Source organism: Hippocampus guttulatus, chromosome 2, assembly GCF_054856545.1.
Source record: "Hippocampus guttulatus isolate MCC_2025c chromosome 2, RoL_Hgut_1.0, whole genome shotgun sequence".
NCBI lineage: Eukaryota > Metazoa > Chordata > Actinopteri > Syngnathiformes > Syngnathidae > Hippocampus > Hippocampus guttulatus.
In genome coordinates, this window is record NC_141262.1 from 35073102 (window position 1) to 35145190 (window position 72089).

Consider the following 72089-nt stretch of genomic DNA (forward strand, 5'->3'; position numbering starts at 1 on the left):
TGTCTTGCCGACAAGGGACTTTTAATATCAACAATATTATGCTCGATAAGGCAGTCATTTTCTTCGCCAATCCACTCCCTTACTCATGCCTGCTGGTTGTGTATGAGTGTGTGTGTGTGTGTGTGTGCGCGCGTCATGGTTGAGCCTGACAGGCAGAGTTGATTATATCAGCTTTTTATCTCAAGAGACCACCACTCTCGACTGTGTGCTTTCATTCACTTGTGTGTCGAATGCTGGCTGGTGTCCATGTTTGCAGCGAGGGCGGGCGGGGAGTGTAATATTATTATGGGATGGCAGCCATCGTTTTGGTCAGGCTCTGACTTGCGGAGTTGAGTTAATTGTGAAGTTTGTGCTTTATGGGTGAGTCATCAACTTTTTGCCGTCATGTCCTGGCCACACTCAAAAATGAAAAATATTCCACAATTTTGTGTTGCTCATCTGTCTTGTATGTGTGGTTCAAGTTTGGTAGCATTCGGGCAAAATCTACTGATCAGGTTGTCTTTGAAGGAAACCAACAAGCCCCTAAAATGAACTTAAAACAGTCACTTCAAACATAAACGCCAGACTGACCCTGTCTTTTCAGGAATAGCTTCTTCAGAGGTTTCAACAGATCTAACAGACAGAAATGCCCACCAAATTTCAAGTTGCTAAGTGAACCTGATTTGGGAGCTACATTTTCTTGAAGGGAACCCTGGAAACAACCAAAATGACTTAAATTGGTCATTTTGGACCAAAGTGGCAGACTTTCTGTGTTTTTTCAGAGATGACTGACTTAATTTCATTTTTCTGGGTGAAACTGGTTTTAGTCAAGTCAAGTCAAGTCAACTGTATTTTTAGAGCACTTTCAAACAGCCATCGCTGCATACAAAGTGCTGTACATGGAGCAATTTAACATATACAATAAATAGTAAAACAAATCGGTAATAAAGACCAAGAACAAATCTAAGTCATGCTGAGTCGAATGCCAAAGAATACAAGTGAGTTTTGAGGAGGGTTTTGAAGATGGGTCGCGAGGAGGCTTGCCGAATGTTCAGTGGGAGGTCATTCCAGAGAGAGGGACCAGCAACGGAAAAGGCTCCATCCCCTCTGAGCCTCAGTTTAGTTCTTGGTACTTCTAATAAAGTTTGGTCCGCAGACCTGAGGCAGGTGTGTAGGGGCGGATGAGCTCAGAGAGGTAAGGTGGCGCGAGATTATTTAGAGATTTGAAAACAAATAAGAGGATCTTGAAAATAACTCTAAAATGTATGGGGAGCCAGTGAAGGGATGCCAGAGTAGGAGTTATATGCTCCCTCTTAAGAGTACCAGTCAAGAGGCGAGCAGCGGCATTCTGGACCAGCTGGAGGCGCTTAATGGAGAACTGGCTGACTCCCAAGTAAAGGGCATTGCAGTAATCGAGCCGCGATGTGTCAAAGGCATGACTTACTGTCTCAAAGTGTTCATGAGAGAGGAGAGGTTTTATTTTGGCCAGTTTTAGGACTGAACTGTTTTAAAGACCAATGTAAACAACCAACTTCTTGACACAGTTAATCGCCTTTTCAAACAAAAATGCCAGACTCTCTGTGTGTAATCATGCATGGCCTCTTGAGACATTTTTATGGGTCTATTCCTTTTTCCAGATTTACTATTGCAAAATCAAACTGGCTTTAAGGGCTACACTTTTTTGAAGAGCCACTGGAAATACTGCAAATACTCAAAATAACCTTAACAAATGTCACTTTGAACCAAAGGCAGACATCCCGTGTCTCTCTGGAATGGCCTCCCACTGAACATTCGGCAAGCCTCCTCGCTGCCCATCTTCAAAACCCTCCTCAAAACTCACTTGTATTGTTTGGCATTCGACTCAGCATGACTTAGATTTGTTCTTGGTTTTGCTGTTCGGTGTTTTTTACCGTATTTATTACCGATTTGTTTTACTGTTTGTTGTATATGTTAAGGGCGGCCCGGGAGTCCAGTCGTTAGCACGTCGACTTCACAGTGCAGAGGAACCTTTTGTTCAATTCCAGCTCCGGCCTCCCTGTGTGGAGTTTGCATGTTCTCCCCGGGCCTGCGTGGGTTTTATCCGGGTACTCCGGTTTCCTCCCATGTTCCAAAAACATGCATGGCAGGCTGATTGAACACGCTAAATTGTCCCTAGGTGTGAGTGTGAGTGCGCATGGTTGTTCGTCTATGTGTGCCCTGCGATTGACTGGCAACCGGTTCAGGGTGTCCCCCGCCTACTGCCCGAAGACGGCTGGGATAGGCTCCAGCACACCCCGCGACCCTAGTGAGGATTAAGCGGTTCGGAAAATGAATGAATGAATGAATGAATGTATATGTTAAATTGCTCCATGTACAGCACTTTGTATGCAGCGATGGCTGTTTGAAAGTGCTCTATAAATACAGTTGAGTTGAGTTGAGCTTCTTGTGATTTTTTTTTATGGGTCTTCTCATGATAGACATGTGTACCAAATTTCATGTTGCTAAATGAAACCTGTTTCGGAGCTCAATTTCCTTCAAAGAACCTGTGGAAATGACCGAAGTTAACTAAACAAAAGCCACTTTGAAGCAAACTGGCAGACTTCCTGTGCCTTTTCACGCACGACTCCTTGTGACTTTTTTGTGGGTTTACTTATGATTGACACACCTACCATATTTCATGTTACTGAGCGACTCTTTATGGCTTTTTTGTAGGTTTACTTATGATTGACACGCCTAGCATATTTCATGTTGCTGAGTGAAACGGGCTTTGAGGGATGAATTTTCCCAAAAATTCGAGACGGCGCCTAAGAGCACATTTAAGCAGAAGTACATTTTCACCAGCTTGAAACAGCTACTGTATTGCTTCTATTTAGGTGGCAAAGATACAGTATGTCGCATTGTTTGACACATATTGATTTCCTGCATCTGCCACAATGCCGCACTGTGTAAGACCCATTAAATGTGTGTGCGTATGGTGTGTGTGTGTGTGTATGTGTGTGTATGCGTGTGTGTGTGTGTGTGTGTGTGTGTGTGTGTGTGTACGCGCGCGCGTGCGCAGCCTTGCTGACCATTTAGAATCTGACTGATGCTGGAAATTTTTGTTTTTAACTTTTACATGAGGATGCAAGTGACTCACATCCATCTGCATTAAAGCGTCAGGAAAGTAAAAAAAGAAAACCCGCATGAAAAAAAGAAAATCCGGCGTGGCCTCCAGTTTTATTGATTGACTTGAAATTGGGTGGGCATGTTAATCATAAAATGTCTAAATGAAGTCCAAAGTGGGTGGCCCGGTGGTTCAGTGGTTAGCGCGTCGACCTCACGGTGCAGGGTTCAATTCCAGCTCCGACTACCCTGTGTGGAGTTTGCATGTTCTCCACGGGCCTGCGTGGGTTTTCTCCAGGTACTCTGATTTCCTCCCACATTCCAAAAACATGCATGGAAGGCTGATTGAACACTCCAAATTGTCCCTACGTGTGAGTGTGAGCATGGATAGTTGTTCGTCTCTGTATGCCCTGCGATTGGCTGGCAACCGTTTCAGGGTGTCCCCCGCCTACTGGCCGAAGACAGCTGGGATAGGCTCCAGTACACCCCGTGACCCTTGTGAGGATAAGCGAATCGGAAAATGGATGGATGGATGGAAGTCTAAAGGACCCATGCCAGAAATTAAAGAGGAACCTGGCCATTTTGGTTTGAAGCAGCCATTTTGGGTCAATTACAGGGACTTTGTGCACTAATGAACTCCTACTAGGAAATTTGCCTGTGTCCAACTGTCTTAAGGTCTGAATTGTTGTAAGGGAGTGTATCATGGTGAAAATGTATGGATTAAGATGTATGTATTCTCAAACATGGCCACCCCCAAAACTCACTCACTAAGCAGGGCCAAGAAAGTTCAAATGAAATCAGCTCCTGACACCAGTTTCATTTAGCAACATGACATTTATTAGGGTATGCCTATCATGGCGGGGAACCCAAAAGAAAGTCTCAAGAACCAATTCCCAAACAAAGACACAGGAAGTCTGCCATTTTGGTTCAAAGTGGCCTTTATTTACCGGTATGTCCTTTTGATCATTTCCGGTGGCTCTTTCAAGAAAGTGTATTCCCAGAAGCCAGTTTCAATTATAATGAAATTTGGCAAGAATAGAACATCAAAAAAGTCTTGGAAAAACAAAACCCCAAAAGACACAGGAAGCCTCCCGCTTTGGTTTAAAGTGACCACTTAAAGTTTTTTTTTGTTGTTGTTTTGGTTTTGTTTTTGTTTTTTACCAGCGGTCCTTTAAGGGAAATTCTGCTCCAAAATCGGCTTGATTTAGTAAAATAAAATTTGGCAGCCATTTCTATAAAAATTAGACATACTAAAAAAAATTATCTATCCATGTCCAAAGAGACACAAGAAAACTCTTATCTAGGTTGGAAGCAACCTTTTTATTTTTTTAAATTTTTTATTATTTTTTTTTAGCAGTCCTTTGAAGAAAATTCAGCAGTTTTATCGATGGACACAAAATGGGTTGGGCAAATGAAAGGGTGCTTACTAGTCTCCCGGATGTTCCAACATTTTCCTTGTGCCAAAGTTTGACCAGTTTGAAGATTCATCATTGCTGTTTTAAATCTTATTCTTTGATATCACAGATTATCTTTCACCCATTGACCACTGATATCTATATATGTGGATTGCCAGATTTTCAGTACAGATCATCAAAAAATGCCGAATCACTCTTCCGCATGTAAACAACGAATCGTATAACATGTACGCGCACGTACAACATGCTTGCATCATGTCATTTTCCTCGTGCAGCCAAACCTTTGTGAGCCCTCCCCTCTTGCACATCCTCATCAATGAATTCCCCCCTTTTTTCACAGAATGAAATGCAACAGCGCATTCTAGCGGCTTTCTTTGGCGCAATGTTTAGATGCTCATTACAGCTCTCTACTGTCTGTCCACGGTTAAAAAAAAAAAGTTATAAAGAGTAATCTATTTCACAGGCCTCATTTCACCTCGTTGTTGTTTCCGTTAATTCCTATGTTTTTTTTTCCAGTCGTTTAACTAGTTCAGTCTTGTTCCAGTGTGGTTGATGTCTGTATAAATCATAATTAAGAGCCGTTGTCATTTTTGACACAGCACATACTGTTCCTCCCAACCAATGACTCATTTTATCAGGATTATATTCCTTTTTTTGTTCGCAATTTCTCTAACAACGAGCTAAAAAATGAGATGCTGTGTGGTGACGGCTCAGTGTTAGAAATGCAAACTGCAATCACATTCATTAAAGCTGCAAGTGGCGATCAAACGGCCTGTAAACTAACATTTTACTATGATGCCTCATTGAAATTGGCACAAATGAGATGCTTTGAATCACACTAGACTTCCTCTTCCGTTTGGGATAACGGATTTTAGGACTTTATTATTCTTCCTGCCATAATAAGTTAAGTTCAGATATCCTTTATTTGTCCCACACTGGGGAAATTCACAGCCTACAGCAGCAAGAATGTGGGTAGAAAGAAGAAAGAAGAAAAAAACAAACAAACACCGTTCAATTAAGTGCAATATAAATACAAAATGGATAAATCGCAGTGCTATTTACAATTGTTTTTCACATCATTTAATTATTATTATTATTATTTTTATTCAGCAGCCTGACAGCAGTCGGTAGGAACGAGCGTCGGTATCTCTCCTTCTTGCAGCGCGGGTGTAACAGTCTCTGGCTGAAGGAGCTACCGAGTGCTGTCAGGGCGGGCTGGAGAGGGTGGGAGGGACTGTCCATCATAGCTTTTAGCTTAGTTAGCATCCTTCTGTTGCCCACCTCCTCCAGAGTGTCAAGGGAGCAGCCCAGGACAGAACTGGCCTTCCTGACCAGTCGCTCCAGTCTCTTTCTGTCCCGGGCTGTGATACTGCCTGACCAGCAGACAATGCCATAATGGATGGCTGAGGCCACCACCGAGTTATAGAAAGTCTTAAGGAGCAACCCCTGAACCCCAAAAGACCTCAGTTTCCTGAGTAGGAAGAGTCGGTTCTGTCCTTTCCGAATCAGGGTGTCCGTGTTTGTAGACCAGTCCAGTTTGTTGTTCAGAAGAACACCTAGGTACTTGTAGGAGGTCACCCTCTCTATGTCCATACCCTGGATGTTCATCGGTGCTGGTGAGGACTGTTTCCTGCAGAAATCCACAACCAACTCCTTAGTTTTCCTAGGGTTGATCTGGAGGAGATTCTGTTGGCACCAGTCCACAAAGTCCTTCGTCAGTCCCTTGTACTCCCGATCGTCCCCCTCTGTAATGAGGCCAACAATCGCAGAGTCATCGGAGAACTTCTGAAGGTGGCAGTTTGGAGTAGCGTGCCTGAAGTCCGAGGTGTAGAGGATGAACAGGAATGGAGCCAGAACAGTCCCCTGCGGCGCTCCAGTGCTGCAGAGAAGCCTGTCCGACTCACAGCTCTGCAACCTCACGTACTGCGGCCGATTTGTGAGGTAGTCTATGATCCATGCTGTGAGATGGTGGTCCACTCCGGCGTTCTGCAGTTTGCCTCCCAGTAAGTTGGGCTGGATGGTGTTGAAGGCACTGGAGAAATCAAAGAACATGATTCTCACAGTGCTCCCAGCCTTCTCCAAGTGTGACAGCACTGAGTGGAGGAGGTAGATAATGGCGTCTTCCACGCCGATGCCAGGCTGATAGGCAAACTGCAGCGGGTCCAGTGCCGGGCTCACCAGCGGTCGAAGGTGGGTGAGGACGAGTCTCTCCAGCGTCTTCATCAGGTGAGACGTCAGCGCCACCGGTCTGTAGCTGTTCAGCTCCTTAGGGTGGGGGGTCTTGGGCACTGGGACCAGGCACGAAGTTTTCCACAGCTGTGGAGCTCTGCCCAGCTTCAGGCTCAGGTTGAACATGTGCTGGACAATGTCACACAGCTGGTCAGACCAGGTCCTGAGGAGCCGGGAACTGATCTTGTCTGGACCTGCTGCCTTCCTCACATTCATCTTCCTCAGTTGGTTCCTCACCTGCTCTGTTGTGACGGACAGGCAGGAACCAGGTGACAGACTGGGTTGTTGAGAGCTGGTCGAAAGAGTAGGGGGAGGAGAAGAAGTCCTCAGTGAGAGTGGTTGCAGTTGGTGGTTGGGGGAAGGGACAGACGACTGGTCGAAACGGTTGAAAAAACGGTTCAGTCCATCTGCCCAGTCCTTGTCCTTCTCAGTCAATGTCTTTGGGCTGTCATGGCCTGAGATGGTTTTCAGGCCCCTCCAGACACCAGTGACATTGCTGGCCTGTAACTGGTCCTCCAATTTCATCCTGTATGTCTTCTTCCCCTCTCTGATCTTTCTTCTCAGCCGAATCTGCACAGCCTTCAGCTCCTCTCTGTTTCTCGACATAAAATCTCTCTTCTCCTCCTTCAGGAGGGCCTTTATGTCGGGATTAATCCATGGTTTGTTGTTGGAAAAACACCGCACAGTTCTGGTGGGTACGGTGTTCTCCTCACAGAAGTTTATGTAGTCCTTGATGGTGTCAGTGAGTGCACCAATATGCTAATATTGCTAATATGCAAACTATGCTAATAGACAGAATCATTCACTTTCATTTCGATTGGAGAAACGAGTGTCAGGGGCTTTTTTTTCTTTGCAAGAATCCTCGACATGAACATCAAACTGAAGCCAATATGGGTCCACATTAGATGGCACATGCAAAACAAGCTTCACAATTTAACACCGTGGCTCTGTCTATCATATAGCTGATTTCAATCGGAGCTCATTTCAGTTCAGTCCTTAGTAGGAGTTTGTTCAAGTACATGACCTGGAATTTCACCTAAAGTGAATGCTTCAAACCAAAATGGACAATTTGTTAATTTTACACCTGGGACTTGGAGACAATTCTATCCATCCTATTCTGATGGTCAAATCCAACTGATGCTTGACTGACTGACTTCCTGGTCAGTTTCAAGGGCACACATAGGCGAACAACAATCCACGCTCACACTCACACCTAGGGATAATTTAGAGTGTTCCATTAACCTGCCACGCATGTTTTTGGAATGTGGGGGGAAACCGGAGTACCCGGAGAAAACCCATGCACACAGGCGCAACAGGCAAACCCAACACAGGAAGGCTGGAGCAGGAATCAAACCCTGCACCTCTGCACTGTGAGGCTGACACACAAACCAGTCGACCAGCAGGCCGCCCCACGATTGACTTGTCCGCGCATTTATTTTTTTTCAGGGCACTTGTGAATGAGTCTTGTTGGTCACCCAAAAAAGGTGATCAATTTGTAAAAAGAACAATGTACACATTGAGGGCTTTCACACAGCCTTGTACTCCAATATCTTTGTATATAGGAGTACATTTTCTCGTCATTTCAACTATAGATTCTCCAGAAATGCGCAGTCATTTTGTCAGAGGCAAGACAGAGAGAGAGGGGCGCAACTCGACACAAGGAGGTCAAGATATTTCAGATGTCTCGACTCCCCCGAGCAGGAGGAGGCTTCATGTCGGGAGGACGTCAACGGAGAGCAAGGGGGGACGCCACCAGGGGGTGTCGACCATGCATTTTTCATCATGCGTCACTTTCGATGGGACTACAGTGGACAAGCTTCAAGAATTTTGAGTGACTTGGTTTACTTACAGTGTTTGAAGGTGATCCGTGTTCACAGAGTTTTTTATTTTATTTGTTTGTTGCTATGCGCCGCCCACACGCAATGACGAAAATGAAAATCCTCACTGTTGGTCACTGTTGCAATGAGGAAAAATTGCAAGGACCACTGAATGATCAAAATTGGCTGCTTTGAACCAAAATGGCAGAGTCACAGTGTCTTTTCAGGCATGGCTTCTTAAGACATTTTTGTTTGTTGATTCATGAAAGACATCCTTCCCAAATGTCAGTGAAACTGGTGTTGGGGGCTGAATTTTCAAATTTTAGTTACACATTAAAGGTTCAAAGTAACTCAAAATTATCCAGAGCAGACTTTGTGTATTTTTGAGCATGGGTTCCAGAGACTATCTTGTGGTTCTACTCATAATAGACAGCCCGAGCACATCTCGTCTTGCTGAGTGAAACTGGCCTTGGGGGCCAAATTTACAAAATTTGGGTTTTAAAATTAATCCCAAAAGGATTTCTTTCAACCAAAACTGCTGACTTCCTGCTTCCTTTTGTGCTTTTTAGGCATGGGTTTTTGAGACTTTTTGTGGGTCTACTCGTGAATGCTAAGCTTACCAAATTCTATGTTTCTAAGTAGCACTGGCTTGAGGGGCAGAAATTGTGGCATTGCTGTATAAAACTTTATAGATTAGCCTAACAGGGCCACCACGACAAAATGTCAGGCTTGTTTTTTTGGGGTATGGGATTTTGAAACTTTTTTGTTGGTCAAAGCATGACAGACAGCCAATTTTCATGTTGCTCAGTGAAACTGAATCTGACACTGTGACATTTGGTAAATCACAAGAAAGATGGATTGGGATAATTTCATTGGTTGCTTTTTGCAAACTGATAGCATATGAAAGCAGTACCATCCATCCATCCATCCATCCATTTTCTGATCTGCTTTATCCTCACAAGGGTCGAGGAGATGCTGGGGCCTTTCCCACCTGTCTTCGAGCAGTAGGTGGGGAACACTCTGAACTGGTTGCCAGCCAATCGCAAGGCACACATCGACGAACAACAATCCATGCTCACACTCACACCTAGGACAATTTAGAGCAGACATGTCCAGCTCCGGGCCTGGAGGGCCACTGTCCTACCTGTTTTCCAGCTCTCCCGCCTGCAACACACCTGATTCAGATGATCAGCTCATCAGCCAGCTCTGAAGGAGCATTAGAACGATCCTGATGATTTGAATCAGGTGTGTTGCTCCTGGGAGCGCTGGAAAACAGGCAGGACAGCGGCCCTTGAGGACCGACTTTGGACACCCCTGATTTAGAGCAAGGGGAGGGAACTCCGGTTCCTCAAGAGCCATATCCTGCCTGTTTTAGATCTCTCTCTCTCTACTTCAGCACGCCTGATTCAAACGATCAGCTCATCAGCAAGCTCTGTCGAAGGCTGAAACGATCAGAATCAGGTGTGTTGGAGTAGGGAGAGATCTAAAACAGACAGGATATAGCTTTTGAGGAAGTGGAGTTCCCTACCCCTGATTTAGAGTGTTCCATTAACCTGCCACACATGTTTTTGGAATGTGTGAGGTAGTGATGGGTCCATGAGGCCTCATGAGGCGTGTCGACGCAATGACACACTGTGTTGATACTGTACTGATACTGTGTCGCTGACCACTGCCACCTGCTGGACCTACAAAATCCCTGCAGCCAACCCACTTGACAGACTGAACAAACTGATTTGATGATGACGTGTATACAATGCACTACCTCACTCTACCCACAATAGCCACAAGCGCCATTGTTTATGTTGTTGTTTATGCTGTTTATATTGTCTATACTGTTCAGATTACATGTCTTTTTTATACAGTGTAGCTGCTATCCTTTCTTAGCTGTGTGTGTTTATTAATGCACAGCATGTTTGCATGCATGTATGCACTGAGGATTGAGAGGAAGAAATTTCATCTATGCTGCATGTCATACATAAAGCATATTTGACAATAAAGATGACATTGACCCTTGACAATATCATTCACATCCATGCATTCATATTGTATCATTCAATGTGTTTCAATAATGTGAAAATCATGTGAATGAGGATGCTTGTGGGCTTTGTCTTCACAAATTTTGATTTAGAAAAATAAGATGCTCCAGTGTTTTAAATTTCAGTCTGTTGCGTTTAATGCATGCTATTTCCCCTGTTGTGGAGAACACACACACACAATGGAATAAGACATGTCAAAAATCCGAGAGGCACTTGGTGAGACAAGGAGATTTTAATAAATACCTTATTCTCCAAAAGGAGATCAAAATGGCTCTACACGGCGGACAATTTGTATTTGTCCGGAAGCTGCTCCATAATATGCACGTACTGTAGCAACGTCACTCGAGTGAAGCGCGTCTCAGCAGTCGATAGTCTGCTGCTCTCTGCTGTGAGCGCGTGAGCGCGAGCACGTACTCGCGGCGCCGACCCAACCCACGCCACATATTAAGCTTTGAACTACGACAACAGCTAAACTAGCCTAGCCGATGTAATGATGGTCAGCAGACAAGCTTTACGTTTTATGTGACTTTTAATAGCAACGTGGCAGAGTCATCAAACATGCGGTGTGCTCACTCGCAGTCACTTTCTGGAACTCCCCCTTATAGGCGGGACCTCTCAATCAACTGGAGTATGACGTAGAGTACAAACGTTCATAAAGCACTTCTCATATAATAATAGCCTATTATATGACAGCCGACATGACGCTCGAAGTCAGACGGACACATTTTTTCTGATAATCAGTGTGTTTTCCGTATTGCCCAAACATATATTTTTATTCGAGCGAAGGTGAGGTCTTGCTTGTTTCGGCAATCGGCATCGTGTCGCCAGACGCACTTCCTTAGGATACACTGTGCGGGCTTTTGCTGCGTCAACGCCCCCTGCACTGAGTCGACGCCCCCTGGACTAAGTGGCGCAGCTTGGACTGTGCCAAGCAGCCGATGCAGTCTAAACTGCACCGGTGCAGTTCACGTGTCAATTAGCAGCCTGGACTGTGTCAACGCAGCCGATGTGTCAATTAGCAGCCTGGACTGTGTCAACGCAGCCGATGTGTCAATTAGCAGCCTGGACTGTGTCAACGCAGCCGATGCAGTCTAAACTGCGCCGGTGCGGTTCACGTGTCAATCACGTGACGTAATGAAGCAGCACATGCACCGACACGTGGTTTGCTCTGTGAGCCCGGCGCATGCGTCAACGCATCGGTGTCGCTGGACCCATCACTAGTGTGAGGAAACCAGAGTAGAAAAGGCACGCAGTCACGAGGAGAAAATTACAAACTCCACACAGGAAGGTCAGAGCCAGAATCGAACCCTGCGCCTCTGCACTGTGAGGCCGACGTGCTAACCAGCCGACCACCATGCTGCCCAAAGCAGTCCTCAGATATGAAAATATGACATCGGAGTATCTCTGGATTTAAAAAAAAAGCACCTGTATCGCATGATATTACAGCAGTCCCCAGTGGCGAGTGAAAAATCATATCGTGCTGTGTCCAGGTCAACATGTGCTACTTCATTTCACCAGTCGAGGGCAGCAGAGTAGCTCTTTCAAAATGGCTCCACAGAGCGTGGATTTAGTTCTCATACTGTGACGTCAAGGCTAGATGGCGGTGTTTCTATCTTTATGAACTGCACTGGGTCACAGCAATACAGAAAAAATGGGTTTTATTGGCCAATTATTCAATAAAATAAAACAACACATCGGTTTAATATATTTTACCTCATGAGGTAAAATATACGAGGTTAACAGAAAAGTTGTAATGCGTCTGTTATTTACTGTATAGTTCGTTTTAAGAGTAAAAGATCATTCTCATGATAATATGAATTCATTTCATGAATATGTCATCATAATTAAATAACCGATCGTGTAATACAATAAAAATTTGACAGGTATATCTACCAACCAATTATTAACTTAGATAAATGATATTTAAACAATTCAAAATTGTTTTATACATGGGAAAAAATATTTTTTTTCCATATTCATGAAGGAGTTGATTTTTAAAATACATAATTGCAATTTTTAAATGATGTATACAGTTAAGCAAATAAAAATCCATTAATTATGAAATTAAAAAGTCCAAAAAAATGACAGCATTACATTTGGATGTAAAATTGTTTATTTACCAAGTATATTTTATTTTTACAATCTGGAGTTAGCCAATTATTTCATGATGAACAACCTCCATATGATGCAATGCAGCTCCACAGCTCACAACTGTAAGCAGTCAGTCGACTCGGAAGCGAGCCCCACCCCGAGGCCTTCCGGGAATCCCTCATTTCCTGTTTTTGGATTCCGGTTCACATTCACCAGAATAGTCCTCCCGTCATGTTCCCCTCTCCATACATGAGCCACCATTTTCCGACATGTTTAGGGAGTGGAAGGAGAACATCTTGTAGCCATGCTTCTCAAATATTCCATCACGATTCAAAAGACTTGAGGGGAAAATTGGTTCTGGAGCCTACCCCAGCTGTCTTCCGACAGTAGGCGGCGTACACCCTGAACTGGTTGCCAGCCAATCGCAGAGCACACAATGATGAACAGTCATTCACACTCACAATCACACTTGGGACAATTTAGAGCTTTCAATCAAACTACCTTGCATGTTTTTGGAATGCAGGTGGAAACCGGTAGAACCACCTTCTGTCACTAAATGAATTTTTATTGGACTGTGACCTATTGCGTTAATATCACACCTCTTTGGAAGCAATATGTACCGTAGATGAAAGAAATACGTAATATATTTTAAAGGTACATTATGTGGATGATGGCTTGTCAACTATTCTTAATTTCGACTACTCTTAAAATCACTATGAATGTATTCTAACACTTGCAAAACTTTTTCCCGAAAAAAAAAAAAAAAAGACATAAGTAACATTGTTAAACTTAGTTTTTGAGAGGCAGAGGGAGGATTCTTGGACATTTTGAAAAAGAAAAAGACTTTTTTTTTCTTATTAGATGACCAGTTTCTTCCCAATAAATTACATTCTTGAAAAAAAAAACAACAACAATAACCTGAGGGTGAAAATACAACTATAACTACGCTTTAATTGAATGATGTGTTGATGGTTTACTACCCCATTATATATAATAAATGAATATGAAATAAATAAATATTGTTCTCGAAAGAGTCACATTTTTAAATAAATATTTTTCTCTTGTAACTAAACATTTTATTGGACAATGATATTTTATATCTAATACGATTATGCCAGCAGCTCCCTGCAGGACTATATGATTAATTGTTTCCATTAATCTTCAAACAGACATAATCAAATTTGTGTGTGTTTTTTTTTGTTCCACTAAGATGCATCATATAAATAGAATGGAAGGTCTGCGAGTCAACCATTAAAATGACTCACCAGGCAGGAATTACTCAAGTCAACTATCCCCTGACATGTAATGAATTAAAGCGACTCAAAAATAGGCCGCCGACCGGACCCAGCACGACTCCGATCGCCCTTGAGTAACTTGCAGAATTTCAATCATAACTCGCGGCCATGTACATGCCAACAATACATTCACTTCCTTTCTTTATGTGACCACAGGGGTATTTTTCATCAGACAGTCATTGTTTTTCCTGACACATACAGACTGAAGAACCAAGGCTTGTTAAGACGTCACCATGCTCAGCCACAGCCATCATGCCATTCTGCTCCCTTGAGCTATAATTATTAATCTCCCAGGTGACATTTACTGAAAAAATAAATTCTGTGACCCAAAAACATACAGGTCGCCCCAGGGGTGTAGGGGTATGGGATCACACATTTTTCCAGCAAATCAAACAAGTCAACCTTGTAAGGCAGGGGTGTCAAACTCATTTCATATTGTGGGCCGCATACGGCCTCGGTCGATGTCAAGTGGGCCAGACCATTAAAATTATACCATACTCTGCTATAAATAACCAAAATATGTCTTTCCTTTGTTTTGATATAGCGACGCACAAGTACATGAGGAAAATGTTGAAATGTACCTACATTTCATTTACCTAACATTTCATAAAACACCTTAGATGTCCTTCGACAAATGTGCAATTTAATTTTATCATTCACATATATGCAGTGCAACTGATCCCACTGATTGTACAAAGGCACAAAACTTGAACAATTAGTATTTAAAAATATAGTCATGCATTTTAAGATTAAACAAGATTTATAAAGAAAGGATTTTTTTAAACCATTTACACATGTGCATATGAAATCTAAATGTAACCCCCACCTACACTTTACAAACGAAAGAGAAAACGATGACTAGCGGTTAATACATGAATTGCATCTTAATAAAAATATTCATTTTGTGTCTTTTATGCTTTTTTTTTTCATTTTTAAATTATCCCGCGGGCCTGATCGAACCCCTCGGGGGCCGGTTCCGGCCCGCAGGCCGTATGTTTGACACCCTGTTGTAAGGCCTAGTGTACACTGTTTATTGATGAAAGTAACCTACAAGACACCTGCACAATGTGTTCACTAGCCCATCCAATAAAAAACATGAGCCATGAGGCTTTACAGGATTGCAATGAAGACGGCGTCATTCAGTAAAATCCGTAGAGGAAAAAGCCTTGAGCATACATGGTGTGTCAAGTAAAAAAAAAGAGCAAAGAGACCCAATTTATTTGGGGTTTTTTTCTTTACGGGGGAGTCATTGTATTATACATGAATGTGTCGCGAGTGGCCACCGAAGTGCTGTGAGGTGACTGCAATTGCGTGATCCTCTCATTCATCAAGGCTGAGGCTGCACAGAATGCACTTTGAAGATAAAGTAAAGCTGCAGAAAAGAGAGAGAAAGAGAGAGAGAGAGAGAGATTGCAATTTCACAGCAAAAGGATAGACTTTAGGTTAAATTCTTTCCTGTATCCCCACAAATTCTGCCAAACAAAAAAGAGACTGGAAGAAGAAGAAAACAAATTATGGTGGCCCACAAATTTTGTCTGGCAACATTCAGCGTTGCAAATTATATTTTAAACAGACACGAGGGGACAAATTATGTTGCCCCACAAATTCTGCAGAGCAACAAACAAGAGGCTGGTAAACACTTTGATGAAGAATATAACGTACTGAGTGTGACTGCTCTTTGGCATTGTTTTGGGACATAGATAATGTTGCCCCGCAGATTCTGCCAGGCAACAAGAGAAAAAACAAGTGGACTTTGGGGTCAAAAATGTTGGTGCCCCGCAAATTGTGCCTAACAACAAGTGAGAAAATAAAGAAGTTACATGACCAGAAAAACAGCGTGACTACCTTGTGACAATTTATTTTTGGAATTGACCTGCAGTCTGAACATAGCATTGTGCAGATTCTGCCTGGACTGAATAAACAATCGGGCTTGGTGGCACAACTGACATTGCCCCACAAATTTGGCCCAGCAACAAGAAGGTAATCAAAGAAGTTACACAACCAGGAAAAACTGTTGGAGACAACTTAAGTGGCGTGACTGCATTGTGACAATTTATTTTTAATAGACCTGGGGGCACAAATGATATTGCCCTACAAATTTTACCAAGCAACAAAAGAGGCTGAGCAAGCCAGTATGAAGACCAGGAAAAAGAATCAGAATCTCAAACCACTTTGTCCGAAAGACTACCCATCTACGTTGATAATAGATCAGTTCCATGTGACGTATGCATACATTAAGTCTGGCTGCGCGCGCATCTTGGAGGCAGAAAAGACATGCTTGTGAGTCGATATACAGTGAAACTCCTCTACAACGAAACCTACCTGTGCGAAAACACCCCCTAGTGTGAAAAAATCTTTATGCATTAGGCCATTTCCTCTTTTCTGCTTCCTCCTACAACGAAAATCCCCCCCCCCCCCCTGTTGCATAATACGTAATAGTCTTTTTCTCCACCCTTGCCTCGCAATGACGTTCGCTACAACAAAAACAAGCCTTTCGCAAAAGTCTAATCCAACCTCAGCATGTCGCAGCGGCCTCTGCTGCTTTGTTCGGAAACGGCAACAGCAACCACCACACTGGTTGACACATGCGCTGAGGACTGAGGAGGCAATTAAGAATGCTCGTCTTTGTAAACACTCGTGACGTCATTAAGATGCGCACGCATCTGCCTGGCAACAAGAGACAGGACAAACATGTGACTTTTGAAAAAAAAAATAAAAAGCTTAGTGAGTGTAATCGCCCTATTCAAATATTCAATATGATTCTATCATCCTATCATAGAAAATAAGACCTTTGATTGTGAACTGTGAACAAAGGTAACACGGATGCATTCCCGGAAGAACCTCGAGGCTCAGCCAGTGCATGACTGTGATATGATCCGTGGAGATGGCATATTGCAAAACCCACTGTTATTTTAGCTTCCTTTGCTCAAACCTTCAAACGGAGGTGATTTAAAGGTTCAATAGCGGACCAAATATTTCACTGTGCTCGTCAAAGCGTGCCAAGTCAGGTTTGACAAACAAAAACACAGTGAGCGGGATAAAGAGAAGTGGGTCAAACAGAAAAAAAAATAAGAGCAAGCATGTCGGGGCGGAAACAAATTGTCAAAATTCAGACATCAGCTCACCCCCATAAAGACACGTCCTACGATATTTCTCAACATTCCCGAGAAGTTTCAAAAGGAAAATTCCCAAGCAGCGCGGAAGCAACTTTTCCAGCTTCAAGCATTTTGTTTTCTTTTGTACCTGTAGCAAAGCCTTCTGATATATCTGTCACTGAGGATTCAGCTGGATTGTTTTGTGGGCAATGGTGCACCTTGTTATGATGGGCGATAATATTATATATTATTAATTAAAGTATACACAGGCCTTTTCCATTCTTGAATCTGTCCCTGCGAGCATTTACATGATCAGGAATCCTGTTCGTGGCATTTGTTTAGCTGTTTTTTCCCCCTCATCTCATTAAGTTTGTGGCAATATTAGTCGCTAGCCAATCACAGGTCACATGAAGGTAAATAGTCAATCACACTCATACACACACCTATGGATTATTTAGTCTCCAATGAATCCAACATGCATGTTTTTTTGCACGTTTTCAGTATTCATCCCAAAAATGTTGCAAAATTGTTTATTGTTAATTTATTGTAAATAACAGAAAGAATAAACTTTTGGCTCATTAATCATGCTAAAATAAATTATTGCATATCACATTAAACATTGAACCCTGAGACCTGTGGATTATTTTATTGTTAACATAAACAGTTTTACATTGTTTACATACACTTTTTTTTTTTTAAATCTCAACTACAAATGACTTGGCCCATCTGTCCCTTGAAAATAAATTCTAATGTGATGACAAAAATGTGCCCACCCTTGCTCTTCGGTCACATTGCTAACAAGCTCAGTATGAAAGGCTTTGGCTGGTCGTCCACTCAGTGCTGACAAAAATATCCTCAGTTAACCCTGTTCACCACGATCGCCAACACAATCCTTTCAATCTGAGACCATCATCAGCTATAGTGATGCAGCGCCAATGAGAGTTTGACAAGACCCAACCTCCAAATCATGACAAATCATTTGTGCTATAGGGATAATCTGAGCAGAAAAAAAATCCCCATCAAACCATGGAATGGAGTGTTTGAAATACTGTGTGAATTATTTGAAAAAAATAAATAGTAAGGAGAGCTACTTCTAGTACTTCGATGAATAGTCCTTAATTGAACGATTTAAAACGTTGAAGTTACATTAGGGAACGTCTTTCTATACTTATACTGAATGCCATGTCTTTGATTATCGTAGTTTGCTCGTTATTGCAATACAAGGGTAGCTCATACTGCCGCAGACAAATTCCTTGTGTGTTTTACATACGAGACCAACAAAGATGATTCTGATGCTGAAATAATATGTATAAATTATAACAAGTTGACAACAAATTTCCACTTGACTGAGAGCTGTTTCATATTTGAGCAAGTGTGCATCCACATTGACGTTCAGAAGCCTACCGGTAATTATTATAGATCGAGGCGTCGGTATGGGAGATGGTGTGTTTTGTAAGACAAACACGCTGGAGCTGGAACTGCGGTGATTCGCCAATGCGGGTGCAAAGAGGTTAAAATAACAACCGCATGAATGACTGTCACAGAGACAAGAAAATAAACCGCAAAGCCCATTCGGACTCCCAGAGCACACAACAGCAGAGTACGCTTCACTTAGACACGCATTTCACTGCCTGAACACACTGAGACAGCATATATGTTTTCTATATAATGAATATAGATTGGCCCTCTGCTGTTGGTCACCACTCGCAGCACAACAAGAATAAGTCAGGGAGAAAGTCAAAATCAATGAGTCAATGATTATGAACACAGTACAGGTTTTGTAGCTTTGTAAATGATGCAAGGTGCCATCTTGCTCAAAATTACATCATTATCAAAGTTGCCGTTGTGCCCACGCCATCACTCATTCATGTCAATGGCCCGGATGCCATGAGCGTTGGCGTATGTAAGGAGAACATGAGCTCTCTGCTCAACGACGTCGAGAAGCTTGTCGATGCCGGGCCGGCCGCCTCGACTCTCCCAGTACGTCTGGTCCAGGAAGAGCGACTGCAGCAGCTTCTGCCGCAGTCGACCGCTCCTCAGCACTGTCATGGCACCATCAGGCAACCTGGACAAAAGCAGTGGGCCACGGGACCAATCAAAAACTGATGACTTTTTGGGAAGGTCTCCTTCATTATTCACTGAAAAAAATCATTGTGGCAAGGAACTATATTGAAGTGAGTCGATGAGCTTCGGTTTGACACAAGTACTGCTTTGTTGCCATCTTGTGGCATCTGTTGGTAACCATAAACCTTTTTATATTTTTTACATTAAAAAAGTTGACTCTAAATTGTCAACATGATGTCAAATTGCTTAGCGTGCAACACAAATAATTATCTTATGTATTTTTGTTTTTTTTACGTTTGTGAAAACCGCATTGGATTCACCGCTAATTAGTGGTAATTCGTGAATGTGAACATGCAGTCACTCCTGGATAAAGAGAGTATTTCTGAGCAGAGAGAGGCATTGGGAGCTCATCAGCATTATCAAGTTGGCAGTTTTCAAGAGAAAATCCTCGGTGGTTGGGGAGGATCTTGCTAATTAATGAGCACCTCGCTTTTTCCATAGCAAAATAATAGAACGTAGCCAATTAATTAATAATCTGTTTTGCCAATTAATCAATCGAGTAAATATTGCTGAGTTCTGACCTTCCTTCAAACTGAGGCAACATGTGTATGATGTACCCTCCACTGACTGAAACAAACATTTCAGTCTTGTGTAACATTGTCTTTTTCTTAACCCATATATTATTTTGAAGTCCAGAAAATATGTTTGACATGAAAACATATAACAAAAGTGTGTGTGTGTGTGTGTGTGTACAGTTAATCAGGAAAGTTCCAAGAAAATCCACAAAATGGTCTGACACATTTGCAACAGGAAAGGAAATACGTCATTGACTGTTTTTGTAGCGACTTTAGCAACTGTGAATCCACAATCGCATTAAAAAAAAAAAAAAAAAAGATTGGTGAGGCTGATGCAGGGCGGGTCATTGGATATGAAAATGTTATCCCATTTCCCTCAAGCAAAAACTATTGTTAAAAAAGCTAGGTGTTAGCTAGAGCTGTCAAACGATTAAAATATTTAATGTAATTAAAAATGCAACTGTCATAATTTGTAATTGTTTCAGAATTTCCTTTTAGAGTTTTTTTTCCTATTTTCCCCCATTTTAATGCTCTCATCAACATGGAATCATGAATCAGTTTTCTATGTTCAAAATGCAAATATGTACTGAAATAACAATTTCGATTTTCAATTTTACATGAACATTTTTCACTTGGAGCAGTTATTCACACATAATCTTTCACACAATTTTGTCCATTAACAACAACAACAGTGAAAAAAATATTTTGTTACACAACAGCCGCTTTAACAGCTTTTTTTATGGAATCAAAACAGAGCAATATAACATTATAAAGTGCACATCTAAGTAAGTAAACTAGTACTCCGCCTGTAGTGGATTTAAACCATGGTTGCATACTTCGTTTTTCTCAAGTTTGCTTTGAACACAGCAGTCAGGCTATGTTGATTCTGTTGGTCCTTCTTGCGCGGAAGTCTCTCTATGGTTTTGTGTGGACATCATTTCGGATGACTACACTTGGTTAGATGACAACACGGGAGACGTTTTATTTTCAGTATGGTCGCTACCACTGCACCGCTGAACTCTCGACGTGCGTCAGCGCACCGTCGCTGTCAGACGAACACAGAGAAGCTCCACCCCCATTATTTATATGGACACGGAACACGGGAACCTTCCACACAAAATAGTTCCAAACAAGTAACAATCACGTCAGTGGCATACATCGAACTGAACAGAATGCCTGCTCTTTATTCACCAGAGGCTCATCAACCTAGTCTCTTATTTCTCTCCCGAAACAGTGTCTTCTCCCGCTTGGTGTACCTTAGCCTTCTCCGCTACGTACAATCTCTATACACAGATTGTAATGGAGGCTCTCGCTGGCAATCCGTTGTGGAGTCGTTCGAAGCAACGCCAATTATTTCAGCTTGAGTCGAGCTGTGGACAATGTTGACAGGCTTGCATGCAGTAGCCATACATTTAGCTATGGCTTCAGCAAATTTGTTCTTCGTCGTGTCATCCATTTTCTGCGCTTTGAAATCATCCATAGCTTTCTGTCTGAGACGAGGGGGCGGAGTACTCACGTCAGCTGTGTGCTTGGCCATTAGGTGGTATTTCAGACTCGACGTGCTATGATGATAGCTCAGTTTACGACTGCAAAACATCCAGGTAACTTTGGTCTTGTCAGTGGAACAATCTGGGAACTTTTTAAAAGTAAACTTTCCATTCATAAACTCTTTAAGTATACGTTTTCGGTGTCTCGCGTGGCTGGCAAAACAGACATGTGCGTGGACCTGTGCAGCACGCTTGTTGTTTTGTTTCTGGTTTATTTATAGAGCAACATAACATCCGCTGTGGCGTGTGCCGCGTTAATCTCGCGAGAAAAAAATTAATCCCGTTAAAATTCATTTAAATTAATGCCAATAAAAACGCGCTCAACTGACAGCGCTAGTGTTAGCACAAGAAACCAATCCAAACCACTTACTCCTTGATCCCCTCCAGCAGCCTGAAGTCCAGGTTGTCCTCGTTGCGGTCAAAGTAGCCCTTATTGACGGTGAGTACGAGGTGGCGCGGGTCGTGATGCCTCCGCACCATATTAGCCAGTCGGATGCCGTCCTGCTGCCTGCATTCAAAATGGCGGCTGGGTTCGTGGCACCGGTCCTGCTGCCTGGGTTTGAACCCGCAACAGCTGGGATCCAGACGCTTGTGAATCTGCAGCACAAAAAAGAAGCGGAGGAAGCAGTTACTGTCGTTGACAGCTTTCTAAACTCAACTCAACTTTAAATTATAGAGCATTTTAAAAACAACAATCCCTGCATACAAGTGCTGAACATGGAGTGAAATCAGACATCCAAAAACAAAGACAGTTAAAACAATAAATTATTAACATAAAAAGAGTTAACACCATTACACTAAAACAATGCAGTCACATGACTGAGTCCAAGCTTTAGCAACAGTATTTTGGACCAACTGAAGACACGAAATGGAGGATTGGCTGACTCCAAAGTAAAGTGCATTACAGTAATCCAAACGAGATGTAACAAGTGCAGGGATTACTGTTTCTAAGTGCTATTGAGAAAGGAGTGTCTTTACCCTTACCTAAGATGAAAAAAAGACAAAACAAGATGAAAACGGCACCAATTTGCCAGCTAATCAAATTGAAAATCACTGTCCAATATAAAACCCAACTTTGAGACTGGCGGGCATAGATAAGGAGCCAGTGGGCCCATGTCAACAGAGTGTTACAAAAATTGCCATTGGGACCGAACACTATAATTTCATTTTTCTTTTCATTGATATTCAAGAAGTTTGGTGCCATCCAGGCCTTGACTTCCTCCAGACAGGACAAAAGTGGCCTTGAAGAGGAATCATCCTTTTTGCTCAGCGAGACATAGATCTGACAGTCATCTGCATAGCAGTGAAATGAAATCCCACGTTTTCTTCAGATGGAACCTGGGGGCGGAGAATGCCATGAAAACAGCAGCGGCCCCAAAATAGAACTCTTGGGAACTCCATATTGTATACTTACTAACATACCTGCTGTGCATTTTGTGTGGTGTGAAGTACAAATAACTTGTAACTGTCCTGGAGAAGATTTTTCTGGTATCGGTACTTGAATATAAATTTTTCTGACTCTTTACTTTTGCTAATGACGAATGCCGGCGCCTAGCCCAGCTGTCTTCTGGCAGTAGGCGGGTTGCACCCTGAATGGTTACCAGCCACTCGCAGTGTATTTACAACACTTTTGTCAGATGGGCTCATTACTCTTTTCAACCTCCGGCCGATGATGACAATGTGAAAAAAACATCAACAGACAGAGGTTAAGTCAACCATGGTTGAGAACTTGATCAATTGATTACTTTGATTTTTATTGAGGTAAAGGGCTTGAATAGATGTAGGCTTTTTTAAAAACAAGTATCTGTATTTTTACTTGAGTACAGAATGATTACTTTTGCCACCTCTGCCTTTTGGTACATCATTGTGATGTGGAATGGTGAACAGTGTACAACAATACCTAAAGACGATCAAGGTTGGAGTGAACCCTTTGACATGGGCCGCCTATAAGCCCAAAAGTCTCTAACATGGGCTTGAAATTGGACAGTGATTTTAAATTGGATCAGCAAGTGGGTGCAGTTGTTAAGTCCAGCTTTTTTCACCTTGGGGCAGCTGACATAGGTGAAGCATTTCCTTACACAGCTTTGGAGTCAGCCAATTCTCGGACAAATGTCTCCAGTCAGTTCAAAATGCTGCCGCTCAATTTAACTGGATCACGTAAGAGAGCGCACATACACTAACGTCTATATTCTAAGACGAGTGCCTTTGCTGTCCATTTTCAATTGGATCGGTTTTGTTCCTTGATGTTCAACACAGTCGACGAATTGAGTCCTTATTTTTGTGTCTTATTTGTTTTTATTGTTTTTACTATTCTTGTTACTTTTTTATAATTTATAAATACATTTACACTGTCATTGTCTCACCATTTATTCTCGATTTTTATGCATTTACAGTACTTGGTTTAAGATGCAGGTGTGTGTGTAGCCATCCAACCATTTTCAAGGCCGCTTATCCTCCGCAAGGCTCGCGGGCATGCTGGAGCCAATCCCAGATGTGTTTCGGCAGTGGGCAGGGGACACCCTGAACCGGTTGCCAGCCAATCGCAGGGCAGACGTAGACGAACAACCATTTGCACTCACAATCACACCTAGGGACAATTTAGAGTGTTGTTAACCTGCCATGCATTTTTTTGGAATGTGGGAGGAAACTGGAACACCCAGAAAAAAATCCACGCAGGCACGGGGAGAACATGCAACCTCCACACAGAAAGGCCGGAGCCAGAATCGAACCCTGTACCTCTGCGCTGTGAGGTTGGTGTGCTAACCAGTCGACTACTGTGCCACCCAGTGTTATATAGTCCATCCATCCATTTTCCGAACCGCTTAATCCTCACTTGGGTCGCGGGGGGTGCTGGAGCCTATCCCAGCAGTCTTCGGGCAGTAGGCGGGGACACCCTGAATCGGTTGCCAGCCAATCGCACGGCACACAGAGACAAACAACCATCCACGCTCACATTCACACCTAGGGACAATTTTAGAGAGTTCAATCAGCCTGCCATGCACGTTTTTGGACTGTGGGAGGAAACCGGAGTACCCGGAGAAAACCCACGCAGGCCCGGGGAGAACATGCAAACTCCACACAGGGAGGCCGGAGCTGGAATTGAACCCGGTACCTCTGCACTGTGAAGTCGACGTGCTAACCACTGGACTACCGGGCCGCCCGTGTTATATAGTGTTCGTGTTATATAAATAAAAATGACTTGAGAGGTGAGTGAAATGTTGCCATTTCTCATTTTTGTTCTGATGAATTAATCTTCTTTTAGGGGGCCTCCAAAGGTCCCATACACAATGTTCCAATGGTCACTCAGTCGCACCCCATAGAACAGGTCCCCAACCTTTTTTGCCCCACGGACCGGTTTCATGTCAGACAATATTTTCAAGGACCGGCCTTTAAGGCTAGATAGATACAACAATATAATATGATATGACCTGCATGAAAAGTGTGGTACTTTCGAAACATAATAATAAACACGAATCATGACACGAGGAACGTCCTATCTGGCCGCAACATTTTCTGGTCGCTATGGTAACATTTAAACATGCCTTCAAAATAAGATAAGCTGCAAATAAAAAGTGCATGAAAAATACGACTCACCATCGCCGCTTATTATTCAGAGTAGGCTTGGTGCGTGAGAATCTCCCGTTGAGATAAAGCCGTATTTGAAATAGGACTCCTGCTACTGTCTATTAAATGTAGCCTTCTCTTTCTTGAAAGGCGTAGGCTCCTCTTCTGTCTCCTGGCTGGTCCTTTTCCCCTTCCCGAAAAAACTTTTCAAAGATGTTTGGGTTTTTTTATGCGGTAACCTATCACAAGCGCACATTCACCTGCGCCAAGAGTGACTTACTGTAGACTGATATAACAGAGAATCTGGTAATTTTTCAAAATAAAACGTCTCAGCTTCCGAAATGAATAAAACGGAAGGAATGCAAGTTATTTATTCTTTCTGTGCAGCCCGGCACCAAATGACCCATGGACCGGTAACGGTCCTCGGCCCGGCGGTTGGGGACCTCTGCGTTGAAGGTTCGAAAAAAGCTCCCAGGGGATTGTTGTTGTTGCATTCTGTCAAGAAAGTTAATGAAATTACACTTTCCCATTAAAGGCCCAAGCTCTCTGACCCCTAACAACAACAACAACAACAGCGACACTGCCCCCTCCCTTAGTAGCGCCCAATGCCAAAATCTAGACTGGTGTTTCGAGCCTTCCACACAGGAAATTGTGGAGCTAAAAGACATTTCCTCAGAGAATACTTTTTTTTTATCAGTAGAAAACAGCTGTTGGACAGACTGATGTTGCTAGATGCCTTATCTGAGTAGCATTTACAGAAGGTCATTTATAGCTTCACTCAGAGATTAGTTCGCAAAAAAAAATATATATATATATATATATTCTGAATGCGTGTGTTTTACTTTTTTGAATGGTATTCAATATTCTGTTACCTGTAAGAGAAAATCAAAAAGTGCCAGTTTGCTCCATTCGTAGTGATGGATGGCGGAGCAGGCTGACTCAACCTTCGGAGCTGCATTCTGAACCCAACACCTGTGTTTTAGGGACCTCTGGTACTCAGCCCATGTTAGGCTCACACCATCCGGGTGGAGCGATGCCTCCCATGCCACCACTGGACTAGGCTGGCCATCTAGACAGGGAAGACAACCGAATGAATACTTATTACCACCATACTGTGTATACTGTACAGTACCTCCTCTTAGATAGCAATCTGCTCAACTACAAACTTATTTACATGGCTACAGTACGTTGGTAGGCCTATCTACCTATCCATCAATGGACCTATTTAAAGAATCTTGTCAGCTAGCGACCCGTTTAGCTTCGATATCCATCCATCCGTTTTCCAATTCGCTTATCCTCACAAGGGTCGTGGGGCGTGCTGGAACCTATCCCAGCCGTCTTCAGGCAGTCTCCGGGGTACACCCTGAACTGGTTGCCAGTCAATTGCAGGGCACACATTGACGAACAACCATCCACACTCACACTCACACCGAGGGGCAATATAGAGTGCTGCATTAACCCGCTATGCATGTTTATGGAGTGTGGGAGGAAACCGGCGTACCCGGAGAAAACCCATGCGGGCACGGGGAGAACATGCGAACTCCACACAGGAAGGCCACACAGCAACACTGCACCTCTGCACTGCGAGGCGGACGTGCTAACAGGTCGACCACCATGACGGGATTATCTTTATTCTAACTTCAAAGACAAAAAAAACGTCATCCTCAGTGCAGCTACTGACCAGCAGGTCACCGGTGTGTGGTGCCTGCAGAAAACTTAACATCTCAGAAAAAAAAACTGTTTTTAATTGATCATTTATCCGCAATTGGACTTTAAAAAAATGGCCAATGCCGATTTGCGCCAATGGACAAATATTGACCTGGCCAGCAACCTGTCTACCGTAACTAGCTATCCACAATGCTGTATGTTGCACATGTAGCACATTTGACAATAAAGTTGACTTGAACTTGAACAAGCCAATTATCTGCTCAGCTGGCTACCCATTTACCTTACTTGCCATCGACATAGCCATAGATATTTAACAAAATTTAAAAAATGGGCAAATTAGCTGTTCAATTGTTCTATAGCCATGTGGGTAGCCTATGAATAGCGGGTAATGGAACTGACTCCCTTGTATTTATTAATAACAGATGATATTTTGCTGTTTTTGTGAAAGGATGTTGCTTTGTTTTGGACTGTGAATGAGTGGTTAGGACATCCGTCTCACAGTTTTGGGCCTTGGGGTAACAAACTCGGCTCCAGTCTTCCTTTGCTGGGTTTTCTTCAGACTCCAAAAATATAGAACCCATTTTGTTTCATTGTTGTTGTGTTACCAAGTTATCTAAATCCATTTCTGTAGAGATTTTTTTTTAAAGTAAACTTGAGTTGAATCATGACCGGTCGTGTGTCATTAAAGTGTCTGAATTTTTACTTAAGTAAAGAGTGCAAGTGTTATTTCCACCTCTGAATATGCCATCTTACTGTAGTTATTATTTAATGGCCCACCGTGTAAGAAGGCTAACTTTCGGCTCACGGCCGGCAAAGTTCTGTTGAGTCCTAGCACTCGGTCCAAATGGAAGGCGAACACCTCCACCGAGTCCACCGGGCCAAGGGCGAGTCCGAACGCCGCCTTCGGCTCCTCCGGACGGGTTGCCTCAAAGACCAAGAGTGGCCAAGGAGCTCCTTGTGGTTGTTCGACGCGTAAAACTTTGGCACCGGCGAGAGCACGCATGGTCCCCACGTCTTGTGCGCTCAGCCACGGTGGAGGAGTGCGGCTGTATATGCGGATAGAACTCACGAGAGGCTCCGTTGCGAATCCGGTCTTGGAGTTCGAATGCGGAAGCGTAGTTCTTCTCATTTTCCTCCGCAGTTTGGGTCGCACGGTGCAGCGAATGTTGGCCGGCTTCAGCCGCTTGGATTTGAGTGTAATGTAGACTACGTTGGAGCGGCTCGGAACCGCCGAGTCCTGGTTCACCAAACCAACATTCATCACACCCCTCGGCGTGACTTGGTTCCGTCCGGCTGTAGTCCAGTTGGGGCTACGTAGAGAGAGGTCCACTTGGGTGAAAAACAGATATAGTGCGCAGACAAGAGCGGCTGTTAAAGTTTTTTTAGGAAGAAGGCGCCTCCGGAACCAGAGCCCGGACGGATGAAAGACGCACAGCCGATTGAAGCGACCCTTCCGAGCCATTTATGTTCTTGGCATGGTGGACCGAGCCGAAATCGAAATGAGGGAGGTTTGGGAGTGTTGGCCTGACAGGATGCAACTGCGCACTGGAAGCTCACTCCTGACCTACATGGACCAACCAGAACTTTTTGTAGTTCTTATTCCCACCCAGCATAATACACATGATTCCCATTCTGCCGGTAAAACGCCCATTTGCATGGAGTTTTTTTTTTTTAATAGTGTCAACATATTGATCGGTACAGTTCAACCAAACACAAAATAAACAAACAAAACAACTTTTTAAAAGTGTTTAAAAAACGACAATAACATTTTCATAATGTTGTGATTTTATTCTGTAAGATTGCAACCTTAGTCGTTGCAAAATTAAGACTTTTCTTATTATTTTGAATGATCATTTTGCTGTTTATTCTCATACGGTGTAACATGATGATATTTTACTTGCAATGTTACGTTTTCTTGAAATATTTTACCTTGCATGCATATCATCAATATTACACTTTTGTGATAGTTGCATTTTTATAAAATTGTACATTCTTCTCTTCATATTTTGATTTAATCAGTGTTGCCACAATTACCTTAAAAACTAACTTAATTGCTTAATTTGTTAAAATAAACTACTTTACTGATGACTTGAGCTAGTTCGATTACAAGTGACTTTATTAATTAGGCAATTTCTAAACTTGGATTTGCAAATGTTTGCTTCAATGCATTCTAATCCGAGGGTTCACTCACCTCGAAATAAGATTACATTTGCTCATGTTACAACATGTCATTGTGATTGATTGCACGTCGTTTTGCCTGTGAACGACATTTAAATGAAGCCGCCACGAGCACGCGTCATTAGAAATGCATGTGTCAAAGGCGACATCTGCTGGGGGATATTGAACTAATTAACAAGGACAAAGATTAGGGAAATGTATCAACAGGTTGGAAAAAAAAATACCCAGCTAGAAAAATAACTTCACTTCACGAGGGAGGAAAGGTTGGGCAACGGTTTTACAGCATTTCCTGCAATGGATGTAAAGTCGTTCCAAAATAGACACATTGTGTTTGTGTCTCCGGGTTGTCTGTGGATTCCCCCTCAACACGCTGCACATTTTTGTGCTAAAGAAACCATTAGTTTGATTAGCAAACTGCCTTGTCGCTGAAATTAACAACATGGAAACGCACAATTGTCAATATGATGGCTCTAGTTGGCATGGCAACGCAAAGTAGGGTTGGCCGAAACCTCACAGTTCCAGGTTGGGATTTTGTGGCTTTGTTACATTATTCTACCAACAATCTCCCTTTTGTTCATAATATTACATCACAACATTATTTTTTTTCCTGAAAAATATTGCAACCATATTCTTATAACCTTGCAACTTTGAACATTCTCATGCCATAACATCTTTTCCCCCAACATAATTTTTCAAAATATTGCTCTTGTATTGTCATAACGCCGTGACTTCTCTGTACTGTATATTGTGAGTTTTTTCTTATAAAATGCTCATAGCCATATTTTTACACAGCATAATTATCATAATATTGCTTAATATATCATAACATTGAAACGTCTTCGTACTATTGCGACTGTGTTTTCATGTTGCAATTTTTTTTCCAGGGCGGTCCAGTCGTCCAGTGGTTAGCACGTCGGCTTCACAGTGCAGAGGTACCGGGTTCGATTCCAGCCCCGGCCTCCCTGTGTGGAGTTTGCATGTTCTCCCCGGGCCTGCGTGGGTTTTCTCCGGGTGCTCCGGTTTCCTCCCACATTCCAAAAACATGCTTGGCAGGCGGATTGAACACTCTAACATTGTCCCTCGGTGTGAGTGAGGGCGTTTGAAGTGTTGTTTGTGTCTGTGTGCCCTGCGATTGGCTGGCAACCGTTTCAGGGTGTCCCCCGCCTACTGCCCGAAGACTGCTGGTATAGGCTCCGGCACCCCCTGCGACCCTAGTGAGGATCAAGCGGTTCGGAAGATGAATGAATGAATGAATTTTTTTTTCCAATGTTGTCTCCTTTTTCTCAGAATATTGTGATTACATTCAAGCAATATTAAGACTTGTTTCTTTGAATAATGTGAGTTTATTTCCTAAATTGCGTTTATATTATCATAAGGTTTTTTTATCATAGTTTTCAGATTTTTTTTCAGATTGATGAGACTTCATTTGCAGTGCATAATGGCTTTTTGTGAGATGAGTTTAATAATTCTGCATCTCTATATTCATAATTATATTGTTGCATTGTTATTTTTAAATTGTGACTGTTTTGTTGTTGATTTAGAATTTTACATTCAAATTTGTCCCAAGTAAAATTGAAACTGTTATCATGTATCATTACGTCTTTTTCCATAAGATTGTGTTACATTTTGACCTCTTTTTCATATTTTACAATATTGCATTTTCAAATTTATAACTGTGCAACTTTCCCCTTACATTGTGACCCACCACCCCCGGAAAAAAAAATCAACATTGTTTTTGTAAGATAATGACAAAATATTGCAACATTTTTCTTGTACTACTTGAACTTGAATTTCACAACAGTCCGACTGCATTGATTCTGCATTAAAATGGAGATGAACAATTTCACTGGGATTTTTTTTTTGCCCACCCTGCGTTTACACTGGTGGATGCCATTACGGCTGTTCTCACCACACAACCAATTTAATTTTAGATTCCAGGCTTATTCAACAACTTTAACCCTGTAGAACCCACTGGGTCAAATTTGGCCCCTATAAATTCTGCTACTCAAATGCCACCCTTAAATCCCAAAGGGTCAAATTTGGCCCTAATCCTGAATTAGGATTAAAGCATTGAATTTTTGTAAAAACATATATTTTGGTGTTCAGTGAACATATAGCAGTCATTTAATATATAATTGATCATTTTCCAAAGAAGAAAAGGGTTCTTGGGTTCTCCAGGGTTGACTGCCTGGGTCAAAATAATTAGACCACCAGCATGCAGACTTGTTTTCATTTAAAAAAATAAAAAATAAATAATTAACACTGTCATGATCCAATTTGCGCTGCCCCCTGCTGGCACTATTCACCAGGTGATTGGTTGATTGACAGCACCTGCCAGGCACCCATTACTCCGCGCTGACCTTCTGAGGAATTGAACCCCGGCCGAATCTCACGGACCCTGGTATCACGTTGGATTTCTGGAACATGTTTGCGGCCAAATGTGCTTTACTTGTCATCCCACTTTTGATCGCCCGTTGCTATGGCAAGCAAGTAAAGGCACCAGGTTTGAATTAATAGCAAAACCTGTGATTTATTTATTTAGTTTTGGCTTTGAAAATATCTTTTTGTTCTTCCCTTTGAAGGTGGCTCTGGAGATGAAGAGGTTGAAGCAAAAAATGGAACATTTGGTTTTAACTCCACCAATAATATGACACGTTTCACCTGCGGAATGGTGGCAAATTTGGCTGCTGTGCTGCTGTACGGAAGCAGCTTTGTTTCTGTTAAACGCATCGAGACCGGAGATGGTGAGTGACGTTGATTTGGATTTCCAAATAAGGTTTGGTCTTTGTTCTCCATGATGAACGTGACTCAAAAGAAAGGGGTTAGACAACACGACAAATATTCCAGGTCAGATGTCACTGATCTTTTTTGGAACTGTCAACTACAATTTGGGATTAATTCCAAGGGCGACACCTTTTGACGCACATTTCTGAAATAACACATTTACTTAAATCACACCTGTTATTTAATTCATGTCAAGACACTGATCATGTTAATGATTTCTCGCAATCATTAGAAAACGGATACATATCATCTGCACCACCATTTCTGTAAATCTCTGCCATTTTCAAATGACAACTTCTACTAAATTCCTAGAAAATAATCGGCCATCCCTAATGAGCAAATGGTTTTTCTAGAGCTGCCACCTTTTTGGGAACAAATGTTGGAGGTTAGTAACATCAACAGGCCAAATACTGCTTGGAAAAACAAAAGTGCAACACACGGTATGATTGATTCAAAATCAGTATTTGTTGGGATGCTGACAGATTTATATAAAATAATTCTTCAGAAACTGAGAACTCAAGAGGGGAGACTCTATTTATTTTTTCACTTTCACAAGAGTGATTTATAGTTTTTGGGGTGCAATACAATTGAGTGTTTTTTATTTCTTGATTGATACAACAATGATTACTGGTACCCTTTCTGGTTACTTGTCATTAAAGAAATTGTGGTTTCTTCAAACTGGGGTGGGCGTGGTGGAGGTAGATGCTAATTTGCAATAGTGGTTGGGCTAAGCTTCTGTCAAATCTAGCAACATTTCGTGAAGATGATCAATGGCGTTCACGCGCTGATGCATTCCAAGATGAGTTGCGGCTATGGGAACTGGCCCACTGTTGCACTGATGGATCATGAAAAGTATGGAGTGCGGCCAAGTCCTGCCCCCTATATGTCAATGTGGCAACTACAGTAAATCTTTCAAGGCAGCTTTATGTATATAGCACATTTCAGACACAGGGTAATGCAACGTGCTTTACAAAATTAAAAGCACGACATTTAAAAAGAGTGGAAGACATAAAAAAATCAATGTAAATAAAAGTAGGTTCGCGAAATTCCTAACATGCAAAATGAACGGTGCAAGAACACACTTTTAAAATTGCTTTGAAAGACCTTAATCACAGGAATGAGGGGAAAAGAGCACAGTTTTAACCTGGATTAAAAGCATTTACACTTGGGCCTGACTTCACTTCTGTCGGCATCTTGCATTCCATTTGCATGCTGCATAGCAGCTAAATGTATTCGGCACCCAAAAAGCATTTTGTGATTCATGAACCAGTAGCAGAATGTATATTCTTTACTTTGATTTGAAACGTCTTCAACCTTTTGCAAATGCTTTTAATGTGAAGCACATTGCGTTACCCTGTGTATGAAATGCGCTACACTTATAGAACTGCCTTGCAAGATTTACTGTAGGGCTCTGAATCAGCTGTTGAGGGTTGATATTCTTTCTCTTGCATTCATCAGAAAGTTACTTTTGTTTTTTTTCTATTCACTTTACTTAAAATTGACCAAATTACTCAGCCCACGATAGTTCTCACTTTTTAATTTATGGGTTATTGGCAATGATGGACCAACATTTGCTTGGGAAGACTCCCTAAGAGTCCAAATGATAAAAAATACACTTGGTACGCGGTACTCCAATGTAACTGCATGAATGCCCCATGTTGATGTTTTGTCTTTTTCACACAATTGCCTCTGCAACCTTTTTTGTATTCTTTTGAGCAGGAATGTTCTTCCAGTGGCTGTACTGCACAGGAATCTGGTCGGTGGCCATGATCGGAGACGTGATGCTCCACTCTCCCAAATTCTATCCTTTGGCAATGGCCGGGGGAGTCATCTGGGCCACAGGTATGAAATTGATACTGTACAGCTGACTGAACAGTGGCTCTAAAAAGTCTATATACAGCCATGTTTGAATGGTTTGGTGATCTAAACAAAACGCAAAAAAAAAAAAACATTTAAAAAAATCCAACATGAATGTGACCTACAACACAAATCAAATTGATTTTTCTTGCCCTTAATCACAAGAGTCTCACACTAATCTGTGAAACTCAACTGGGTAAAAAAATATTGATCGGGGATTTAAAAATAATTGAGGTAATGTGGTTGCACAAGTGTGCACACCCCCTTGCTGCAAGGGGGCGGGGGTAGTTGCTGTACTCAGAATTAACCAATCTCATTCAAATTCATGTGAAATGAAGATCACAACTGCCAACATTTGTATTGACTCCAAATCAAGCTCAGATGTTCTAGTAGGCTTTCTGTGTACAGTGCGTTATCTGATTTTCCGTAGATGTTTGCCACATATGATGGCTATGTTTAACTTAATTCGCATAACAGACTTTTTTTCTTGTAATATTTCTGCTTATTCTCGTAACATAAATTTGTTCTTGAATTATCGTGACTTTTGTAGTATTGATTTTGTTCTCATGTTGCAACTTTTTCCAGAATGAGTTTCTTGTAAGATTCACTTTTTTTTCTACTAATATTGCAACCATCTTTAATCTAGTCACATGATTACTGTCATAAAGTTCAAGTCCTTTTTGTTGTTATATTGTGATTTTATTTTCCAATGTCTTGTGACTTTTTTTTATTGTATTGTAACTTTATTCCAGTGATATATAATGCTCTTACTGAATATTTTAATGATCTTCCTGGGAAATGACTATTTCAGCTCAACTGTCATAACTAATTATGTTTTTCCTCACATTTTAGAGTGATTTTTTTTTTCTATGAATTAAAAAAATTCCTCACACTAAAATGGACCTGAAAATGTTCATTTGAATTTTTCCCCCATCGTGTTTGTTTGTCAAATCCGGATGGGATCCCAATTTAACATCCTCTCATTCCACACAAGACACATATTGTGCTTGAAATCAGAGCCATGGAAGATCAAATTAAACAGGTTTGACTGTCCTCTTCTTTTGAGGGAATCTGAGGTGACCACACTGGAGAGGAGAGTTTGTCCATCAATAATTTACACTTTGCCTTTTTGAGGACCAAGTCTTAGTGTTAAAAAAAAGGCAATATTTTGAAAAACGGTGGTGATGAAATTAGGCATTGCCCATTGTGGACACTAAGCTACAAAGATGAGTTTTCGACATAGTGTGAACAGTCGATGAATCTAATGTCCGCCTGAAATGTTGTCTTTGTGCATCGATTTCAGGCAGTGTGATGGTTGTCACCATCGTCAAAGCCATTGGCCTCAGCCTGGGGATTTTAATCTGGGGGTCCTCCAGTTTGCTGATTAGCTGGGCCACTTCAAGGTGATTTCATTTATTTTGAATTCATATGAAGCCCGCATCATGTAAGACAGTGTCTGATTGGCGTCCGACACGACTCAGGTTTGGATGGTTCGGGATCACCGCCGATGAGGTTTCCCGGCCGGCGTTGAATTACTGCGGCGCCGGATTGTGTCTTCTCAGGTAAATTATTCATTTTACTAGCACCCAGCACCATATCCTCAATACAAAATCTTTTCAAATTGAAGAGAACAGTAATGCTGGAGCATTCTTTCATGGGATGAACCACCTTGGCAACCTTGATCTCTTTTGAACAAATGAAAATCAATAGGTTTTGGTGTGCCGGCAAATAAATTGTGTTGGGTTTTAGAGGCTATGTTGATACCTCATCATACTTTATCCTTGAAAATCGGGGCCATGGGTTGCTCGATTTATTTATGTACTTGTTGAATATGATTCAAAATCAATTGTTCCATTGTGCCTACAGTTTGACAAACAGTATATTCTTGAACATTAATAGTTTATTGACACTGACAAACCAAAACTTGTGAAACCAGTTTTGTGAAACCCCCCCCCCATTGGCATCTTGTCTGTGAGTAGGAGTATTCACTATTAAGAGTGTGTTCACTCAAGGTACCTTGGAGCCATTTTGTCAGATGGGGAAAAAAAAAAAATCATTACACTTCCAGGCCTGATTATCGTGGTCTTCCTTCCAGCGGCCTCATCTTTTTCTGCGTGAAAACAGACGTCCAGCTGCATCCCGATCCTGAAATTGTTCCATTACTCATCGACAGGGTTGGTACATATTATCATGACGTCATTCCCACAGGCATTGTGGGTAAACCTGATCTTGGTTTTGTGTGTGTGTGTGTGTGTGTGTCAGACTGGTTCTGTCGTGTTACCACGCTGGCCCCTCCATTCTCCTTGTTCACTACATGTAGTCTTGATTTGTTGTACATGTCTTTTCAGTGTACGCTGCATGTGTTTAGGGTTTTTTTTTTTTTTTTTTTTTTTTTTTATCAGGCTCAAGCCATGCTCCCCTTCAAGGAAAATGTTTAGGTGTTTATTTTTTCCTCGTCTTCCCTTTTCGTTTTCATTTTCACATCCAAGGTATTGGGGCACGAAACGGAACTGCCAAGCTTCTTATTCTGTCTTCCTCCGTTGGTCATTTTTTGTTTTGTTTCCCGGGGACAGGTTGTAACTGGAAGTAAATTCCATGGGTTTTTAACATACTTGGCCAATAAATTTGATTCTGATGCATCTGTGTCTTTCAGCAATCATGTGACACCTATGGCCCAGCTTCGTCCAAGTTTTGGATAGACTTTGTTGGACCCAAACGCAGACGCTTCATGTGAGCTAACTAAACTTGACTTCGATTTTGAATTTTGCTTAGCCACACCCCAAAAATAGTACTAGCCTATCCCAACACAGAACGGCCTTTGAGAGTTGTCTAAGCTTAATCAACACCGGTAGACCCTTCACCGTCTTATTTGGTGAGACCATATTCTGAGGTTCAATTCTTCCCCTTTGCTGCATGTGTGGTGTCCCTCAAAGTTCAATGTTAGGTCCCCTACTCTTTCTATCATCTATCTACTGCTAATGAGTCAGATCATCGGAAACTTTAGCGTACGATATCACTCACAAATAACTCCAAAAGAAACACGTGCACCAAAAAAAAAAAAAAAAAAAAAAAATTACAGATACTGGACTTTTGGGCAAAAGTTCAGGATGGACCCAAGAACTGAAAATGCACTAAAACCTTTTCAAGGTCTACTTAATTTGACAGTGTCTAAACTTGAAAATCTAAATGCTCAACTGTTCAATGTTTCAGTAGTGTACTTTTTGCACAGCTTGCGGTTCTGTAATGAGTAAATTTTCAGTCAACCCGGTGTTGTATCCCACCCACAATGGTTCCGGATTCACCAGCAATAGGCGCAGGCAGGTCCAGAAAATGAGGAAAATCACACAAGACTGCCTCAATACTGTGTAAATTTTGGGAGTGGGGGGTGGTGGGCTTTGCTACAATATAAAAGGAGGTTGTTCACAGCAGCAGTTTAATTTACTCTTTCCTCAAAGTTACTTAACCCGCAGCCATTAAGTCTGAACTGCTGACAACAAAAGATGACCAAATTGGGCCGAATTAGCAATTTTTGGCATGGGATTTGTGAGTTTTCCAAAGCATCGTTTAGGCGTGAATATATGGTACTACCCTGAGCCACGAACAGAAATTGGGCCTCACATTTGTTCAAGGTGGCTGTTGGCGAAAAAGGTCCATTGTCAGTAAATGTGTCCCTGGAAAAACAAGTCTAAGATGACTTCCTGTACCTATATATTTGCGCAAATGGCTTTTGACTTTTTTTCTTCCCGAGTTTTTTTTTTTAAGTGGGTGGCCACTTGAGAATTTTTCCTTGATTTACTTATGACAGACATTATGCACAAATTTCATCTTGCCAAGTGAAACTGCTGACGGGGTGAATTTTCACAATTTTACACAAATTGTATTTGAGATACACCATGGCCACATTAAACCTAAATGATGACTGCCCTGTCTTTCCAGCCACGGCTTCTTGAATTTTTTGTGGTTTTACTCATGAAAGACATAACCACCAAATTTCATGTTAAAAAGTGAAACTGGTTATGGGGGATTAATTTTCAAATGTGTGCAGTTACAATAATAGTTTCCAAACATGAATATTCACCAGCATGAATAGGCATGCCAAGTATTATGGTTTTAAGTATATAAAATGCATCTTAAAATAATTTTATGGCCATGCTGATCCATCCATGTTTCATGATCTTCAGAGGCTACCTGATGGCCGTGATGACGGGCATCTTCTGCGGCTCCTCCTTCGCGCCAATGCTCTACATCAAGAGTCATTCGTCATGCCGCGACAGCATGTTCCATGGAGCAAGCGTTTACGGTATGTATCATGTCGCTATTGTGAAAGCGCTATATAAATTGGTATGTATTGTATGGGACACGGTGTGCATATATGTCCAAAAAACATGTTTTGTTTTGGTTCTTGTAGATCTAGATTATGTCTATGCGGAATCTTGTGGGATATTTGTGGCCAGCACGGTGTACTTTGCCATCTACTGTGTTGTCATGAGGAGCAGGCCAAGGATCTATTCCAGAGCTGTTCTCCCAGGTCAGTCTACTGGGAAAATTATACTTTAATTTTGCTTCATGAACCAGTTGTCTTTTTTGACTCCTCTTGATGCCACACTCTTGAACATTGGGCTGAAAGGACACTGACCTGCCAGTTCTTAAACCCTTGTTTTTAAACCAACGGTGCCATCGAGAGGAGTAATATATATATATATACACACACAACTGATTTATGAAGCAAATTTGAAGTTTTATTTCCCCATCACTCATTTCCACTGAAGTTCTAAGGACCTGGTAGCCATTGAGTTCTTTATCCATAAATCACGGCTGTTAGCAATTGTCCTCATTTACCAAAAGGATCTGAACACATTATCACGAAAGTTCTTAGATCACCAACTGTAAGCATTGTACTGGCAAAGGCACTTTTTGGCTTTTTTTTTTCCACCCCCAAATAGTGTGTAAAAAGGAATATTTTCATATTATGATCTAGGGCCGGCTGCAACAAATGCTTATTTTAACAACTGATTATTTTGTAGATTAATTGGATAAAAACAAAACATTTACATCCTTTTACTCAAAAGCAAGACGGCATGAAATATTGACAGTGGAGAAAATGCACAAACAATTGTGATTCAGTTACTAGTTAGGTCCGTCATGTCGGCAAAAATATGAATATCAACAATTTTAAAGTTTTTTTTTTTCATATATAAATTTTCCTTCGCTAGCTGCATCCAACGAACTCAAAACTGCATGAATCACATGCATATGCACTTGTACACAATGTCATGGAAACTAACGATTAGACCAGGGGCGTCAAACTCATTTGACATTGTGGGCCACATACGGCCTCGGTAGATGACAAGTGGGCCGGACCATTAAAATTATACCATACTCTGCTATAAATAACCAAAATAATGTCTTTCCTTTATTTTAGTCGAAAGAAGAACAAGAACATTCGGAAAATCTTGAAGTTTAAAAAACAGATCTTTTACAAAGCGTTTCATGAAGCTCCTTAGATTTCCTTTGACAAATGTGCAATTTACATATATGCATTGCAGCTGATCCCACTGATTGTACAAAGGCACACAAGTTCAACAAGGAATTCGTATTGAAAATTAAAGTCATGCACTTTTAAGATTAAATGAGACTTATAAAGAAAGGAATTTTTATACCATTTACACGTGCATGTAAAAGCTAAATGTAATCTCTGGCTACAGCTTACAAACCAAAGAGTGCTATTAAATGTGTTAAGAATAAAGTATTCACATGTCCTTGATGGCATCTGCTGCGTTGGATCTGTCTCGGTGACAGACTGAGGCCGCTGTCGTCTTCTCTGATCAAAACAATGTTGTCTTTTACGCTGATCAAAACGGTGTGTCCCCCTAGCGGATACCCCATAACTTACACCTTATTAAAATATTAATTCAGTGTCTTTATGCTTTTTTTCACTTTTAAATTATCCTGCGGGCCTGATCAAACCTCCTTGCGGGCCGGTTCCGCGGGCCGTATGTTTGACACTGCTGGATTAGACCCTGGAGATGAACTTCATTGATGCCGTTGGTTCAAAGATCTTGTGTCCTTTATTCAGTTTTTTTTTTTTTTTTTTTTATGAGGACAAAGCTTTGAGTCAGCTGGCTTTTTGTAAGCTTTCCACCCATTCACAGGAAATCGTTATCACTTACGATCACCATTTTCAGACGGGCAATTATTTTCAGCTGCCAACGTGGCGACACAACATATTCCTTGTGTGATAAATCATTGTACTCAGGTGCACAGCTCATCTTTTGTCATCCAAGTGTCAAAAAGAGCCACATGTTTTTTTTGTTGTTGTTGTTTTGTGTTTTTGTTTTTACAATTTGAAGATTTTAAAAATTGTTCCCATCAGAATTTTTAAATTGCATTCACTTAACACTGAAACTTTTAAATACATCATGTTTTATCTTTGTATGTTTTGGTTCATTTACACCTCAATTTTTAACATTCCCTAATTGACACACAAGTGGAGAAATGAAATTCAAGCAGTTTTTTGACGTATTTTGTCAAGTCTTTTCCTTTCGGCTTTTCCCTTCAGGGGTCACCACAGCGAATCGGTTGCCTCCATCTAACCCTGTTTTGTGCATCCTCTTCTCTCACACGGGCCTTCATGTCCTCTTTCATAACCTCCATATACCTCCTCTTTGGTCTTCCTCTCGGCCCCCTGCCTGGCAGTTCAAGACACGGCATCCTTCTCCCAATAGAGTCACTCTCTCTCCTCTGGACATGTCCAAACCATCTCAGTCTGGCCTCTCTGACTTTCTCTCCAAAACCTTGAACATGAGTTGTCCCTTTGATGTACTCATTTCTGATCCTATCCAACCTGGTCACTCCCAAAGAGAACCTCAACATCTTCAATTCTGCTACCTCCTGTCTTTTCTTCAGTGGCACTATCTCCAGGCCAAACGGCATGGCTGGTCTCACCGCCGTTTTATACACCTTCCTTTTCATCTTGGCTGAAACTCTTCTATCACACCTGACGCTTTTCTCCAGCTGTTCCAATCTGCCCGTACACGCTTATTCACCTCTTATACACAGTCTCATTGCTCTGTACAGTTGACACCAAGTACTTAAAATCCTCCACCCTCTTTATCTCTTCTCCCTGTAACATCACTCTTGTACTTGGGTCCCTTGCATTCACACACATGTACTCCGTCTTGTTGCAACTGACCTTCATTCCTCTGCTTTCCAGGGCAAACCTCCACCTCTTGTTTCTCCTCCACCTGTTCCCTGCTGTCACTACAGATCACAATGTCATCTGCAAACATCATAGTCCGTGGAGATTCCTGTCTTACCTCGTCCGTCAGCCTGTCATCACCATAGCGAATAAGAAGGGGCTCAGAGCTGACCCCTGGTGAAGTCCCACCTCCACCTTGAATTCCTCCGTCACACCGGCAGCACACCTCACCACTGTCTTACAGTCATCATACATGTCCTGCATCACTCTAACGTACTTCTGTCACCCCAGACTTCCCCATACTATTCCACAGTTCTTCTCTGGGCATCCTGTTGTACGTTTTCTCCAGATCTACAAAGACGCAATGCAGTTCCCTCTGTACTTCTCTATCAACATCCTTAGAGCGAGCACTGCATCCGTCTTACTCTTATTTAAAATTGAACCTTCCATGCAGCTACAGTCATGCTATTGGTGAAGTAGCACTTGGCTCCCTGCCCCAATGTTTTTATTCTTTACACAATTGTCAATTTTAAAGTGTCGAGGTCATGTGTTAAAACGCAATACCTGGTGTTTGATTTTAATCATATTGCTTTAAAATAATCGGCATGAATTTTGTTGCTTACAGGCCTGTTGTCAGGCTCCATGTGGGCGTTGGCTACGTACTGCTGGGCCCTGGCCAACAATTACTTGAGCGCCATAGTCACCTTTCCCATAGTGTCAGCGGTGAGTACGCATAATGTTTTGATGTTTAAATAAACATTCGTAAATTTGCCCTTCGGGAGTTGGGATGTCGCAAATTGCATCATACCTTATACGCTGACAATCTTCTGTTGGGCTGTTTTTTTTTATGCTCACGACAAAGCAATTGCTGTATCTTGGCATTCTCACGAGAAATTTCATGGTGCTTTTTTTCCACCTTGTTTGAGTTGCCTTGTTTTGTTAGCGGTCCGTGAATGCATCTCGCGGAGAGTCAAAATGAAACTATTTGCGTCGACGAAGATTTCTAAAAATGTGTGCTTATTCGTGCCTTTGACCATGCGTGATGCTATGTCAATTTGTGTAGCATGTTTTTGACATGTTGTCCGAAATCAAAATTGACGTATGGATCGCATTTTTTCTCTTTCTTTAAAAATTCAAAACATTCTGTTTGACTTGTGCTTTATATGTATGATTTTTCATTTGTGTTGAAGTGGTTATATTCTTGATTGTTGAAAGCACATTACCCATTATTTTTTAAAATTCAACGTATAATTAATATTTGTTAATGTAAAAATTGCCCATTAGATTTTATTTTTAAATGAATTTTCCATTGATCTGCGCACCGTTTTCATGCATTCTTAATTTAGATTATTTTTAATTAGCCTGCATTTTGAGTTTACTTTCATGTCCAGTATTTTCATCCATTCAATTCCATGTTTCCCATTAACATTTTATGATTAAAAAAGTGGTTAAAATTGTTTTTCATGTAATGAATTTATCATTTGTATGACGCTGAAACAATGTTTTACTACTCATTTTCCATCTTCATTCATGTATTTTTTTAACGTGATTGTTTTAATATTATGCATTCTGATTTATTTTAACTAGGTTATTTTATTTTGATTACATAAATCTTTCATGTTTTATAATGTATTATGTACAGTGAAAAAATGGTGTTCAAATTACTCCAAACTTATTTTGTCAAGTGGTTGCATGAAATAAAATCTGAATAGACATTTTTTAAGGTAGATTATACATCTACTTTTAATCCAGATGATTCTCTTGTGTGCAATCACTTGACAAAATAAAATTCAGTAAACCAACACTTTTTTTTTAGTGCATGTTTATGCTTTGTTCATATGATTGTATGCTGGTATTGACTGTTTTGCAGTTTTCGTTCAATGCATGCTAACGATGTCATGCATTTTAATGCAGTCATTTTTATTTGAAATTTGGCTCATCTTCCCATAATGTAATTTATTTATGAACAGATTTTTTTTTTTTAGTTTTCTTTTCACCTGGATTATTCTTTCCTGTGAGTCAGGCAGGCTGCAGCCCGGGGGTAAGACACCCATTCAAAAATAGCGCGCGTGCCAATATATCTGCATTTATTGATTTTGGAATGCATTCTTTCCGCCTGCCAGCCGTCCAACGGCACTACTATCTCAATCCACCAGTGGCCCGAATTCTGTTTTTGCTCAGACTCAACCAACCTGAACAGTCACGCTTGGTTCAGTTCAATGTCTCTCCCCCCCCCCCCCCCCCCCCACCTCCTTCACAGATGCCTGCGTTGTTTATAATTGCTTGATTAAAAGCAAACTCTTCACTGTGCTGTGCTGATAATGTTTTGATTTTTCTTATTGTCCTCGACAGGGATACGGGCTGGTTGCAGCACTCTGGGGAGGCCTGCTGTTCAGAGAGATTAAGGTGACAAAAAAAATCAAATAAAAACATAGTCTATATCTGTAGAATGTCCACAGCTATAAGTAGGAGTGCATTCTGAAAGGTGTGCTCTGTATGCCACTGCTTCCTTGTTCCCTCCTTCATGCCATCTGTAATTCTACCGGCTCACCTTCCTTCCATAAGACCCTTGATCGCCTACAAAGTACAGTACTTTCTTTCCTTCATACCTTGTTGCCTCTCCTTCCTTTCACACCTCTCCTCCTTTGTTTCCTTATGTTGCCGCTTCCTTCCATACCATCCATGACCTCCTGCTTCCTTCTTTGCAGCCTTATTTTTGTTCCTTCCTTCAGTCTATTCTTGTTTACTGTTTTCCTTTTGTAGATCCTTGTTTACTTCTTTCCATACTTTCCTTGAATCCTTCTTTCTTTCCCGTTATCCTTCCGACCTCATTTCCTCCCATCCTGGCTTCAGTTCCTTCTATTCCTTCCTTCCTGGTATTGGCCTTTCCTTGCTTCATTCTCCCTTCCTTCCATAAATTCTGTCTTCCTTCCTTTCCTCGATCCTTGTTTACTTCTACATTCCATACTTCACCTGCATCCTTCCTTCCATAAATTTGTATCCTTCTTTCCTTCATACCATCATTGACCCCCTCTTCTATTCCTCCCTCCCTTGTATCCCGACTCCTTCCTTTTATATTTTCTTGTATCCTTGTTCCCTTTTAGTCTTTCTTCCTACCATTCTTTTGCTTTTCTCCTTCCTGATATAAATATTTTCTTCCTTCCTTTTGTGAATCCATATTTGCTTCCTCATTCTTGTTTCAAGGTCAACTTTATTGTCAAATATGCTTACATGTGACATGCAGCATGGATGAAATTTCTTTCTCTCAATCCTCAGTGCAAATATGCATGCAAACATGCTGTGCATTAAACACACAGCTGAGAAGATAGCAGCTACACTGTAGAAAAGACATATGCAATCTGAACAGTATAAACAATGTAGACAATACAAACGGCATAAACAATAGCACTTGTGGCTAGTGTGGTAAAGTGAGGTAGTGCATATGCAATATGCAGATTTCCTTTTTCCTTTCATACGATGACCCCCTTTTCCATTCCTCAATCCCTTGTATCCTTATTTTATTTTTTCCTTCCTATCAGGCCTTGACTCCCCTTTCCTATCCTTCCTTCCTTCGGAATGCTCCCTTGAATCATTTTCCTTCCTGTCATATGTAGCCTTGTTTTCTTCCTCCATCCTTAATTGCTCCCTTTGTTTCACACCATTCTTGCTCCCCTCCTTCATCCCTTTTCCTTCACTACTTTTCTTGCTCCGTCTGATCCTTGTTTCCCCCCATAGATCAAAGTTTCCTTCAATCGATCCTTACTCCTTTTTTGTGTTCTTGTGTCTTTGTCATTTTCACTTTGTCCTTCCCTCCCCCCATACTTTTTGCTTGTTTCCTTCCTTGTATTTTCTTTCTGTTAATAGATCTTAACATCCTTTCTTGGATCCTCCGCCTTCATTTCTTGTCTCCTTCCTTCTAATGCAGGGGTGTCAAACCCATTTTTGTCACGGGCCACATTTTGGTTACCATTCAGCCTTTAGGACTGGAAGTGTGTGTGTGTGTAAGAGCTGTCAAACAATTGAAATATTTAATCTAATTAAAAATGCAACCATAATTAAATCAAATTAACTGAAAATTAATCATGATTACTCACGCATTTTTATCTTTTCTGAATTTCCTTTTATGTTTTTGTCCTATTTTTTTCCCCCATTTTAATGCTCTCATCAACATGGAATCATGAATCAGTTTTCTATGTGCAAAATGCAAATATGTACTGAAATAACAATTTCGAATTTCAATTTTACATGAACATTTTTCACTTGGAGCAGTTATTCACGCATAATCTCTCACACAATATTACTGTCCATCAACAACAGTGAAAAAAATATTTTGTCACACAACAGCTGCTTTAACAGCTCTTTTTATGGAACCAAAACGGAGCAATATAAAATAAAGTGCACATCTAAGGTAAACTAGTACTCAGCCGATAGTGGATTTAAGCCATGGTTGCATACTTCGTTTTTCTCAAGTTTGCTTTGAACACAGCAATCAGGCTATGTTGATTCTGTTGGTCCTTCTTGCGCGGAAGTCTCTCTATGGTTTTGTGTGGACATCATTTCGGATGACTACACTTGGTTAGATGACAACACTGGAGACGTTTTATTTTCAGTGTGGTCGCTAGGTCGCTACCACTGCACCGCTGAACTCTCGACGTGCCTCAGCACACCGTCGCTGTCAGACGAACACAGAGAAGCTCCACCCCTATTATTTATATGGACACGGAACATGGTAACCTTCCACACAAAATAGTTCCAAACAAGTAACAATCGCGTCAGTGGCATACATCGAACTCAACAGAATGCCTGCTCTTTATTCACCAGAGGCTCATCAACCTAGTCGCTTATTTCTCTCCCGAAACGGTGTCTTCTCCCGCTTGGTGTACCTTAGCCTTCTCCGCTACGTACAATCTCTGTTCACAGCTTGTAATGGAGTCTCTCGCTGGCAATCCGTAGTGGAGTCGTTCGATGCAATGCGAATGATTTCAGCTTGAGTCTGGCTGTGGACAATGTTGACAGGCTTGTATGCAGAAGCCATACATTTAGCTATGGCTTCAGCAAATTTGTTCTTCGTCGTGTTATCCATTTTCTTCGCTTTGAAATGATCTACAGCTGTCTGTCTTAGACGAGGGGGCGGAGTACTCACGTCAGCTGTGTGCTTGGCCATTAAGTGGTATTTCAGACTCGACGTGCTGTGATGATAGCTCAGTTTACGACTGCATAACATCCAGGTAACTTTGGTCTTGTCAGTGGAACAATCTGGCAACTTTTTAAAAGTAAACTTTCCATTCATAAACTCTAAGAATCTGTTTTCAGTGTCTCACGCTGCCGTGGCTGGCAAAACGGACAGGTGCGTGGACCTGTGCAGCGCGCTTGTTGTTTTGTTTCTGATTTATTTATAGAGCAACGTAACATCCACTGTGACATGTGCCGCGTTAATCTCCCGAGAAAAAAATTCATTTAAATTAATGCCGATAATAACACGCTAAACTGACAGCTCTAAGATATGTGTGTATATAAAGAAATTACTTACGCTCCAGTATCTTATTTATTCCATATAACAATTTTACATTGTGGGATTTTTAGCAAGCATTATGGAAGTTGACATGTTTGCTTTCCCAGGCCACATGAAATGATGTGGTGGGCCAGATCTGGCCCCCGGGCCTTGAGTTTGACACCTGTGTTCTAATGCATCTTCTTTTTCAGCCCTTCTATACTATTGTTTTATCTTTCTTTCCTCTATTCAAACCGTTCTCCCTTCAAATCAAGTGTCCAGTTTTTGAAAGATGTCAATTTTGCCACAGTGTTGAAGGTGTTCAGTATGCTCCTGTAACTGTTGTTTTTACCTTGTCCTCAGGGATTCGTAAACTGCTTAATTTTCTCCCTGGCATCCTGTGTGGTATTGGCCGGCTCCTTGTTGACAGCCATCTCCAACCTGTGATTGGTGTAAATATACAGCTTGTAAATATTCAGTGCTGCACTTTTTTTTTTGATACACTGCAAGCATGTAAACTGTTTTGCATCAGCTTCTGACTAATAAACGTCAACAAATCTGTCAAATGCACTTGCATCAATTATGTGGAGAGAAAACCCATCTGTCATTATTTACACCGAGGTCCGACTGTGAATATATTTGGCACTGATCAGCATGAAATTTGGGGAGTGTGTCGATCATGAGAGGATGCAAAAAGTCCCAAGGACTCATGCCAACTGATGGACTAAAATCTAAAACTTGAAAGTAAGCGAACTTAGTTTGAAGCATGAAAATTGGGCAAATTGCACGGCTTGCAGCAGTCAAATCCAGGAGCACAGGGCCAATCACATCCTTTAATCATTTGCAAGTCATGTGCACTCATGCTGCCCTGGTCTATGTGTGTGCTGTGCATTTGTCAATAATCCATTTCCACTCAATTAAATATTTGAATGTAACGATTTCCTCAGGCATTTTCCGAAACACAAGGAGTATTCTAATAAGCCTACAATTAGAACCAGTTTTATCTTTTGGCAAGATATTTCCTTTTGTTCTGGACTGAGCCCACTTGGTGTGCTTTTGTTATCCACCCATGCATTTTCTGATCCACTTTATCCTCACAATGTGCTGCAGCCACTCCCAGCTGCCTGGGGGCAGCAGGTGGGGTACACCCTCAACCGGTTGCCAGCCAATCGCAGAGCACACATTGCCAAACAGCCATTCGCGCTCACAATCACACCTAGGAACAATTTGGAGTGTCCAATAAAACTGCCACGTATGTTTTTGGAATGTGGGAGGAAACTGGAGTACCTGGAGAAAACCCACGCAGGCATGGGGAGAATATGCAAATTCCACACAGGTAGGCCAGAGCAAACCCCGCACATCTGCACTGTGAGGCGGATGTGCTAACCTGTTGACCACCATGCCGCCCGTGCTTCTGTTGGATATGAACTATTGCATTTGAGAGCAGTCGGCAGCAATGTAAGACTTTTCCATCTAAATGAGCTATTGCAGGGCATGTATCATCTCTAAGTTTGACCGATGCACTTGGATTTAGCTGGACATGTCAGACATAAAGCCTCAAGGACCCATGCCTGAAATTGAACAGGCTGTCAGCCATTTTTGTTTGAAGTAGCCATTTGGATGAAATCTAGGAGTCGCACGTCGACCTTTTGCGAGGCAATTTGTCCAAATGAGGTCCAGGATGAAAGTATTTAGTCAGTGCTCTTTTATATAGTTCTTCTGAAGTACCGTATCAATGGTATCCTTAAATTGTCTTAAGATGTAAAAATGGAAATATGGAAATACATTTCCTAGTTTCACATTTCTATGTAATATACTAGGCGGCCCGGTGGGCGACTGGTTTGCGTGTCGACTTCACAGTGCAGAGGCTCTGGCCTCACTGTGTGGAGTTTGCATTTTCTCTCTGGGCCTGCGTGGATTTTCTCCGGGTACTCCGGTTTCCTCCCACATTCCAAAAACATGTATGGCGGGCTGATTGAACACTCCAAAATGTCCCGAGGCGTGAGTGTGAGCGCCGATGGTTGTTCGTCTGTGTGTGCCCTGCGATTGGCTGGCAACCGGTTCAGGGTGTCCACCACCTAGTGCCCGAAGACGGCTGGGATAGGCTCCAGCACACCCCGAGACACTTGTGAGGGTAAGCGGATCGGAAAATGGATGGGTCGATGGATGTAATATACTTAATTTGAAATAGTTTACATAATACAATGTAATATATATAAATACACAACAAATTTTAAAAAAAGCTAAATGTGTTTGTCACAGGAAATATGTTCCATACCAGCTGTGGTAAGACAATGTTCCATAATATATATTTCTAAAAACGATTTTAGTCTTGAAATCCCCCTCCCACAAATTAAGCACACTCAAACTTAATAAAACACTCTTGAAACATATTTTCAATGTATTTCAACACACCCAAAAATAAAACCCGTGATATAGTCGGACCCCTATAGGTGACATATGATATAGTGACACTTTGCTGTATTATATTTTTATGAAGCTCTTCTGCTACATTATGCAGCATTGTTTCTTCTTTCTTCTTTAATTCTCTTGCACTTCATGGCGCGTAGAGCAGTGGCGGTTCTGGGGGGGGCCAACGGGGGCCAGTGCCCCTGTAGCACCGATTCTGGCCCCCCCTGTGGCCCCCCCCTCCGAGCGCAGATTACGCAGTCGTGCCGAGTTGCCGACGCGAAAGGTGGAACCAAAGTGCGTGATGTAACATTCTAGTCGGACCCTTTAGTGCGCTGCGCCACTTAAAAATGAGCGGGAAAATGAGAAGCAGTCCGCAGAGAAGGAAATTACCACGACACGAGTGCTATTTGCGTGTGTGCGCGTGTGCGCGCGCGTGTTTGTGTGTGCGTGTGTGTGTGTAACTTTTTTAGTCTCCCTTTTTATTTTAATTTTTATTTAACAGGATCAATATATAAGACATTGCCTTTTAAAATTTGGATAATTATATGCATGTAAAACATCTAGCTTCAGTGCATTTGCAATTTTTGTCCCCGGCAGGCTGGTACCATATCATCCCCTGGCTTGAATATTCTCAACAGACGTATTGTTACGCTTGCAGACATTTTAGCCCTCCTAATACTGTTTTTTTCTCATCACTGTAATGTTATGACTATAATTTCAAAGTCTGAAGAAATAAAAAGTCAAATAAGATTTCGAATCTGTCTTTTTAGCCCTGGGTTGAATGTGCCCCCCCATCAAAACCCTTGGCCCCAGCCCGGCCCCCTCAGTGAAATTGATCCAGAACCGCCCCTGGCGTAGAGCCAACCATAGCATCCACGTCTCTCCATCTGGATCTGTTCTGGGCAAGGTGTTGACTTTGTTCCAGGCTAACATTGCAGGCCCCAAGGTCCAGGGCTATTATGTCCAGCCAGCGAGTGCGGGGGTTGAAGGCCAAGATGGTCCTGGTTGGGTGTTCCTGGGGCAGGCGGATGACATGGCCATGCCATCGCACTCGCCGCATTGCTGCGAGACGGGAGGCTGGTGGCTGTTTGGTTGGTAAAGCATTGTTTAGTATGCTATAAATGCATAGAGTAGGGGATATAGTCAACACATCAAGTACAATTTTTGTAATGTATCAAAACAGACCCAGAATCATTTTGTTTAAAATTCCATCAGGGTGACAATGTTGAAAAAATAGCTGCAATAATGTGGTTGCAAAATGTTACAATGGAATATGGCTGCATTCAGAATGAACAAGCCACACCCTAAAGTTCAGATGTTTGCATAGGCTTTCCCAGATTTTTATTGTCCTTTTTGCAGTGTCTACTACAAGTATCATGGAGATACTTTAACTTGTTGGAGGTTGTTCAACTGTCCAACGTTTCCATTTTTGCTGTCCCCATTTCATAGAATGTATTTTGGAACATTTTGGAATGCTTTGTCAGTGTATGGCCAATAACAAACTGTTGCCACTGCGCCACCTGTGTTCTTATTGTCTCTGATTTATTGCCCGCGTCACTGACACTAAAGTTAATAAACGTGAACATTTAAAACTGCATAATTTTTTGAAAAAGCGTTGAAACAGCATTATTCAAGGCTGTTAAATGCCCCCGGGGGGCGCAGCACTTGGATGAGTCATCGGCAGGCCCAAAGCAGATTAGCAATCATCTCCACTTTAACACTTCAAATTAAGATAAGCGCCCACCAGCCACATCCAACCCCCCCCAAAAAAACAGTCGGGGAGCGCTTCAAGCATCGATACAGGGAACAAGAGTCTCCTAACATGCTGTTTGGTAAGAAAGTGTCGGCTGAGTGGCTAAAAGAAGCAGGACTTGCCTTGTTGTGACTGTGTTTTAGATTGGGTCCTTGATGTTGTCAGTTGCTACGGTTCTTTATTTTGTCACCTTGATTTTGTCGTATCGAAAGCGGCATGGCCAGATGTCTCAGTTGCTCAGTGAGACGCTGTTAGAATGTTAAGCTTTCTTCCATGCCTTCTGCCTCTCTGTTGTTACTTGGTATTTTCGTAGATATTCTACCCTTGTTTTTTTATTTTTTTCAAATCCATGTCCTGTCTGCCTGTGGCTCAAAATTCTGTTCCTCACATCACAGCATTCCCGTCACTGTATGTTCTGACCCGTCATGGACCCAGCAGACTCAGACAGAATTTGCCATTCAGTCCACGATCAGGGAGCACTGCTCGGCAGATATGAGCCACTCCTGGAACATTCCTGGGTCTCAAGGTCCCTCACCTTCAGCCCTTCACTTCTCCGGGACCTCCATTGGGGGTGGGGGCATCGGATGGTGGTACTGTTGTGACTGGTCGTGAGCAGGGCTGGGTATCGATTCAGAGTTCCAAAATCGTTTCCATTCATCCATCCATCCATTTTCCGAACCGCTTGATCCTCACTAGGGTCGCGGGGGGTGCTGGAGCCTATCCAAGCCATCTCCGGGCAGTAGGCGGGGGACACCCTGAATCAGTTGCCAGCCAATCGCAGGGCACACAGAGACGAACAACCATCCACGCCCACACTCACACCTAGGGACAATTTAGAGCATCCAATCAGCCTGACATGCATGTTTTTGGAATGTGGGAGGAAACCTGGAGCACCCGGAGAAAACCCACACAGGCCCGGGGAGAACATGCAAACTCCACACAGGGAGGCCGGAGCTGGAATCGAACCCGGTACCTCTGCACTGTGAAGCCGACGTGCTAACCACTGGACTACCGGGCCGCCCCGTTTCCATTCAGAATGGTACAATTCATGAATCACTTTGATTTTCGATTTCACGCAGTACCAATTTTACTTTCGCATCGGAAAGCATATTCAGAAAAAGCAGTGTTGCAAATAGGAGAACCTTCTTGCTCTAACTTGTTGCATTCACAAAAATAGTTATTCATTAAACTGAATATTTACATTCATTGAATCCAATGCAGTAAGTTTAATCATGTGTTTTATTGAACACGACTTGATCAAAACAATAACTTCAATCAGTTCCAACATCACAGGGCAGGCTGTTTGAATAGTCTGTGTCACAGTTTCAGTTCATTGCTGTCTTCATGTTTTGAAAACCCCGAAACTTCCTGACATCTGGCTTTGAGCTTGTCGGCACTGATTTCAGTGCTCTGGCATGTTGTTTTGTCATGTTCATTTATTGGAAACATACGTATTAAAAGGATTGATGTATGGTTTTATGAATTGATATCGAGCTATGAAAAGGAAAATCAATTTGATTCAATCAAGGGATTTTTTTTTCGTTTTTAAACCAAGCTCTAATTGTGACTGTTTTTTTGGGTTGCATCGTTGATGTTGTCAGTTGCTAGCTTCCTTTATTCTGTCACCTTTATTTTGTCAAAAAGGATTGGGCATGGGCTGATGTCTCCCAGCATTTAAACCCGAGTGCCTCAGGGAAATGTTAGAGCGTCAAGCTTTCTTCCATACCTTCTGAGTCTTGATAGTGTTCCACATGTGACACATCCTGCCGCTTTGTGTTGGTCATGTTTATCAAGGTCATTGCGGCAGTCTCATGATCTCCAAGATCGAATGAGAATTTTTACGCCGTACACAAAACAATTTGACAGATAGTGAAGAAATGTTTCCAAAAAAGAGGCTTCAGTCTGCCTTAAATTAGCGATGTTTACGGTCCAACCAAACAGAGAACGAAGAATTACACGTGTATTTCAAAAAAACACATAGCTTTGCCTTAAATCTATAGGGGTGTTCACACGGCAAGATTTGGTCCGGTGCTACGCCGGGGCTGCCCCAGTAGAGCGTTCACACGTGCAAATTAGCTCCGGCGTAGCCCCGGAAAACAGCTTACACCGGAGCAAATTTGATCCACCTCAGGGAGGTGGTTTAAAAATTTGCTCCGGAGCAAATGCTTGTTTGCGAAGCAGCACCGGTGTAAATTTGCACGTGTGAACGCAACTGGGTTAAATTTGCTCCAGAGCAAATGCTTGTGAAGAGTTTACGTACGGCGAGAATGCGTTGCTTTCGCGCTCTGTCGGACTTCCGTCATGTGTTTGTTTAACTCATTGAATACCACCCCTTTTCACTGGAGCAACCCCCTCAATCCCTCACATTTTACTGAATTTTGACTGATTTGCAAGGCCCAAAGAATTTTCTGTTCTATGGCTATATATACATGCAACCTGTCAAAAGAAAGGTGAGACTCTCTTCTTTCAGCAGAAAAAAAAGTTTGTTTCTATCTTTCTCCGTTCGTTGGCAATCAGCATTAGAAAACTGCTAAGTTTGATGGAAAAGGCCGATTTTCTGCAGAAATCCAGAGAAAATGAGCTTTTTGTAAAAGCATGCATTTCAAGCATCATTTCAAGTTTTACACAATTCTTTGCTGTCGTGGCAGCTCAAATACCTCAATAATGTGTTCCTCCTACAAAAGAACATTACAAAGAATGTTTTTGTAGCAAAATAATTTATTTGCACACAACAAAACTATTGAACAATGAACAAAAGTGCAGCTGTGGAGAAGATGGTTTTTGGCTTCCATCCAGTTTGTCACCACATCGATTCATCCCACCACGTCCAGATGCACGACCTATAAATTATAGAAACATAAAAAGTTGCAAATATATCTTGCTGCAGAGTGAGGTACAATCATTTTATTTACCTTTCTTTCCACCACCAAAGCGAGGAGTCGTCATCCTTTGGCTTCTGGTTGGACAATCTGTAATGTATAGAAGTATGTACAATTACCACACTTTTATTTTTCTATTTATTTTTATTGTTGCTTTCCACTTACATTTCAACATCTCTCACACACACACATACATGCTCGCACACTGCTATTTACACCATTCATTCCACGTTGCTCAGCATCCAATTTGAAATGAAATGGAATATGAATTTAACACTAGTGGTTTGAGCAGAGCTGAGCGGACCAAATGTGTCCTGTTTTTTTTTTTAAACCTATGGCGACATGCAAGTCAGCGCATATTTTCATCTACATCTACGAGACGCATCAACCGTACATAAATGATGAGTGTTACTGGCAACTTCATAGTATAGCGGGGAATGTAGCGGTGCATAAAAGTGACTGAGGAGGCATCAGAAGTGATGAAGTTTTGAATGGGAACTTGCAAGCTAGTCAGCGGTTACCTCCTCGTTCCGGCGGCCCTGGCGAGGGCTCTCAGCTGCTTTCCGTTATGTCCGAAGGCACGTATTCGTCCGACATATCGGGATCCAAATCGCTCTCCAATTCATCGTTTTCGCCGTCGTCTTTACGAGACGATTCCAACGAATCGCTGACGTGTGCCCGGCGTCGGCCATACGAAGCAATGCAGCCTCTTTGCCGTCATCGCTGGAAGTCGCCGGGGAGACGATTTGTGGGCGACGTGGGGCATCGGGAGGCACAAAATGCTCTGCCAAGCGATGATCGCTGACGTGGAGCAAGTTCATCTTCATCAGATGAACTCGAAACTCGGCGTGAGCTATGCGGGCTGCGTGTAGCACGCCATGTTTGTGCAGGCCGACATTCGTTTGACGGGTGCCGCTTTCGATTAGTGACCGAAGCGTCATTTTCTCTTCCACACAAACACCATCTCCTTTGTTGTTTTGTTTCGAGGACGCTTTTATACCGAAAAAAAAATCATTTTTAGTTCGTTATTTCCTTTTCTCCATCGTTGCTAGTTGCTAATGTTCCAATCCACTATCCACATACGCCCCTCCTTCACTGTACGCCCTTTCTACTACTTCTGCGGCGTGATCCTGGTTGATTTTTGCACCACTGCCACCCGATGGCCATTTTTTTGCTATTTAACATTGCCGTCAAGCCTAATCCTGTGGTGAGAAGTTGCATCGGACTCTCTTGCACCCTCCCCCATGAAAACACGTGATTGACGTATTAATACGTCATGGGGAGGGAACGGCTATGCGCAAATTGACGTATTTATACGTCAAAGGGTGTAAATGAGTTAAACGCAGCACCAGGGAATCATTGGGAAAGTTCCATCTAATAAGATAAGATAAGATATCCCTTTATTTGTCCCGCAATGGGGAAATTACAGTCAGAATTCAGAAAGGAAAACGCTGGGTAGGGAGATGGTAGGGTAGGGAGGGGTAATGGTGCCTAATGCGCTTCTGGTCAGAAAGCAGCACAGCAGGGCTCACCGGATTTGTTTGTTTCTTTTTCTTTTGTTTTTAAATTCTCCTCAATGATGCGGTTGCGATTTCATATGTGATCATTTTCTCTGTCATCTTCCCATGTGCAATACAAAACAATTCATCTTTATTCATATAACGCTTTCACAACAGTTGCAGCTGTAACAAAGCGCTTTACAGAACAGTTAACATAAAATAATAAAATAATATAACAATACATAACATAAAACCCGGACAGTCATGCAATCTTTTTTTTTTTTTTTTACATTTGTATGACCAAACGGAAACAGTACATGAATCAACATTAAAATAAACAATATCACATTTATTTTACATGAACGTTTTGGTCTCATAGGTTAAAAAGAGCCATGATTTTATGTGCGAGACAGGACCGAGTCCTGACCCACCGAAATGAAGCCTTTGTTTTCCAAATTGCAGACTTTGCGATTTGGAAATTGCATTCTATTACATGGCGATGTTGATTAGAATTTTTACTACACTTTTATTGAACACAATTTGGTTTGCGTGTCATATTTTTCCATGATTTCATGCCGATTTCACATATGTGTCCTTCAGTGGCGGGCCGTGCATTTCAACCTTAGGCCTTCAGTGACGTCACATACATACACAATACAGTAATCCCTCGTTTATCGCGGTTAATGGGGACCAAAACCACCCGCGATAAACAAAAATCTGCGAAGTAGCAACCAATTAACATATACAGTATATTAAAAAAGAGCCCCACGTGGGCCTTTGCACTTGAGCAAAGCGCGCACACACACACACACACACACACAGGCCAGCGATCCCACCGAGTGCAGTCGACATGTTTGTAAATTGAGGGGTTCGTTGTTTTTCAGTGGATGGCTCTTCTTTACGAATGACAGATGGAGAGATGGAATCCTTTAATGCAGTTTGTTAAAAAGGAGAAAGAAAAAAAAACGTCTGCACCTCCGAACGGATGAACGAAAACACAACCCCCGTCACTAAAATGACTTCCTGCTTCTCTTACTTTAACAGACAATCAGAACCGATCAACATAAAAAAATGTCTAAGCAATTATTAAACAACAGAATATAATTTAGGTATGCTTAACATGAAATAATATGATGCTCAAACATAAAATGATAATTAATAATATTACATAAGCTTACATGTTTATGATTCGTCAATTAAGGTTGTTTAGACAATTGAGGATGGAGAGACCTGCTTTTGTTCTTATAAGTGTCTCTCTCTCTCTCCCTCTCCCCCCCCATACACACTTAACACACACACTCACAAACACACAGGCTAGCCGATCCAACTTGTGCATCAGACGTGTTTATGATTAGTCAATTAGGACAATTAAGGATGAAAGAGACCTGCTTTTGTTCTTATAAGCCTCCTCTCTCTCTCTCTTTCTCTCAGCAACACACATACACTCCCTGCGCCTATGGCAAGCCATTTGAGCATTTATTCCAAATCCCTGATATCAGACATGAGTGAGTTACACTAGTTCGATCTCTTTCAGCACTAGTTCGACACTCGGCCACACTAGTGACACCGAATGTCGAACTAGTTGCACAGAAATCCTCACTAGCCACTCATTTTTGGCAACTAGTGCCACTTTTGTCCAACTAGTGCTGACAAAATTCTAACTAGTGACACCTGGAAGCACACAAGCAGAGGGAACTTCCCAGCTAGTCCGCTTTTTTATGCCCTAGTGGCCCACTAGACCAAACTAGTGAGGTTCAAAGTCTTACTGGTTTACTAGTAAGATTTAAAAAGTGTTAACATGTTAACTAGTGAAACGTGGATTGTTCTAACATGTTAACTAGTGGCCTATGATTTCCTGCACGAGTGGGAGCTGAAATCTCCACTAGTTAACTAGTGGAGGATAAAACATTGACTAGTGCACTGGTTTAAGACCGTTAAAGCCTTGATATCCAACTAGTGAGTCCAAAAATGTTACTTGCTCACCAGTGATGCCCCAATAGTCGAACTAGTGAAGTCAAAATGTTGCACTAGTGGAACTAGTGGATGTCACCCTACTCACTAGTCAACTAGTTAAATGGTCTTTTGATTTAACTAGTTAACTAGTGATGGCAAAATGTTCACTTGTACAACATGTGAGACACTAACGGCTCACTGGTCACACTAGTTATGCTAAATGCTAATCAGGAGGCAGGACAGTGTCAGAAGTGAACACCTCCTATTGGCTCCCTGATAAGAGCTCCACCCAGCAAAAGATTAACCCTGTAAAACCTGATTCTGAACTTTCGCAATTATTTACTGCCATTTGCGTAATATCTACAGTATACAGAAGGAATCAAGCAATTTTTACCAGTCAATGTATCTGTAGGTGATGTTTATTTATTATGTACACGGAGATAAAGAGTAATGGTACAGCTCTACAGTATCTTTCCACTTTTATATATGTACGCTATACTAAATAAAATGAATACGGCACCATATAATGCAACAGTTCTGCAACATATTCTCCCTAAATAATGATGTGAATTTTCAGTTGTTGCTAAATCAGTTAGGATGCTATAATTTGTGGTGTAGATGCGAATTTAGGAGAGCAGGACAATATATCGCGTTGCAATTGGAGCAGCAGCTTGGTTGATGATGTCCCCAAACCGGCTCATCTATTATATTTGTCGTGCAATACAACGAAAATGAGCACAATTGAAAAACATAGGCTTCTCATATTTTAAAATAAAAGAATTCACATGTTTACCGTTCTGGGGTTTCTACAATCATGAATGAAGGCATTATTTACAGCAGGTTGACAGCAGTGTGATCGAGCAGATTAGATGGAGTAGAATTTGATTGGGGCTTCACTGATTTATTTCATACAATTCATATCCAAAACACAGTTGAAAAATATTTGATTGTTAAAATATTTAAATACAAGAACTATATCAAGAATTTAACAAAACATACACTGTTTTTTTTACTAGGAGAAAAGTCTCAAAACATGTCACAGATGACAAACGTTGTGCCTCTCCTCCTCCTGTTCTCCAATGAAGCTGATCACCCTCCAGCTCCCGTTAGAAACATCGTGCTGCTGAAGGTGTGCCGGCAGAATTGTTGTGATGCAGGAGGTGCTGTGGACTCTCCCAGAAATGAGGACCTAGTTTAGTTTAGTTGTAGATCCAGTAAAACATAGTGCAAATAGTGCACATAGTGTTACAGTCTTGCGAATGTTAAAAAATGTACTTCATGTAATGCAGGCAAGCGAATAATTCAAACGAACTAAGGCAGCAAACAGTAAGAGCAAAATCATGTTCCAAACATTAACTTTAACTCTTTTTAAATGTCAATTAGCTTGTGAGTAATAAGACAAAATGTGACTGTCAGACAGAGAACTGTCAGAGCCAACGGCAGATTTTAGAAAGTCCTGCCGAAATAAATCTGCACCCGGCTGCGACTGTCAGCGTTGAACTGCCGCCATTGCTGTCAAAGTCAGACACGTCTCTGAAATCGTTGGAGCAAATTTTTAAGCAGGCTTCTTCTTGATAAATTGACCACAGATTTGACATTTACACAATAACTTTACCGCCTAAAATAATCGTGTAACAACAAGAGTAATATTTACCCCAAAAGCTTTCAACGCGTCTGAAAGTTCTCTCCTCCGTTTTTGTTGGGGTTTGGTTCGAAATGCATCATGATTGACTGCCCGAAGTCCACGTGTCTGTCGGACGTGCTCTCATTGGTCTACAATACAATCACGGATTGTCACAATCACCTCAGGACAACTTGTAAACTAGTGTAAAACATGCAAATGAAGTGGGTGTGATTATGACAAAATCTGAATCCCGATTGGTGTATTTTAACTGCAGATCCAATAGGAATCCTGCAGCCACATTTCTGCCCCACCTCCTCATTATATTTTGTGCAACTAGCTTACTAGTGAGCAGGTTGGCATCCACTAGTTCTACATTTTAGACCTCACTAGTTGAACTAGTGCGACATTAAATGTCACACTAGTGCAACTAGTAAATATTTGGGGCATCACCAGTGAACAAGTAACATTTTTGACACTCACTAGTTAGATATCAAGGCGTCAAGGGGCTTTAACTAGTAAACTAGCTACTGTTTTATCCGCCGCTAGTAAACTAGTGAGTATTTCAGCTCGCACTTGTTTACTCGCGCAGGAAATCATGGGTCACAAGTTCACATGTTAGAATAATCCATGATTGTCAAGTTAACATGTTGCTGAAAATGAATGACTAGTTGGAGTTTGTATGCAACTAGTTCGACATTCGGTGTCACTAGTGTGGCCGAGTGTCGAACTAGTGCTGAAAGAGATCGAACTAGTGTAACACACTTATGTTTGATATCAGGGATTTGGAATAAATGCTCAAATGGCTTGCCATAGGGGACACCCTGAACCAGTTGCCAGACAATTGCAGGGCACACGACAAACAACCATTCTCGCTCACAATCACACCAATGGACAATTTGGAATGGCCAATCAACCTGCCATGCATGTTTTTGGAATATGGGAAGAAAAGTGAGAAAACCCACACAAGCATGGGGAGAACATGCAAACTCCATACTGGAAGGCCGGAGTAGAATCAAACGTGCTAAGCAGTTGACCACCGCCCTTCAAAAATACAAAACAAACAAAATGTATTTATTTCCTAAGTAGGTGTCCTTTTGTTAAGATGGCTTTGCAGACAGCCTGCTAAGTAAATCTAAGTATTTGGAAGAAGGAAGTAGCGACTTTATTGACACGTTGGCCTTGTTTCAAAGTGACTTGCCTGCTTCGAACTGTTCGGACAACAGAGGGCGCCATACCCACATAGTTGTTTGCAACCCTGCTGATGTACAGTACAATACAGTGCTGAACATCAAGTCAACCAGTGAGCAGCAGTCACCTTAAACTAAACTTTACATCCATCCATTTTCCGAACCGCTTGATCCTCACTAGGGTCGCGGGGGGTGCCGGAGCCTATCCCAGCCGTCTCTGGGCAGTAGGCGGGGGACACCCTGAATCAGTTGCCAGCCAATCGCAGGGCACACAGAGACGAACAACCATCCACGCCCACACTCACACCTAGGGACAATTTAGAGCGTCCAATCAGCCTGACATGCATGTTTTTTGGAATGTGGGAGGAAACCGGAGTACCCGGAGAAAACCCACGCAGGCCCGGGGAGAACATGCAAACTCCACACAGGGAGGCCGGAGCTGGAATCGAACCCGGTACCTCTGCACTGTGAAGCCGACGTGCTAACCACTGGACTACCGGGCCGCCCCTAAACTTTACACTATTTTTAAAATGTAAAATCTGCATGTTGAAGACGGAGAACTCTTGATGACATACTGCTCAGTCAGAAGGGCGCGCTGATGCTGTGTCGACATATTTGGCCCTGGCCCAGATGAGATTTATGTGGGCTGTGATGTAGGCGCTGTTGCTATTCCAGCTATGTACGAATCAAAGGGAAGAATGTGATAACGCCGCACCTCCAGGTGTTCACTTGACACGTCAAACCTGCATTGAGGCCCCGACGCTACTTAAAAAAATATTTTATTTTTTGGGATGTGCGGGGGTGGGGTAGGCTGTTCTATCAAAGGCCATTTCATTTTTCATGATCCTTTGAGGGCCAGGCTAAATTTAGGATGATGCAGCACAAAGAAAATGTTTTGAGCGTTTAGTAATAGGTAATATGATAATACAGTAGACACAGGCTCTGGATAAAGAAAAACAAACCCAGATGAATGTTCCTATGCAATTGGCTGCATGGTCAGTTGAGTCACTGAGAAATTCAATGCATCTGTACACTACTCACAAAAAGTTAGGGATATTTGGCTTTCAGATGAAATCTCTGGAAAATGTAAAACCTTCGCGCTACAGTGAGTATATTATGAAAGCAGGATATTTAAGTAGAAGGATGCACTGGTCTCAATGACTCTTCATGTGCCGTTGAGCATCAATTACAATTTGACAATGACGTCCCATGCTGCTCACAAGTCCACTCTTCTTGAATGGCAGCCCTCAGGTCATTGAGGTTTCGAGCCTTGACACGCCGATTTTGCTGATCCAACAGATTTTCAGTAGGATTCAGGTCTGGAGAATGTGCAGGCCATTCCATTTGAGGTACACCAATCTCCAACAGCCGTTCCCTGATGATGCAACCTCGATGAGTTGGAGCATTGTTGTCCATGAAGATGAAATTAGGCCTGTGTTGTTCATGTAAGGGCACAACCACTGCATTAATAAATACTATTTAGTTACTATAAGCTTGTCACAAAGTTCTGTACTGACTGGACACACCTTCCCACACTGTAACACTGCTACCACGAAAAGCTCGTCTGGTAACAACAGTGGCTGGTGCATGGCGGTCTCCTTGACGTCTCCGACATCGTTGGCGGCCATCATTTCCGCTCAACGTGAATCGACTTTGATCAGAGAACAGCACTGAGGCCTACTTGTCCCTCGTCCAGCATAAATACTCCCTGGCCCATGAAGCCTGTGCCCAGGGGTATGGTCAGGTACCTTTGCAGGTCATCTAGCACACAGACCAAACTGACATCAACGGTTTTGAATGGTCTGGCGTGACACGTGGGTGCCTTTCACCTCCCTTAAACGTGCCTGGAGTTGAGTGGAATTCATCATCAGGGTATTGTTCACGATGTAGCGTAATCAGCATGGGATGTGGCCAAAGGACGTCCACTTGTACTTCTTTTTGTGACTCTTCCAGTCTCTCGGTATCTCCGTTTCAACCTGCTGATGACACTCGGACGCTCGAAGATCAGTGGCCACTCCTGTCTGAGAACGTCCTCTTTAAAGCATCACAATGGCAAGGTAATGCGGTTCCATTGTTAGGTGTGGCCTTGGTCTCGTGATATCAAAATGTGAACAGCATGATGAGGATGACTGTTTAAACACCAGCTCTAATTGAACCAGGACATTCATTGGTTGATTCAAGTATCAAATACCTGCTGTGACTTTTGCAACTTGTGCAAAAAGTACTGAACTTTGAACATTTGGACATGAACATTCGTCAGAGAAGGCTTGTCCTAAAATTTCACCCAAAAGCCAAATATCCCCACCTTTTTCTGAGTAGTGTAGAAATTGATGAATCAGGACACATGCTGGAGTGCAATAGGACTGCCCCCTATTTATCAAAATTCAGACTTATGCTTGGTTTTGAGTATTTTCTGTGGTTGACTTATAAATACCAAAAATGAGGTTAGCCTACTGTAGTTCCCAGCGGCTCTCCATGTTGCTAACGTGTAATCCTGTCATTCATAGAGCGAGTGAGTGAGCTTGTGGAGTCTTTCCAAGGGTGCTGTGGTCATTAGCTTGTTAGTTGGCGGGCCGATTGCAGAAGCAGCGAGAGACAAAAGCCACAGCTCGGCCCTCCATGCTCTGATTGCTCTGAGAGAAGGTGGGGGAGACTGTGTGTGTGTGTGTGTGGGGGGGGGGGGGGTTCTCCTGCTTGTTTGCCACACACATCCACACTGCTGCCTTTTGGCACAACACGACCAGCGCAAAGGGGAAACAGGCCCCACGGCACACATACAGTATACTGGACTGCCTCAAACTGGGCTCCCTGGTCTGCAGAGTCATTTGCAACAAATTGTGTTGTATCATTTCAAAAAGTGCATGTCTACTTATCGCAGGACATTCTCAGATAGAAGTGGCCACTGATCTTAGAGCGTCAGAGTGTCATCAGCAGGTTGCAATAAAGCAAACATCATTAAACACCGATATGATGTCCTTATTATTGACTGATTATTTTAGAAATGCAGTTTTTAATCATGCAAAATGCATATTTTACAGAATAAAATGTGTGGTATGACAAGAATAAAGTTGCATTGAAGAAATTCACTTTTTAAAATGGGATTTTCTTCCCTTTTTAAAGTTCAACTTTAATATCAGATCATTCTGCCTGAATCTCGGAAAAATACGGTTTTCGATTCATAGGGTGGTTTGTGATTTTTTTCACTTTTTATCATTTTTAATAAATGTGAACAAAATGACGACAATAAACAGTGTTATATTAAAATATTTGTAACTATTTTTTTCCTGTGGCGACCACCCCACTGCCTGCACTTTTTTCCCAAATTCTAAATTATATAAATTCTACAAAACAAACTCTCTCGCTTTAGATCACCCATTTTAACAGTAAAAAGGGGGAAACAAACAGGGAAAGTCTATGTTTGGGTCGCCGGCTTTTGGGTGGTCTTCATCTTAGATGCCCTCTGGGGGAGGGATCAAGCAGACCTCGGCATGTAATTCCAATATACCGACCTGTTCAAACAGGGCCCAGTTGGCCACACAAAGAACACACGGGCTCCTCCGCGCTGAGCCGCCGTGATTCAGGCTTATAAAATTAATGCTCAAAAAACAAATCCATAAAAGACGTCTAAATGACATGTAATGGCATGACGCCTCGCCAAAAGCAACAGCGAGAGCAGCAAGACAATGTAAACTGCTGATTGAATAAACTCCGCTTCCAAGTACACAAGCCGCAGGAGTTGAAGAGGGAGGCGCTTTCCTGAGGCCACAAGCTTGTTCGTGGCGTGATTATTAAGGTTTGGGAGGTGCCCAAATGCGACCGCCGTCTTCTTCTGATGCCTCCCCACTTGACACTGGCATAATTTCTCGTCATCCAGGGCGACCAGAAGACAAACATGTGCCGTCCGGTCACTGTGATGGAACAAGCGTATTCGACAGGAATCCTGACGTGACGTTTTCCAAAACTTTTTATGCCATTTGGGGAAATAAAACGCATGACTGTCAACTAAGAGTGCAAGAATCGTTTGTTGTTGATTTGATTTGATTGAATGAGATTTTCATTGTAATTAATCGAGACTTTATTAAAGAGTCCAATATGAAATTTTTATCAATAAATCTGAACTTTGTCAAAAAAAAGCCTTTTTTACTACCTGCTTTAAAAAGAATACACATTTTTCTAGTAACTCTTGACTTTAAATATATGAACATCGTTAGCTCTAGCTTTGGCAACAGGTACAGACAGTGGCCTTGAACGGTCAAAAAGATTTTTCAAAAGAAATGTCAAAATATTTTTATTACATTATGACTTTCACTTTTAAAAAGTAAGGAAACCATCTATTTTTGTGTTCCCTCTATACTACAATTCACCGTGGATTAGAATATTCCATCCATGCATCCAACCATTTTCCAAACCGCTTTAACCTCACATGGGTCGCGGGGCGTGCTGGAGCCTATCCCAAAAACCGTCTTCGGGCAGTAGGCGGGGGACACCCTGAACCGGTTGCCAGACAATCACAGGGCACACTGAGACGAACAACCATTCGCGCTCACACTCACACCTAGGGACTAGTTTGAGTGTTCCATTAACCTGCCGTGCATGTTTTTGGAATGTGGGAGGAAACCGGGGTACCCGGAGAAAACCCACACTGGAAGGCCAGAGCCGGGATCAGACCCTGCAACCTTGCCCTGTGAGGTCGACGCGCTAACCACTCGAACACCGGGCCACCCGGAGAAAACCCACACTGGAAGGCCAGAGCCGGGATCAGACCCTGCAACCTTGCCCTGTGAGGTCGACGCGCTAACCACTCGAACACCGGGCCACCCGGAGAAAACCCACACTGGAAGGCCAGAGCCGGGATCAGACCCTGCAACCTTGCCCTGTGAGGTCGACGCGCTAACCACTCGAACACCGGGCCACCCGGAGAAAACCCACACTGGAAGGCCAGAGCCGGGATCAGACCCTGCAACCTTGCCCTGTGAGGTCGACGCGCTAACCACTCGAACACCGGGCCTGATTTCTAATTGAATAATGTAAATAGAAATGAGCAATACAATCAGTCACCTTGTTCTTGCTATTTCATAGAAAGCATGTCAAGTGGCATGACTTCACAGATATGACACATTTCACATTTGACAAGGAAGCGCCAGTTGAGATGAGCTGCAGTTTAAAGAACAACATGAAAGATGTGATAAGAATCGCTGCCAAGACGAACCAATCGAGAAAAAAAAACCCTGTGTTAAATCTTATGTGGCACAATAGTGCTTGTTGAACTCACTGTTAAAGTGTGTGTGTGTGTCTGTTGTTTCAGAATGACTTAACTCTTGAGCTTTGAACCTGATAAACGTACACAATATGTACCGTATTTTCCACACTATAGGGCACACCAAAAAGTCTTCCATTTTCTTAAAAGCTCACCGAGCGCCTTAAAATCTGGTGCGTCTTTTGTATGGTCATTACGGTAATACGTCGACTCCAAGATGGCTCCTTCCTGGAGACATGCTTCCAATGTCATAACTTGCTGTTGGTTCAGTGAACTGTGTCGCTGCTTTATTAAATATGTTTTTGTTGCAGCTCCGAAAAAAGGAGAGCTGTGGTGTTCATTTCTTCAAACAGTCTCAACAAATACAGGTACGTCTTTGTCCGTCTCCGTGCCTTCTTCCGTTCGACTCGAGAGGCATTCAAGACCGCCTCCGAAAAACGTAAATTAATGATTATTGATGATACCGAAAATTGAAAATAATACATCAAAACTGAAAAGCAAGCAAGGATATCACAAAACAAATTCTATAGCCACCCCTACAGAATTTATATTGTGATTTCATCATTTGTGAATACACAACAAAGGAATAAATAACTACTACCGACGTCTGATCGTAGTAGTCGTGGCGCTATGATCAAGGAAATGCCAATGCGTTTTTTGGAGGCGGTCATGAACGCCTCTCGAGTTGAACGGATTAACAGAAGGCACGGAGACTCACCTGTATTTGTTGAAAAAAGGAGAGCTGTGGGGTTTTTTTCTTAAACGCAGACTTTATTCATGGTTTTCACAGTCTCAACAAATATAGGTACTGTACGTCTTTGTCCGTCTTCGTGCCTTCTCTTCCCTTCCACTCGAGAGGCGTTCATGGCCGCCTCCGAAAAACCTAAATTTATTATTACTTCAATGAAACCACAAAGAAAATCAAGCAAGGAAATCACAAAATAAATTCTGTAGGGGGGGATATAGAATTTATTTTGTGATTTCCTCGCTTGATTTTCTGTTTTGATGCATTCTTTTCAATTTTCGTAGTTTCATTTAAGTACAATAATAGTAATTTTACATTTTTCAGAGGCAGTCATGAACGCCTCTCAAGTTGAACGGACGCCTCTCGAGTGGAATGGAGGGAGCGTAGCATCATCTAGTGGAGGCATTGTAAATTGCGCAATATGAAGCGCCGAATGTATGAAAATAATTTACAAAATAGCCATTCATTGAAGGTGCGCCTCATAATCCAGTGCGTCTTTTCGTGCGGAAAATACGCTAAGTATTGTATTAAGGAGGACGAGAATGGTTAATATTACATAGCACATAATTGGAAGTGAATACATTCATGTCTTCATGTTTACATTATGGCAAAACAACAAATTATGCATTTGATATAAAAAAAATTAAATTCCTTCCATATATATATATATATATAAATAAATGCCTTTTTCTTTTGAAAATTATTTCACAACACTGAACTTTTTGATTAAAAGTTGCTATTTTTCTCTTTGTGGTACATTTTCTGTTGTAAAATTGATACTGTTAAATTAGTACTGTTTTTTAATCATGTTCATCATCATCTTAAAAAAAATCTCAATCTTTTTCACTTTTATTATAGTAAAGGTGAACTTTTAATCATAAAAGGAAAGGAGCCATTATGAAATGAAGATAAAACTGACGAAGCGAAGGGAGAAGGAGACGAGCAAGACTTCGAAGGCTCTGTCGCCCCTTGTGGATGTGATCCCACGAGGTTTGTGTGCCTTTTTGTTGAATCAATTGTCTTCAAAACCTTTGTCTTTCATTTCTTGTTTTGTAATGCTATTCGTACTTATATGTTTCATATCCGTGTTTGTGACCAGGTCTCATTGTTACAGCAGCAGGTTGTGAAGGCTCTACATTAATAAAGCTGTATTGGATTTAATTGTATTTCCTTTAGCGTAGCACCATCTAATGGATGAATTCCACAATCGCAGCCACTATTGTAGCGTCTATTCTATGCACCTTATAATGCAGGGCGCCCCAGTTTCAAAATAGGCCATTGAAGATTCGCTTTATAATCTGAAGCACCTCATCGTGCAGAAAATATGGTACAGTCCATTTCTATTTAACTTTTAATTAAAATACATTCACATTTAATCTTTTACAACTGTTTGTTTTCAAACATGTATTTCGGGAAATATATTTGTGCAGTATATTTTAATTGAATCAACATTGAAATATGTTTTAAATTCCCCTTTATTTTGGCACGGTATTTGGCCTACTACACTACTTTACTGTTGGTCACTATGGTGGTGTCGGTACTTGGAGATGAAGTATTTTTGAAGTACTGTAGTATGTGTAAAAAGTTTGAGAACAGCTGGTGTAATTTAATTGCGTAAAAAAAAAATCAAAAAAATCCACTTTGATCGCCAGAGCTACTCTTCTCCACGCTAGACTCTTTGAAATTTAAGTACCCGCAAAAGGGCCGAGGCACGCTTGCCCGCCTTGTCGCCGGCTCCATCTTCCTCGGGTGCACGCTCTCTTATCGCACAGCCATCTTCATCTTCACGGCCATTTAAGAGAACGCGGGTGAGGGCAACACAAAAGTCATCAGAAAGGAAGCGTCGCGCCACTCCCTTGGAGAAGGATGCGGGCTGGGCGAGTGCCTGATGAACATGATGACATGATGATGAGGATGAAAAAAAAATGTCTTGCTTTTTTTGGAGGGGTCCATCTTCTCATTTTAGGGGCACTTTGCCAAGATTTTGTGGAGTTTGTTCCACATTCTTTCACGCTCTCCCACTAGCTGACAGCTTTTTGGCAGCAACACACAAGAAGAAGACAAGCTCGCAGAAAGAAAAAAAAACTCATTGTGAAATGTCCATGTTTTAAATATGCCAAGTACCTTTGTTTAAATGGTCCATGGTGTGCTATTCCACAGGCTTTTACTTTTTGGTTTAACACAAACCAACATGCTCATTGAGCTACTTTTATTAAGCCTGAGCCGTAGACTACTGTAAGATTTAACACCTGCAAAGTATGTTGGCCTGAATAAGTCAAAAACATTTTTTGAACGTCTTGTAATAGTATGAATTTATTTTTAAACACCTTATCCTCTAGTTACTTTTCACTTTGAAATGTTCCAGTAATACTATGGCATTGATGTTGCGGTAGTTATAACCCGTCAAGCAATGAATAATTACATAATAAATAGTGAGAACAATTCTTCAAAGAAAGAGGCTTCAAGCTGTTCACTGCTCGTTTCAATTAAAACTTACTGTCAAACTAAACATAAAACAAAGAGAATTACTCATTGTGTTTTTCAAACAATCTAGCTTTGCCTTAGGAAAGTTTGCATACCTTAATGCTCTCAATGAAAAACAGCATCTAGAGCAGGGGTCGGCAACCCAAAATGTTGAAAGAGCCATATAGGACAAAAAACCCCCCAAAAAACAAATATGTCTGGAGGCGCAAAAAAATAAAAGCCTTCTATAAAACTTACAATGAAGGAAACACATGCTGTATGTACAGTATGTAGGAGACTGGACTGTCTCAGAATTGTTTGTTATTCATTCCTTTGTTGTGTGTTCACAAATGCCCCCATAGAATTTATTTTGTAATTTCCTCGCTTGATTTTTTTGTTTTGGTGTATTATTTTCGCTTTTCTTAGTGTCTGTGAAGTGATCATTAATTTCCGTTTTTCTGAGGCGGTCTTTGAACGCCTCGAGAGTCGAACGAGAAGAGAGAAGGCACGGAGTCGGACGCAGACGTGTCTGTGTTTGTCGAGACTGTAAAAAGCATAAATAAAGTGTACGTTTTAAAAGACCAACACCACAGTTCTCCTTTTTCGGAGCTGCAACATGTATCTATAGCTATTTGAGCTACTGTATATTAGCCTACGATCAAAATCTTTTTCCACTTTCAAATATATTTTTATAAAGCTCCAGGGAGCCGCGTGTTGTCGCTAAAGAGCCGCATGCGGCTCTGGAGCCACGTGTTGTCGACCCCCGGTCTAGAGCCTCACAAATGGCAACAATATCGAGGTAGTTATAAGCAACAGATATTTCAACCCAAAGTGCTCAACATATGGAAATAAAAAATTATAACTCTCTGGCATATCTGTGCTCATAAGTTCACATTGCATTCACCACTAGTTGGCAGACATACATGCATATCTGTATGTCAGTATGACATGACCAGGTTGTCGTGTGTATTATGTTAGCAGGTGGTCAAAGCACACACACACACACACACCAGAAGGAGCAGGAGGACAAGCGGCTCAGATCATGGATGGATACATTTTCAATATTTTAATTTTTGGGGTGGGAGGAGCCAACCTTCGTTTTTGTGAAAAATGGTCCCCATCCTTTCAAGCGTTTCTTTGGTTAAATTTTTTTTCCAAAGTATATGTGATGATTGTTATTTCTATGCAGATTTTTGCTATTCGCGGGCTGGCCTATTTTCACAAATACCACTGTATACTGCATATAGAATTAATGTCTCACGTCTTGCGTGTCTATAAAAGTGGTGCATTTATGCTGAGTAGTAGCTGGCTTGCTCACAAATGGTGCGCAGTGACTCGAGCCGGTGTGACCGTTCCCATCATTTGAGCGTTCGCATGCTAGAGAAGCAGATGGAAGGCCCAGATAGCCAGACACATGAAAGAACGCCCGCATGAAGGCCCAGAGATGCGCAGGAAGTCTCCAAAACAATTCCATTATTGACACAGTGGGTGCAGGCAATAAGGGTCATCTCTTCTTCTTCTACTTGTTCTTCTTCATAGGAGGCCCAAGAAAGGAAATAATGGCAAGTGAATCACTGGTATGCATCAAAGGCTTGCTATTATCTCAGCCACGCATGCAGACACACACACACTCGCAAACACACACACATGACGTAAAGCTTTGATGTGCATTTATCTGGACGGTTACTGGGACGCCATCAACAAGAGTTCTGCACCGCTGACGAACAATAATGCCGCTCAAGGCTTCCTGCTGAACACTCTTGGGGGTCCGCAATTTGTCCCTGCACCACCGCCTGGGGTTGAATGACACTGGTGTTATTGGCAGTGTGACGCGAAAGCATTGTTGGTCTCCTTAGCAAAAGATGACGGTGAGCATTTTTGAAAGGCTAATGTGTACTTTTGTGCAGAGATCGGGCAAAAAATAGCCAGCAAAATGCTCCCACTGCGATCACTACTACCACTACCACTGCTGCTGCATATGTACGAGTACCGCCTAGTACGCCTACTACGACTAGTACCACTACCATTACTCCGACTAAAACTAATGCTGACACCACTACTAGGACTATGACAACTACTGGCATTACTCACACCACCTACACTTTTACTACCACTACTACCACAATTCTGACTACCGAATTTTCCTGACCATGAAATGCACAATGATTTGCAATATAGTCAAAATGTATGAAAATAATTTCATTGAACTTACAATGAATTGACATTTTAGATGTCTCATTTCCTATCGTGGGGAGGAGCTCAAAACCAAGCAAAGACATTGTCTTGTATAACAAAGTACACATTGGCGTCACAACTCGCATAAATGAAAGGCTATAAATCCAATCCAGGCATGTAATTATAGAGAATCCAACACTTAAGTGGTCCAAGATGAAGGGAAGACATTCTTTAATTATGGTCTTACTCCCTGTTTACTGTCGTAAGAGCAACCGCTGTGTCTGTGAAGTGCTATTGTTTGCTTTTGTCTTAAGTGGCAACGAGAGCGCTTTGTCAGTGCAAGATCTTCTCTGTTTGCCCTCTGCGGCAGAGGGTGTGATCCCTTGCTTGCCGGTGGATTTACGTAGTGGATTGAGCAGCAGCTTGTGAAGTGCTGCAAAGCTATCCAGAATGATCCAGTCCTCAGCTGCTAGCAGGTTAGCATGTTTACTCAGTGTTGTTTACTCAGCCCCCAAGTCACCAAATATTTTTGCGTGGGGGCAGTGCCCCATCATCTCCAGCAGATGGCACTGTGGTGAAAAAAGCATTTCTCATACTGTACTTGGAGTCATTTCCTCTGCGGATAGATGCTCGTGCCTTGAGATACAAGTTTAATTTGTTCGTTCATTGATCATTCGTTTATGCCAGGGGTCCCCAACCTTTTTTGCCCCACGGACCGTTTTATGTCAGACAATATTTTCAGGGACCAAGGTGTGGTGGAAATAATGCAACAAAATAATATGGTATGAGCTGCATGAAAACTGTTGTGTTTTCGAAATATAATAATAAACACAAGGAGCGTCTAATCTGGCCGCAACACTCTGATCGCTATGGTAATGTTTAATGCCTTCAAAATACGATACAACGCAAATTCAAAGTGCATGAAAATGACGACTCACCACAGCCCCGAGCTTGATTTTCTTCAACAAGACGGTCCCATCTCGGGGTAATAGGAGACAATGACGCCTCAAGTGTGTGGTTTATGTCCAGTCTACTCCGTAATTGTTATGTTTCGGACAAACCGAGTTTAGGGTGGATCCTGAAGCGTGGACGAAAACAAGGTCTCCGTAGGAAAAAATAAAGTTTAATGTACGAATCGCACCGATAAGGAGAGAACATAAAGCGCTGGTCAACAATAAGGACCAGATGGCAAATAAAACGAATAACAAAAAGCGCTTGCACAAAAAGGCAAGGGAAAAAATAAAGACCGCGAATACAAACAAAAAACAATGTATCACAAATACACGCAAGAAAGCCAAATCACAAAACAAAACCAGTACTTACTATACCATGAGTACCGAGAATACAAAGCAAAAACACAACGAGGTCTAAAGCCAACTAGTCAGTGAGCAGCGAAACAGCAATGCAATAAACAATACTCCGACAACAGGTGTACGGCGGAGGAGTCCTTAAATACTGAGTCTATTAATCACAGATTGGCAGCAGGTGTGCACAGAAGTCCGCACATGCCACCTGCTGGCCAGACCGCAAACAGAACCGTGACAGTAATTTTGTTTTATTCGCCGTTGCTGCAGAAAACCCCAGCCTCACACAGGTAGGATGTCGGAAATAGCAACAGTGCTATTTTGGCGATCTCAGAGTATTCAGCCATAACTTTAATCCAGTTGTCTCGAACATACTTTTAAGGCCGCCGTCATTTGCGATCTCCAGCAGTTTTTTTTTTACTCATTTTGCGAGCTCCTGTGTTTTGTTTTTAGCGTAATTAGTCACGTGACGGAGAAGCGAGGCTTGACGTGTGTCAAGCGTGACACAGACGGATGTAACGGAGAATCCGGTAATTTTTCAAAATAAAACATCTGTCGTATTCCGAAATAAACAAAACTGAATTAAGGCAAGTTCTTTCTGTGCGGACTGCTTCATGCTCTTATTTCAGAACACTCATCTCAAATCATCTTTGCCATTGAAATGAATGAAAATGTACTCAATCCGTTCCATCCTCCCTAAAAAAAAGTTTTCTTGTATGTTTTTAGAAAAGGAACACTCTCAGATTATACTTTATAGGAGATATAGTAAAAACGCAGTTATTGTAAAAAATTAAACCGTTTTTGCATCATCATTTATTGTCCCTTGTCCACCAAGGCGCAGTATAATAAAGACATACATAGTGACACGGTGATC

At 41.9% G+C, this 72089-nt stretch overlaps 2 protein-coding genes and 1 long non-coding RNA gene across 3 annotated transcripts; 2 read left to right on the plus strand and 1 right to left on the minus strand.

Annotated features, from left to right (window-relative positions):
* Positions 1-17669: 17669 nt before the first annotated feature.
* On the minus strand, positions 17670-28003 carry gask1b (golgi associated kinase 1B). The gene is made up of 4 exons (XM_086105880.1): positions 27234-28003; positions 25661-25857; positions 21595-21821; positions 17670-19103 (listed from the first exon to the last, which is right to left on the minus strand). Exons 1-4 carry the CDS (start codon positions 27916-27918, stop codon positions 18896-18898), a joined length of 1317 nt encoding a protein of 438 aa, XP_085962006.1. The 5' UTR covers positions 27919-28003; the 3' UTR covers positions 17670-18895.
* Positions 27952-30480, plus strand: LOC147209843 (uncharacterized). Its single transcript, XR_015100272.1, has 2 exons — positions 27952-28094; positions 29519-30480. It is a non-coding gene; the product is annotated as an uncharacterized LOC147209843 (long non-coding RNA).
* Positions 30481-31058: 578 nt separating this feature from the next.
* tmem144b (transmembrane protein 144b) lies at positions 31059-46411 on the plus strand. Its single transcript, XM_086106073.1, has 12 exons — positions 31059-31137; positions 31217-31378; positions 33138-33260; positions 34579-34678; positions 34757-34837; positions 35371-35449; positions 35929-36005; positions 37457-37575; positions 37684-37803; positions 41099-41196; positions 42826-42879; positions 46328-46411. The coding sequence occupies exons 1-12, from the start codon at positions 31059-31061 to the stop codon at positions 46409-46411; spliced, it is 1176 nt and encodes a 391-aa protein (XP_085962199.1).
* Positions 46412-72089: the final 25678 nt, after the last annotated feature.

Excerpts from the sequence above, each read along its gene's own strand:
- gask1b (XM_086105880.1), bottom strand. The coding sequence starts at position 27,918 with ATGGCTCGGAAGGGTCGCTTCAATCGGCTGTGCGTCTTTCATCCGTCC. Across the intron at positions 25,858-27,233 it reads AAAGTTAGCCTTCTTACACG|ATGGCCAGCCTAGTCCAGTG; the intron begins GTGGGCCATTAA and ends TTCCCTGTCTAG. Across the intron at positions 21,822-25,660 it reads TTTTTGATTTTCTCTTACAG|ATTCACAAGCGTCTGGATCC; the intron begins GTAACAGAATAT and ends TTTGTGCTGCAG.
- tmem144b (XM_086106073.1), top strand. The coding sequence starts at position 31,059 with ATGTTTGCGGCCAAATGTGCTTTACTTGTCATCCCACTTTTGATCGCC. Across the intron at positions 34,679-34,756 it reads ATTAGCTGGGCCACTTCAAG|GTTTGGATGGTTCGGGATCA; the intron begins GTGATTTCATTT and ends GACACGACTCAG. Across the intron at positions 37,804-41,098 it reads TTCCAGAGCTGTTCTCCCAG|GCCTGTTGTCAGGCTCCATG; the intron begins GTCAGTCTACTG and ends TGTTGCTTACAG.